The following is a 72,089-nucleotide window of genomic DNA, read 5'->3' on the forward strand; positions in this document are numbered from 1 at the left end:
CATGTCTTAGAGTTGCTCTATTTATTAGACAGAGAAATCCTTTTTTATTTAAGTAAGGAGACATTAACAAAATCATAGGATGGGGGGTACAACTCCACACAATTCCCACCACCCAATCTCCATATCCCATCCCCTCCCCAATAGCTTTCCCATTCTCTATCCCTCTGGGAGCATGGACCCAGAGTCATTGTAGGTTGCAGAAAGTGGGAGGTTTGGCTTCTGTAATTGCTTCCCAGCTGAACATGGGCATTGACTGGTCAGTCCATACTCCCAGTCTGCCTCTCTCTTTCCCTAGTAGGGTGAGTCTCTGGGGAAGCGGAGCTCCAGGACGCATTGGTGGGGTCTTCAGTCCAGGGAAGCCTGGCCAGCATCCTGATGGCATCTGGAACCTGGTTGCTGAAAAGAGAGTTAACATACAAAGCCAAACAAATTGTTGAAGAATCATGGACCCAAAGGTTGGAATAGTGGAGAGGAAGTGTTGGGGGGTACTCACTGCAAACTCTAGTGTACTACTGCTTTCAGGTATATATTTACCCTAGTTTATGGATACGTGTGAACATATGCTCTATCTCCTGGAACCTGGTCTATATATAGGTTTTGTGACTTTGTTAGGAAGTGAACCACCTGGGATGGAATTAGAGAATACTATGAAAGGAAAGGTCTCAACTGAATGATGAAGCTGAAGGGTTGTCATTTCACACCTGAAGTCTCTGGACATTGTCTGAAGTGAAGCATGCTGGGGTGGCACTCGTTGCAGAGAAATCCTTTTATCCTGACCAAATTCAGCTTGGAAAATTATGTTTCCTAAACGTCTTCTATAAAACTGTCAAACTCAGGGCTTGGTGGTGGTGCATTTGGCTGAGTACACATGCTACAAGGCACGAGGAATCCAGGTTCTAGTCCCCACCTGCAGAGGTAAAGCTTCACAAGTGGTGAAACAATGATGCAGGTGTCTCTCTATCTCTCTACTTCTCTATCAACCAGCTCTTTCTTGATTTCTGACTTTCTCTATCCAATAAATAAAGATAATTTTTTTTATTAAAGAAAGGATTAATTAACAGAACCATAGGGTAGGAGGGGTACAATTTCACACAATTCCCACCACCCAATCTCCATTTCCCACACCCTTCCCTGATAGCTTTCCCATTCTCTAGCCCTCTGGAAGCATGGACCCAGGGTCATTGTGGGTTGCAGAAGGTAGAAGGTCTGGCTTCTGTAATTGCTTCCCCGCTGAACATGGGCATTGATTGGTCAGTCCATACTCCCAATCTGCCTCTCTCTTTCCCTAGTAGGGTGGGTCTCTGGGGAAGCGGAGCTCCAGGACACATTGGTGGGGTCTTCAGTCCAGGGAAGCCTGGCCGGCATCCTGATGACATCTGGAACCTGGTGACTGAAAAGAGAGTTAACATATGAAGCCAAACAAATTGTTGAGCAATCATGGACCCAAAGCTTGGAATAGAGGAGAGGAAGTGTTAGGGGGGTACTCACTGCAAACTCTAGTGCACTTCTGCTTTCAGGCATATATTTTGCAGTAGTTTATGGATACGTGTGAACATATGCTCTCTCTCACAGAAACTGGTGTATATCTAGGTTTTGGGACTTTGTTAGAAAGTGAACCACCTGAGATGAAATTAGAGTATACTATGAAAGGAAAGGTCTCACCCGAGTAATGAAGTTGAAGGGTTGTCATTCCACACGTGAAGTCTCTGGACACAGTCTGAAGTGAAGCATGTTGAGGTGGCAATCATTGTGTTGGTTAGGTTGTGATCGGCAGATGCAATATTATTTGATATGGATTGGGAGAGGCATACGGGAAAGTGGGCCCTATCCAATGGTTCCAGGACTGGGGGAAGTAGAGGCTCCATAGTGGAGATATGAGGTTCCTGCTGTCTTAGGGTTCAAAAAGACAATCGATAGTTAATGTTATCATCACATTATTTGGTAATTGGGTTAACTTTGAAAAGTCCTTTTGTTAGGGTTTGCTGTACAGTACCCAGTATCTTGTATATAGCTGTGCTATTGGTTGCTTCTGATCTACTTGGTCTAGGCTTTTGAGAGAATCTGCATATCAATTACACAGCCTATATATTGAAAAGATTCAGTTTGTGTTTTGAAAAACTTCGAGACATACAATTAATTATCCCCCTCTCGTATTAATTAACTAGTGATTTATATGGTTACATTTTAGTAGGAGTGTACATAAACACCATTCCCACCACCAAAAGACTGTGACCCATCCCTCCCACCCACTCCCAACCCCTACTGTCCCAGGAAGCTGCATGTCTACCCCTCACCACAGGGTTTTTACTTTGGTGCCCTACTTACAATTTGGTCAGGTCCTGCTTTTAGTTTCCCTTTCAGATCTTCTTACTCAACTTCTGTTGATGAGGGGGATCATCCCATACTCATCTTTATCTTTCTGACTTAGCTCACTTAACATAATTCCTTCTAGCTCTGTCCAAGATGGGTCAGAGAAGGTGGGTTCATTGTTCTTGATAGCTGCATAGTATTCCATTGTGTATATATACCACAGCTTTCTCAGACACTCATCTGTTGTTGGGCACCTGGGTTGCTTCCAGGTTTTAGCTATTATGAATTGTGCTGCTATGAACATAGGAGTACACACCTCTTGTTGGCTGTATGGCAAGAAAAAAATTCTTTAAAACTGTCAAACTACTCATCACTACTGTCCTCCAGAGCTCACTCCTCTGCTTATTTTCTTCAGAGGACTCATGACCATCTGCTAGTGCATTTTGTTTATAGATTACTTATCTGACTCCCTTCACTTGAAAGCAAACTCTTCAAACACAAGAAATCTGGTTTCTTTTGTTCATTGCTGTGTCTGCAACATTTAGAAAGTCTGTCACAAGGTCTGACGATGGCTCACCCAGTTAAGCTCACATAGTACTAAGCACAAGGATATGCTCAAAGACATGTGTTTGAGCCCCACCTCAGCTCCCCACCTGCAAAAGGGTGCTCCACAGGTGGTGAAGCAAGTCTGCAGATGTCTTTCTCTCTCTCTCTCTCTCTCTCTCTCTCTCTCTCTCTCTCTCTCTCTCCTCTCTCAATTTCTTTCTGTCCTAGCCAATAAAACGGAAGGAAAAAAAAGCCACCAGGAGCAGTGGATTTATAGTGATGGCATGGAGCTCCAGCTATAACCCTTGAGGCAAAGAAAGAAAGAGAGGGAGTCAGGTGGTAGTGCAGCAGGTTAAGTACACATGGTGCAAAGCACAAGGACCCAGCATAAGGATCTCAGTTTGAGCCCCCAGCTCCCCACCTGCAGGGAAGTAGCTTCACAAGTGGTGAAGCAGGTCTATCGGTGTCTATCTTTCTCTCCCCCTCTCTGTCTTCCCCTCCTCTCTCGATTTCTCTCTGTCCTATCCAACAACAACAACATCAATAACAACAATAATAACTACAACAATAAAACAACAGGGGCAAAAAACTTCCAGAGGCGGGGCTATGTAGCAGTAGCAGCTATGTTTCTCTCCTCTCCTCTCCTCTCCTGGGTCAATTAGGAATACCAAAGGACCTGGGACAGCAACAAGACAGGACTAGAACAACTTCAGGAAGCCACCAAATCACCGGTAAGGGCAAACACGTGTGGCTCATGGACAGAGAGGAGCCTAGGGAGAGATTACGTGGCTGGTAACAGTCCTGCAGTTTACCAGTTGAGACACCAACTCCAGTCTCTTTCACCACCAAAAAGATGGCTTAAGGGAGGAGAGGACTCCCCTAAGACTCACCAAATGCAACTGTGAATCTCCATTGATACTGCCCTCAGAATCTGAAGCAGCAGGTGGGGAGAGGCCTGTAATACTATTGAAACAACTGTCAATTCCCACAACTGTGGCACACTCAGTTAAGCGCACATAGTACTATGCACAAGAACCCGCTCAAGAACACAGGTACAAGCCCCTGCTCCTCACCTGCAGCAGGGACACTTCACAAGCAGTGAAGCAGTTCGGCAGGTGTCTTTCTCTCTCCCTCTCTATATCCTCCTCCTCTCTCAGTGTCTCTCTGTCCTATCCAATAAAATGGAGGGTGGGGTGGGGAATGGCCCCAGTGATAACTGCCATGGTTCTCACAGTCTTAGAGAGAATGTGACTATTTTTTCCCTTTCTCTCTTCCTTTCTTTCTTTATCTCTTGCTTTCTTTTCTTCCTCTCTCTCTCTTTCTTTGGGAAGTTTATGTTTTCCAATTCTCTACAATATCATCTTATTAAATTGAAAGTAGTGTTCCATTTAATATGTATCACAGAGCATCTTTATCTAGTCATCCATCAGTAGGCATTTAGGTCAATGCCATATTTTGTGGATTGTGAATAATGCAGCTATGAACACACACACACACACACACACACACACACACATATATATATATATATATATGAAATAGTGTTTTTCTGTCCTTGAGATATATGCCTAGGAATGGTATTATTGTATTATATCATAAGGTATTTCCATTTTTCATTTGTGAAAATACGCTCCATACTGTTTTCCATAGAGGCTGCACCAGTTTTGATTCTCAAGTGTCTCAGAGTTAATTCTTCACATCCTCAACAGCACTATTTGCTAACTTACTAATGGGCCTTGGTACCTTCACTTTCAGAGGGATATTTAGACTTTGTATAATAGACTTGGTATGGTTAGATAGATAGATAGATAGATAGATAGATAGATAGATAGATAGATAGATAGACAGATAGATGGTATGTAGAGACATTCTATCCCCTAGACTTCAAAATATAAACTTCTTGTGTAATTTCAAGACTCCTAACAACGTCCTTGGAATTTAGGTTGGCAGGAGGTTGAAGAAGGAAATGCTTCTCCCATTTCTCACAGCCTCCTTCAGTTCTTAAACTGCTCTCACTTCCTCCCAGCTCACAATCATCAGAGAACCTCATTCTCCCTCAGAGCCAGAACCCAAAGTCAAGCAAAACCAAAGGTAAGACTGAAGGCTTATAGAAAGGAAAATCTCAGCACTCCAAAGAATGGAGCCTTTGGTATGTCTCCAATTGTGTAATTGAATCTTTTGACTTTGTTAATGATTTGGTTTTAAATATTAAGAGAAGCCACAGATGGAGTCTAGGAGCCAGTTTAGAGCCTCTCAAATGACAGAGGAAAGTGAGACTTGATTAGGGATGAGTTTTATTCCGTTAGAACTGCCAGTTAAATGACCATTGCTACAGAGTTCAAACATGATGAGTATCTGACCACTCGGTAAGATTGTTTACACTGGATTACATCTGCTGATGAACTTCTTGCAGGAGACCATGGTGAAGACAGTGGCAGTGATTGGAGCTGGGGTCAGTGGCCTGATTTCCCTGAAGTGCTGTGTGGATGAGGGGCTCGAGCCCACCTGCTTCGAGAGAACTGAAGATATTGGTGGGCTATGGAGGTTCAAAGTAAGTGGCATCTTCCTTCTTGAACAGGTTGCACTGCTATTGCAGACTGAGTCAAAGCTGTCATTGAGCTTCACTGTGGAGTTCTCTAAGCATCTTTGAACAGAATGACTTCATGCAGTTCTACAGAACCTGATAAAGTCACTGCCCTCTGCACCAGTAGCCAGAGCTGAGTGGTATTCTAGTCGTAATTAATTAATTAATGGTGGAACAAAAGTTTCAGCTCCAAACTCAAAGACCAAGAGCTTTAAGAGTCTGGACCAGGTAGCTCTCAGTGGAAAAGCAAAATAGATGAGAATGTTCCCGATAGAAATTGCAAGTTCTGAGTATGTAAAAAGCTGATTCATGTCAGCAGAGATCCCCTCCCCCCACCTCAAAGGACTTTCCCCACCAACTGACCACTTAGGGATTGAGAAGGATACCTAGCAGCCAATTCAAACTGAATCTCAGATCAAAGGGGTTTTTAAAAAAAAAAAAAAAAAGACACTGGACTTATCAAATATAAATGACTATAAAACACCTTTAAGGGGGCTGGGTGGTGGCACACCTGGTTGAGCACACATGTTACAGTGTTCAAGTCCCCAGTCCCCACCTGCAGGGAAAAAGCTTCACAAGTGGTGAAGCAGGTTTGCAGGTGTGTCTGTCTCTCTCCCTCTCTGTCTCCCCCTTCCTCTCAACTTCGGGCTATATCTATCAAGTAAATAAGATTTTAAAAATCACCTTTAAGCTTTCTTAAAAGTGCCAATATTTTTATTTTATAAATAATTGTTTTTTTTAAGTATTGAGTCCCGGGACTGAGTGGTGGTGCACCTGGTTAAGTGCACACATTAGAGTACTCAAGAACCTGGGTTCAAGCCCCTGGCCCCCACCTGCAGGGGGAAAACTTCACAAGTGGTAAAGGAGAGCTGCAAATGTCTCTCTATCTCTCTCCCTCTCTGTCTCTCCAGCCTAAAAATCTCTTCCTAACAAAAATGTGCTATGAGACAAACTAGGCAAACACTACAAAAATCCCAAGTAACAAAAGCTATTCATTCAACTACCCAAACATACTCAGTGATGAATATGATAACTGTACTATGGACCGTACTATGGACCATACTATGGACCTGAGAATTCTATAAAAGAAAAAAAAGATAAATAAATAAATAGATGAAAAAAGCTAAGGCCATGCTCATTCCTAACTAGGGGTCATTAGGATCATTGTAGACTTGCCTGAGTGATAGAAGGTGCATATTCCTATCTTTCAGATTCATTCTATTTGGATTTTTTTTCAATATTTTATTTATTTATTTATTTTCCTTTTTGTTGTCCTTGTTTTTATCATTGTTGTGATTATTATTATTGTTGTTATTGATGTCATTGTTGCCAGATAGGACAGAGAAAAATGAAGAAAGAAGGAGAAGACAGAGAGGGAGAGAGAAAGACACCTGAAGACCTGCTTCACCGCTTACGAAGCAACCCCCCTGCAGGTGAGGAGCCAGGGGCTCAAACCAGGCTCCTTGCCATGTGTGCTTAACCCGCCTCACTATAGCCTGACCCCCACCATTTGGAATTTCTCCCCTCCCCAATCCAAGTTGATATTTTAACCTAAGAAAGAAATGTGAAATTGGGCAGGGGAGATAGCATAATGGTTATGCAAACAGACTCTCATGCCTGAGGCTCCTAAATCCCAGGTTCAATCCCCTGTACCACCATAAACCAGAGCTGAGCAGTGCTCTGGTGTTTCTCTTTGTCTCTCTCCCTCTGTTTGTTTCTCTCTCTCTCTCTGCATCTCTCTCAAAAATAAAGTATTAAAAAAAGAAATATGAAATTATAACATTTTTACCTAATAATAAATGTACTATTTCATTTTACTACCTGATTTGGGATTTAATATCAAAAAGCCTACTCTTTTTTATCTTTATTTATTATGTAGAGACAGCCAGAAATCGAGAGAGTGGGGGAGATAGAGAGGGAGAAAGACACCAGCAGCACTGCTTCACCACTTGCCCCCTACTCTCCATTATTTGATCATCACTAATTTGACAGCTAGAGAGAGGAGTTATTTTATGAAGTTTATCAAAAATTAGCATTTAAGCAAGTCAGAAGATAGCTCATCCCATAGAACACACACTCTACCATGTTGAGGACCTAGGTTTGACCTAGTCACTGCACAGAAGAACCTGTAAGGAGAAGTTTTACAAATGGTGGGGCAATGCTGCAATGCTTCTCTCTCCCCACCCCTCTTTTCTCTCTCTCTCTCTCCTTCCCTCTCTTTTAGTCTCTATCTATCTAAAAATAAATAAGAGCATGCTGAAAGTAATTTATTAGGTGTAGAGCCTCAGCAATAAACCTGGTGGAAAGGAAGGAAAGAAGTAAGGAGAAAGAAAGAAAGAAAGAAAGAAAGAAAGAAAGAAAGAAAGAAAGAAAGAAAAAAGAGAGAAAGATGAAAATTTGATGAACTCCAGGAAAGGATTTTTTGCCCCCCAAAATATTTGTTTTATTTTTATTTTTCTAAAATTTCAGAATTAGAGACACCTTATGGGTTAGAAAAAAGATAGATTAAACTATGACTTAATTGAGCCTTATTTGATATAAAATAGTTAAATATGTAGTTCCCTGGAATCTGTAACAATATCACATTTCAAATCTCTCTTAAAACTCTGTGCTGTAAAACAATATCAAAGCCAGGCAGTGTTGCACTTGGTTAAGTACTTACATTACATTGCACCAGGACCCAGGTTCAAGCCCCTGGTCCTCACCTGTAGAAGGAAAGTCTCATGAGTGGTGAAGCAGGGATGCAGGTGTCTCTCTGTCTCTCTCCCTCTCTATCTCCTCCCCCCTCTCAATTTCTCTATGTTTCTACCCAATAAACAAATAAAAATACTTTAGAAAAAGAAAAATATGGGGAGTCAGGCGATAGCGCAATGGGTTAAGCACATGTGGCTCAAAGCACAAGGACCGACATAAGGATCCTGGTTCAAGCCCCTGGCTCCCCACCAGCAGGGAAGTCACTTCACAGGCAGTGAAGCAGGTCTGCAGGTGTCTATCTTTCTCTCCCCGTCTCTGTCTTCCCCTCCTCTTTCCATTTCTCACTGTCCTATCCAACAATGACAACATCAATAACAACAACAATAATAACTACAACAATAAAAAAACAAGGGCTACAAAAGGGAATAAATAAATATTTTAAATATTTTTTTAAAAAATATGAATAATTTTCTCTACCTAAAGGAGACAAAAAAAACTCCCTTCTGAGTAAAAAATACTCCAAGCAATACTTTGCAGACTGCTAATGGCACAATATGAGTGTCTGGGCTAAAAGGAGACTGGGCAGTCAGAGAAAGGAGATGCTGAAATGAACTGGAGCCTCCACACACCCTCCCAGGACACTGCTTCTTCACACTTCTATTATCAAGAATTCATTTTTAAGACAAGATAGTCTTTCATGTCTATATTTCCACACCATCCTTGTATCATCGATTAACTCATTCAGTGGTGACAAGTTAACATGTAAGAATCTTAGTCCCCTACCTAGTTCAAAGGATGTTCAATCGTTCCCAAAGGCTCTCCAGCACCCTCTAGGTTCAGCTTTGGAAACTGTAAGGAGTGGGTAATTATAAGAAGCACTTTTCCCAGAAATAGGTGTACTCAATATAAATCTACTTCCCTATATATCTATCTACCTCTTTCCCTTATCTCTCTCTCCTAGTCCCATATTTATGACTTCATGACTCCCAGGCAAATTTTTCACTCAGGTTGACTATCAGAGAGAGAAAGAGAGAGAGACTACAATACCAGAGTATTCGGTGTTATGATATTCCCATGTGGTATTCCTACCCACTGTGTTATCTCTCCAGCTCCTACAATTCTTCTATTTCCCATGTTGAAAGAGAACTTGGTTAGATAAGGATTCAAACGTTCTATTGCCAAGAACATTATGTTCAGTCATTCTGAAGCATCTGGAAATGATCCACACATCAGTTTGACTTTAGTATTATGCAATTTGAAGTTAGTATTCGAAAATAAAAATACTGTACTTTATTTATGCAAGGTTCAGAGCAAAAACTTTTTTTTAGGTTTCTACTTTTTTTAACTAGTGAATTAAAATGATTAACAAGATTGTAGGCTAAGAGAGGTATATATATATTCTATATAATTCCCACCACCCGAGTTCTGTATCCCATCCCCTCCACTGGAAGCTTCCCTATTCTTTATCCCTCTGGGAGTATGGACCAAGATTCTTTATGGGGTACAAAAGGTGGAATTTCTGGATTCTGTAATTGATTCTCCACTGATCATAGTTGTTGGCAGGTTGATCCATACCCCCAGCCTTTTTCTATTTTTCCTTTGTGAGATAGGGCTCTAGGGAGATGAGGTTCCAGGACATATTGGTGAGGTTGTCTGCCTAAGGAGGTCAGGATGGCATCATGGTAGCATCTGCAACTTGGTGGCTGAAAAGCAGTAAGATATAAAGCAGGATAAATTGTTTTAATAATCAGGAACCTAAAGGTAAGAATATAGCAGATGGGGGGTTGGGCGGTGGCGCAGTGGGTTAAGCGCATGTGGCGCAAAGCGCAGGGACCAGCGTAAGGATCCCGGTTCGAGCCCCGGCTCCCCACCTGCAGGGGAGTCGCTTCACAGGCGGTGAAGCAGGTCTGCAGGTGTCTATCTTTCTCTCCCCTTCTCTGTCTTCCCCTCCTCTCTCCATTTCTCTCTGTCCTATCCAACAACGAATTGCGTTAACAAGGGCAATAATAATAGCCACAACAAAGCTACAACAAGGGCAACAAAAGGGGGAAAAAAAAAGAATATAGCAGATGGAACTAAGGGTCTTCATATATAAAGAAGCCTGACAGTCTATATTAGGTATATTCCAAGGAGCCCACGACTTTAGTAGTTTTTGCCTGAGCAAATAGCTAACCTGTAGGTGGGCTAAAATTATTATCTGGGAAGATAGTATCAAAGTTGAGAATAGGACTAGAAAGCTAGATCAGGGCAGAGAGTAGCTTCCATATATAAGGAAAGTATTTAAATACCGTTAACTGTAAACCCCACTGATCTGATCTAGGGCTCATATCTATTCATGTTTAGCACAGGAGCCTGTTATAACCTCTGCGCCCCTGTCAGTCTGAGCTCACAGTTCATGGTGGACAGCTAGGAACATTCTGGGCTGCACTCATATCAAAACCAATCTTCCTCAAATGGCAGAGTAGGATGACCCAGCCTCCTTTCGGAGTGTAAGGTAGTCTCTACTATTGCTGTTCTGCATTGAGGGCAAAGTCCTGTAGCGGCCCACAAGAGAGCTTATGATGATGTTCCTTATGAATGTGACTAGTGTGCTGGAGAGATGAATCTATTAGGGGGTCTAGGCTCATCATATCTATGTGGAAATCCAAGGATTCCCTGGCTAGGGCACCAGATGATGGGGTGGCCTGGTAGTGACGCAAAGGGCTATCATTTATGTGTAGAGCACACGCTCTTATGTATGAAATAGAAACCACTTCATATTCTAGTAAAACTCCTTTTTTTGTATTTTAATACTTAGCTTGTAGTTAATAATAACACATCAAATTCTAATCACCTAAAAATCTGTGTGATCAGTACTAGTGCTTTTTGCCCTTATCACTTATAGAGGGTTGCTTTGCATAAAGCATCGAGTCTAATCTTGAAGGAAGTATAATCAGTATGTGAAAACCCCAAAGTATTAATTTTTTAAGTGAATCATGGCTTTTTTTATTAGCTTTATTTACTGGATAGAAACAGCCAGAAATTGAGGGGAGGGATGACAGAGAGACAGAGAGACACCTGCAACACAACTTCACCACTTGCAAAGCTTTCCCCCTACAAGTGGGGACCGGGGGCTCGAACTCTGGTCCTTGAGCATTGCAACATGTGTGCTCAACCAGGTGCACCACCACCACCCCCAAAGTATTAATTTTAATTGGAACTCTCTTATGTTCTCCTACCAGCTCCCTAAGGTTTATTGTTTAAGTGGGTAGAAGGTAGGTATAGACTTCCCAGTGAGGATTTTAGAAGGTGACTCCCTTTCACAGTGACTGATTTTTAAAGGGTAGATGCTTGGAATGTGCCAAATGAGGATTTTCCTTCTCCCAAGCCTCCTCCCCCACAAGTGACAAGGGCCTTTCGGTGGGCAACACCAGAAGAACCTAAGGTAGTCTGTTGTATGCTTTACATTGGGTTCTAGTTCTCCCCCGCCAAGAGAATTGGATCAGTCCTGTTAGTTTCGCACCCCGCTTGGCCCCGCCCCTGGGAACCCCGAGGGTTCCAGAGAGAGGGTTCCAGAGTTACAGAGTAAGAGAGAGTGCTGACGCCGCCGCCATGGGGAAAGAGGCAGCAGAGTTCTGTCTGGTGATTAGTTCGGTTTAGTTTATGAATCGTTGTTCCTGACTAAAGAAATACAGCTTCCCTGCCCAGCCGTATGTCTCTGGTCGTCTCTGTTACCCGCCCGTGAAGCTAGCCCAGCCAGCTAGAGCCTACGAATTTTAACAACAGTAGTCCAATTGGGGTTATGTGACATACAGTCTACATATCTTAATCCCAACCTTTCAGCCACAGCATTGCAATGTCAGAGAATCACATCACATATGGAAAGATCCCAAAGAATAAAAAACAAAAACCAAAGAATGTTCTAACATATGATTATCACTCTTTCATTGGACACTTTAGGAAAGTGTTGAAGATGGCCGGGCGAGTATCTACCAATCTGTCATTACAAACACCAGCAAAGAAATGTCCTGTTTCAGTGACTTTCCAATGCCTGAAGATTTCCCAAACTTTCTACACAATTCTAAACTCTTGGAATACTTCAGGATTTTTGCCAAGAAGTTTGATCTTTTAAAGTATATTCAATTCCAGGTATTGTATTCTTGGGGAGGGGCTGGGGGCCGGGTGGTAGCACTGGTTTATGCACACATGGTATAAAGTGCAAGGACCTTGGAAGGATCCTGGTTTGAGCCTCCAGCTCACCGTCTGCAGGGGAATCACTTTACAAATGGTAAAGTGGATCTGCAGGTGGCTTTCTCTCCCCCTCTCTGTCTTCCCCTCCTCTCTCCATTTCTCTCTGTTCTATCCAACAACAATAACAATAACAACAACAACAACAACAAGGGCAACACAAATGGAAAAAATGGCCTCCAGGAGCAGTGGAGGCATAGTGCAGGCACCGAACCTCAGTGATAACCCTGGAGGCAAAAAAAAAAAAAAAGTGGGGGGGGGAGCAGGCAGACCTGGTAGGTGTGGTGGTACATTTGGTAAAGCACACACACTATCATGCTCAAGTATCATGCTCGAAGTACTGCAACAAATTAAGGGTGTCAGGTATTGGGGAGACTGAGCTTACCTTTCCACATTCTATGTATCAGGTTCCATGGTATATGTCAATTACAGGTCGGAATCACCAGTCCTCAGCTTCAGAGGGAAAGCTTCAAGAGCAATGAAGTAGTACTACTTATGCCTCTGCTTTTGTCTCTCTTTCTCTCTGGTTCTCACTCTCTAACAAAGAAAAGGGAAAAAAAATACCTGTTGGAAACATTGGAGTCATCATGCAGACACTAAGCCCCAGTGATAACCCACGTAGCAAAAATAATAATAATCGTAGTAAGTGCATGATGGGAAACCCACAAAATTATTATCTTGCCTCTGGTACTATGGAACATATACATTAAATGATCATCTGTTGAACTTAAATGATTAAGTGATAATGACATTGATGGTAAAATTATAGTTAAATGACTTACTTATCTGTGGGCATGGTGAATACTATAGGTACTGCTAATGTCCATCAGAGTAATTATCATTGATGCTTTCTCTATGTTCCTCTAAGACCCTCGTCATCAGTGTGAAAAGGCGCCCAGATTTCTCGTCCTCTGGCCAGTGGGAAGTGGTCACTCAGAGAGACGGCCAGGAGCACAGCAAGGTGTTTGATGCCGTGATGGTTTGCAGTGGCCATCACATAATCCCCCACATCCCGCTGGGGTCATTTCCAGGTGAGGCTGAGGGGGAGAGGAGATTTGATTCTTTACATGCAGTCTGAGCTGGCAAGCAGAGGGAGCATGGTAATAAGAAAAAGCTGTATCTATGGGGCCAGGTGGTGGTGTACCTGGTTGAGCACACACATTACTGTGCGCAAGGACCCAGGTTTAAGCCCCTGGTCCCCACCTGCAGGGGGAAAGCTTCACAAGTGGTGAAGCAGGGCTGTAGGTGTCTCTGTTTCTCTCCCTCTCTACCTCCCCTTACCCTCTCAATTTCTCTCTGTCTCTATCCAATAATAAATAACATAAAAATATTTAAAAAAAAAAAAAAAAAAAGAAAAGAAAAGAAAAAAGGAAAAGCTGTATCTAGAAAAATGAGAGGCTCCCAACAGAGGTCCTTGAATAGAATCATCTGCAGGGATTTTCCAGCCACAAGGCTTTACCCCCTTGGATTTTACAACTCAGTAATCCTAAACTCTTGAAGTTGAGAATTTGCATTTTTTATTGATTTAATAATGATTGACAAGACCATAGGATAAGAGGGGTAAAACTCCACACACTTTCCACCATCAGAACTCTGTAACCCATCCCCTCTATCGGAAGCTTCCCTATTCATTATCCTTCTGGGATTATGGACCAAAATTATTTATGGGGTACAGAAGGTGGAAGGTCTAGCTTCTATAATTTCTTCTCTGCTGGACATGGGCGTTGACAGGTCAATCCATACTCCCAGCCTGTCTCTATCTTTCCCTAGTGGGGTAGGTCTCTGAAGAATTTGCTTTTTTTTTTTTTTTTTTTGCCTCCAAGGTTATTGCTGGGGCTTGCACTATGAGTCCACTATTCCTGAAGGCTGTTTTTTTCCCTTTTTGTTGCCCTTGTTGTTTATCTTTGTCGTTGTTGTTGCAAAGGGCAAAGAGAAACTGAGAGAGATGGGGAAGACAGAGAGGGGGATAGAAAGATACCTGCAGACCTGCTTCACCATTTGTGAAATGACCCCCCCCCCCAGATGGGGAGCCAGGTGCTTGAACTGGGATCTTTGTCCAGGTCCTTGTGCTTCTTGCACTGTGCTGCCACCTGGCCCCCAGAATTTCCATTTTTAACAATTCCCAGATGATGTTAATTTTGTTGGCTAAGGGACAACACTTTTTGAACTAATCACTGAAAGTTCTTTCAAGCAACCCATCAGAATATTTTAATGAAGCCAAAAGTTCCTGGGAAAAGACACAGAGAAGGTTATTTCAAAGAAACAAAAAGACTGCTGAACGGAAAAGACTTGCCTAAGGCAAACAAAATGCAATTGATTGAGTAATTAAGCTAAGAAGCCTACTTATAGTTTAAAAACCCTCAGACTCCCATAGCCTACAGAGAAGAAAAAGAACAAAAGAGGCTTTAACAGCCACTGTACTTCAACTCAGGGATAGAGATAATATTGAAACAACTGTTAATTTCCCAACTGTGAACTCTTTAAGTACCTTACTTATATACAAGTCAATCCAGGCAAGAGTGATGAGTAATTTCAAAGAAATTTATCAGTGAACTACTGACTTACTATAGTGTGGAAACTAGCCATCAACTTTTATGTGTCTCTTTTGAGTTTGCTTAGTTTGGGCTTGCTTTTGCAAAATAAAATATATTCTAATAATAATACATATGTTTAAGAAAAAAATTAAAGCATATGCTATATGCTATAAGACGTTAAAGTATCCTGGACAGTTAAAAATAGGACAATGCTTAATCAGAAGCCAGCATCTGACTGCTCTTTTAGTCAAAACCAATATTTCTCTGAAAAAAAAGCTATAGCTTCTGAAATCAACTCCATGATCCCGTACCAGATGCTTTACCTAACATTTCTTTTTTTTTCTTTTTATTGATTTAATAATGGTCAACAACAAGACCATAAGTTTAGAGGGATACAATTCCACACAGTTCCCACCACAAGAGTTCCATATCCTATCCCCTCCATTGGAAGCTTCCCTGTTTCTTTATCCCTCTGGCATCATGAACCCAGGATGATTATGGAGTGCAGAAGGTGGAAGGTTTGGTTTTTGTAACTGCTTCTCCACTGGACATAGGTGTTGGCAGGTCAATCCATACTCCCAGCCTGTTTCTATCTTTCCCTAGTTGGATAGGGCTCTGGAGAGGTGGGGTTCCAGGGTAGATAGGTGAGATCATCTGTCCTGTGAAGTCAGGTTGGCAGCATGGTAGCATCTGCAACTTGTTGGCTTTATTTTCAATTATAAAGCAGAACAGATTGTGTAATGATTAAGAACCTAAAAACAAGAATATAGCAGATGAGATTTGGGGTCTTCATTTTGGAAAAGCTCATAGGTCTATTTTAGGTATATTCCAAGGGGCCCATGACTTTACTAGTTTTTTTCATGCTCCTGACAGCTAATATGCTGGTGGACCCAGGTTATTGTCTGGGGAGATAGTGTCAGAGTTGGAAACAGGACTAGAAAGCTGGGTCAGGGAAGAAAATAGCTCCCAAATATGGGAAAAGTATATAAATATTGTTAACTGTGAACCGCATCAATTTGATCTGGAGCCCATATTCAGCACAGGAGCCTGTGTAATCTCTGTATCCCTGTAGGTATGAGTTTACATTCTGTGATCATAGCTAGGAACTTTCTAAGCTGCATTCATTGCAGGACCTATCTTCCTCGAGTGCAGAGTATTTTGACCCAACCTCCCTTAGGAGAATGGGGTAGTCCTTACCATTATTGACCCACATTGAGGGTGAGGTCCTGTACAGACCCATAAGAGGGTCCACTATGTTGTTCCTGAAGGATATGACCAGTGAAAGTGGAGAGAGGGATCTGTTAGAGGTCTAGGCCCATCAAGTCTATGTGGGAATCCCAGGATTCCCTGACTAGGCCTTCTGATGATGAAATAGCCTGGTAGTGACCAAAAGGGCCATCATTAAAGTATGCCAGTATCTTGCCCTTATCCAACTTTTGTAGTCCTTACTTTGTCCCGGCAACATTGGCCTTGGAGTGATTGAGAGGAATGAAATAGGAAGTGGGTGAGGAGAGTATCTAGGCCTAAGTAAAAACTATTTCTTATGTGCTCTATGCTTCAGTTTTGTCAATTGGTCCTGCTACTGAAACCCCTTAAGAAGAGAAGAAGCAGAATAAATGGTTGATTCTGGAAAGCAATCAGTGTTATTGAAATTTAACCTGACATTCTTCATAGACTTCTCTTTTCTTTCCCACTACAGGTATTGAGAGGTTCAAAGGCCAGTATTTCCACAGTCGCCAGTACAAGCACCCGGAAGGATTTGAAGGAAAACGTGTACTGGTGATTGGAATAGGAAACTCAGCCTCAGATATTGCTGTGGAGCTGAGTAAGAAGGCAAATCAGGTGCAAAGCTCTCTGTTTACTTGGGATCACAGAGCAGACAGAAGGGGAGGGACATATGGCAAAATCTCAAATATATAATCAAGACTCTACTACTCAGTAGTCAGCTCATTGATTAGGTGGTTGGTTGTTTGATTGGTTAGTTAGATGGCTGATTGGTTGTTTAGTGTGATATCAGAAAAATCTGAAAGTTGGAGCTGGGGAAACAACCTAGTGGTTTATGCAACAGACTTCCATGTTTTAAGTCACCAGAGGGGATTCAGGTATGCACTTGAAAACTACAGGAAACACAGTATCAAAGAGATTTGAATGCATAACAAGGTAAAGTATGGGGAGAAGCTAATTTTCCTTGTTATACCACTTCTGGGGATACACAGATTCTTATATTTGTGCCTATCTAGTTATTACCGTTATAATCATACATTTCCTAGAATTCTAATTGTTCACTTTCAGTAAGAAAGAAAGTTCAATGAGTGGCTGGAGAAATAACTCAGCTCAGTTGGTAAAGCACAGGATTTACAGGCCTGAGGCCACAGATTTGATCCCCCAACATCTCATATGCCCAAGTATTGTTCTCTCTCTCTCTCTCTCTCTCATTCCCTCTCTCTCTCTCTCTCTCCATCTCTCTCTCAAATTCTCTCATATATTTTGAATAATAGAGCAAGTTATTTTCAAAAGTAAAAGAAACTAGGAATGGGGAAATAGCACAATTATTATGCAAAACTACTTTTATGCCTAAGACTCTGAGGTCTCAGGTTCAATCCCCAGCACTAATACAAACCAGAGTTGAGCAATGGTGAGAAGAAAAAAGAGAAGGAGGAGGAAGAGAAAAATAAATAAAGGAAGGAAGGAAGGAAGGAAGAAAGGAGAGAGGAAGGTAAGAAAGAAGGAAGAGAGAAAGAAAGAAAGAGAGGAAGAAAGGAAGGAAGGGAGACTTGGGTGGAAGGACAAAGTAAGAGGATTGAAGAGATACCCATCCACAACTATAAACACAGTAAAAGTAGATGTTTTGTGATTATTATTAGCCCAAGGATTTCTCCACATCTCATGAAGTTCTCAAGTCTACTGTAGTCTGCCTCTACCAGTATAAATACCATTGGGTTCCCTTTTGTAATAAAGTTGCTACTGAATAGTACAATCTAGAAAACCACTTTAAGGTCAGTCATCTTGGAAACCATACATTCCAGCAAATTCCAGGGCCATACATGTGACATGTCACAGACAGTAAATGATTCCTTGTATTATATCACCAACATAATAGATTCCACCCCCCAAAAATGATGACATTATGTAAACTGCATGCCTTTGTTGCTTCCCAGGTATTTATCAGCACTAGACATGGTTCCTGGGTCATGGGTCGTATGTCTAAAGATGGCTATCCCTGGGATATGATGTTTCACACTCGATTCAGCTCAATGCTCAAAAATATCCTACCACGAACTGTTCTCAAATGGATGATGGAACAACAAGTGAATCGGTGGTTTAACCATGAAAATTATGGTCTTGAGCCTCATAACAAGTAAGTAATTTTATGTCTTCTGGTATACTCATTTGTATGCAAGGTATCAGAGGTGACTCTCATTGCAAAGAGCCAAATTGTTTACATGGCAGTTCAAACTACAACCTAACCAATGGGGAATTGTTTAAGAGTCTGAATGCAAAGTTGCTCTGCATGCCTTTTCAAAAGTACAAATTGTCATGCAATCCAGCAAGACCAGCCACCACCACTTAAGAGGAAGCTTCAGTGCTGTGGTGTCTATCTCATATCTCTCTGTGTCTCTGTCTCTCTACCTGAAAAAGTTGTTCTGGGGCCAGCAAAAAGAGCTCACTTGGGACTGTGTGCTACTTTGCCATGTATATGACACAAGTTTGAGCCCTGCCCTCACCTTACTGAAGGAAACTTTGTGTCATCTCTCTCCCTCTCTCTCTCTCAAAAACCAGCCTGGAGCACTGAAGACCCAGTAATGACAAAAAATTAATTAATTAAAATTAAGATTGGATGAGGAAGATAACCCAATGTTGGAACACAGGAGTTGCATACATGAGGCCCCAGCAGCCTCAGACGTAAACTGTGGTACCACCTGATGTCAGAACTAAGCAGTGTTCCAGTTTCTTTCTTTTTTTCATTCTTTCATAAAAATAATAATACACAAATCTTATAAAAATAAATACTTGAGATGAAGTAGATATGGCATGACCTCGAGAAAGCACACCTGGAATTATGAGAACTTTCAAATGTACAAAGTTGTCCAACATTGGAAAAGGCTGTTTTAAGAGATAGTGACCTTCCAAAGTTCAGAGAGGTGTGATGGGAACAGGTCCCAGTATTTCTCTATCTGATAGTTTATGTTTTGCTAACTAAACACCAGAAGGGTTCTTCCTGTGGGCTGCTTTTGACAATACACTGCCTCTCTGCCAAGAAAACTAATTTCTTTTAATCCTGAACTTAAGTATCACTGAACCTATAAACAAAAGTAGGCATTACAAATGTTTGGTTTTTCTTGATAACAGTCTCCTCTCTTAAAAAAAATAATAAACTTTGGGATCTTACAAAAAGTGACATGTGACTGCAACATTATAATACATGGCATCTATTGTCTTATTCCTTTTAGAAAGGTTCTCAAACTGACAAAAATTAATTCAAGAAATACAGCTAAACTTTGCTCCATCGCTGTGTTATATTACCATAGACACTTGCATGGATATCTGGGGTTAAAAAATATTCGCAAACCTAGTTTTGTACTTTGAAATTTTTTTGCCACCAGGCTTATATCTAGGGCTCAGTGTCTGCACTATAAATCCACAACATCCAATGGCCCATTTTCCCCCCTTTTGCTTTTGGTAAAAAGTGAGAGAGGGAAAGAAAAAGAAAAAGAGAAAGAGGGAGGGGAGGAGGTACCATCAGCACTACTGGACTACTTGTGAAGCTTCCCTTCTGCAGTTGGAGGGGACCAGGGCCTTGAACCCAGGTCCCTGCCCATGGTAACATGTTTATTCTATCAAGTGCTCCACCACCCAGCCCCTGTACTTTGATTTTTATACTTATCCCCTAATAATCTTCAAAAAAAAAGTATAAATTAAACAATTTCTTTAAAAAAAAACATTTTATTTGTTTTATTTTAATGAGAGAAAAAGAGTTATATGCCTCCTTTTTTCATTCACATAGCCTGTTTTTTCTCTTACTTGTTGAGAAGGGAAGTTTATGACAAGAAAACATAGTTAGCAAAGTCAAAGGCAGATCAACTAATTAAGTTAGAAAGCTTTAAGAGTATTTTGAGGGGAGTCGGGTGGCAGCACAGTGGGTTAAGCGCACATGGCGCAAAGCGCAAGGACTGGCGTAAGGATCCCAGTTCAAGCCTCCCCCGCCCCCCCACTCCCCACCTGCAGGGGAGTTGCTTCACAGGTGGTGAAGCAGGTCTACAGGTGTCTATTCTCTCCCCTTCTCTGTCTTCCCCTCCTCTCTCCATTTCTCTCTGTCCTAACAATGACATCAATAACAACAACAATGATAACTACAACAACAATAAAACAACAAGGGCAACAAAAAGGAAATAAATAATTTTTTTTTTCCTCCAGGGTTATTGCTGGGCTCGGTGCCTGCACCATGAATCCACCACCCCTGGAGGCCATCTTTCCCCCTTTTTGTTGCCCTAGTTGTTGCAGCCTCGTTGCGGTTATTATTGCCATTGTTGCCGTTGCTTTGTTGTTGGATAGGACAGAGAGAAATGGAGAGAGGAGGGGAAGACAGAGAGAGAGGGGAGAGAAAGATAGACACCTGCAGACCTGCTTCACCGCCCGTGAAGCGACTCCCCTGCAGGTGGGGAGCCGGGGGCTCTAACCGGGATCCTTAACGCCGGTCCCTGCGCTTTGCGCCACGTGCGCTTAACCCACTGCGCCACCGCCCGACTCCCATAAATAAATATTTTTAAAAATCTTTGAGGGAGTCAGTAGGTGCCGCAACGGGTTAAGTACAGGTGGCGCAAAGCCCAAGGACCCGCCAGTTCGAGCCCCCCCCCCCTCCGGCTCCCCAACTGCAGGGGAGTCACTTCACAGGCCGTGAAGCAGGTCTGCAGGGGTCTATCTTTCTCTCCCCCTCTCTGTCTTCCCCTCTTCTCTCCATTTCTCTCTGTCCTATCCAACAACAATGACATCAATAACAATAATAACTACAACAATACAACAGCAAGAGCAACAAAAGGGAATAAACAAATTTTTTTTTAATCTTTAAAAAGAATATTTGGAAAAGCTCCTTTTAATTTTTAATTAATGATTGAATAATGTTTTACAAAATTATTAAGTTGCAGGGTTATAGTTCCTCACCTATCACCAAAGTTCAGTGTACACATATGAACACACACATACACACACACACACATACACACATACACATACACACAAGCAATAATTATCATTGTTCTCACAAAATCTTTTATTGGTTGCTAGTTCATGAGTCACAATTTTCTGTATTCCACATACAAGCAAATCATGTTTGCAGGTCTGATATTGAACCCACTCCTTTTTTTTTGTTCCTTTCTTTTATTCAATAAACTGTCAACCAAAATAAATTCAGAATATTGACTGTAGGAATGCATTAGTTCAAAATACACTTTGCCCCAAATCATCTCCTTCTCAAGATTATTTCTATTTCCTACTGCCATTTTTGTTTTTACCTTTATAGGCTCTCCCTCCTCCAAAGCAAAAGACATTTCAAAGATTTTTGTATATGTGTTCTTCTTTCCTTCTATTCTCAAATTATATTTTCCTGTGTTATAGTTACTTTTCAGGTAAGAAATTTGGAATTATCCAGTACTAAATAGATATGGATAGATAAGGGCCCCTGGTTAGATCATTGTGGTCAACAGTTCATTGCATTTATATATTTTCTTCAAGTTTGCAAGGAACTCTCTGCCCTAATCCTGCTTCCTAGTTCGACTCTCAATTCTGACACCATCTTCCCAGACAGTATTTCTAGTCTACCCCCATGTGAGCTATCAAGCTGAAGCAAAGATTACTAAAACATAAGCTCCTAAGAACACACCTAAAATAGACTTCCTAGCTTCTTCCTACCTTAGGGTCCCTACTTTCATCTGCTCTCTTCCTACTTTATGGTTCCTGTTTACCAAACATTTTGTCCTGCTTTCTATCTTACTGCATTTCAGCCACCAAGTTTCAGATATTACTGTGATTCTATCCAGATTACCTAAGCAGATGACCTCACTTTTGCTTTCTGGAACCTCACCTTTCCCACTAGGGAAAGATAGAAACAGGCTGGGGGTATGGATCAACCTGCCAACAACCATGTCCTGTGAAGAAGCAATTACAGAAGCTAGAACTCACATCTTCTGTACCCCAAAAAGAATTTTGGTCCATACTCTCAGAGGAGTAAGTGACAGGAGAAGTAACCAGAGGGCCCTGTATCCCCATTCACCAGGACCCAAAGTGTTTTTCAGACATGGTTTCACCTATCTGAGAGAGAAGAGGAAAAAAAAAAAAAAAAAAAAAAAAAAAAACCACTCAGAGGTATTAGTAGGTATAGGGCTAAACTAGAAAGAAAGTGAAGGCAGAACCATTAAAAATGAGGGGGGAAAATATACACTGGTATAGATAGATATAGAATTAGCCCATGTCAGTGACCTTGGGAGAACTAATGCAGTTTCCAATGAAGGGATGGTACAAAGAACTCTGATGGTGGGAACTGTATGGAATTACACCCCTATTACCTTACAATTTTGTAAATCATTATTAAATCACTAATAAAAAATATAATAAAATAAATAAATTTGGAATTAGGAAATGAATGACACTATCGATTTGGTCTCAGAGAAATAAATATATGTTCTTTTTTTTTTTACATTTAATTATGTTGGGATTTTGAACTCATTGCCCTCATTTTTTTTCTTAAAGGTTTACACCATGTAGATGGAAGAAAAGTAATTAAAATGAGCCCATGTAAAGTACTTTCAGTTTGATTTCATTTATTTACTCTTTTTGTTGTTGTTGTTATCACTGGAGCTTCACTGCTTTGAGCCTACTTTCTTGTTTGTTTTTATTAGTGATTTATAAGATTATAAGTTAGTAAGAGTATAATTCCACACCACTCCCACCATCAGAGTTCTGTGTCTCCCTTCCCCACCTTAATCAGTAACCACCATAGTTTTTCCATGATCATAGTTATGGGTTGACTCTACACATAGATTTTTTTTCTTTTTTCAAATTTATGTGTTTCAATTCTCTGTGTTTCACTTATGAGTGAAATAATCCCATAGTTGTCCTTTTTTTTATTCTTTACTTTATATAAGTGAGATATATAGTATTTGACTTCCTCAGATGTACTCCAGAATCTCTTCTTTCTCAATGAGGTACAAAAATAAAAGTTTCTTGTCACAAACATTCTGGATCCCAGTGGAACTGAGGCTCAAAGCCCTCTGGTCACCTTCTCTTAACATTTCCCCCTCAGGAAGTATGAACCAAAATTCTTTTTGTGCTTCATACTATGTGGGCTTAACCCAGCGCACCACAGCCAGCCCCCTCCATATTTACTTTTTACCAGAGGTAATTTGTTAGTTTTAAATTACAATGTTTTTTTAACCAATATCTATATCATTTATTATTTTTAATTGGTGGATTAATGATTCATAGGATAATTGTTTACACATGTCTACCATTTTCCAATTCCACCTAAAAAGTATCTGCAAAATACTTTCGACCTGCAACCGAGACTCCAGTCCCCTTCCCCTCATTCATTCCTTCCCCAAAGTACCTTGCTTTGGTAAAGTACACCATCCCCTGATCCAAGTTTCACCCTCTGTTCTCCTTGTCTGACTCTGTCTCCCAAGTTCCAACTGTTTTTGAAGTCATCTAGTATTCATCCCTCTTTTTCTGACTCTTCCGCCCAACACTTTTCCTTCAGGTTACAGTGAAAATAAGACAAAGACTGGAATTTTAGAATCTCTGTTCTAATATCTAGGCCTTTGATTGTTGACTTCAGTACATCGACATTGGTCATATCACCGTGTTCATTTTGCCCTCCCTTTTTTCCTATGTATTTGCTTCTTTGGTTACTGTTGTTTGTGTCCCTAGTTCTATTCTACTAAAGATTACATCACTTAGAGTTGGAGTTCTTTTGCTTCTTTTTGTGTAGGACTCCTTTCAGTTATTCTTGCAAGGCAGGATTGGTGGTAGTGAGTTTTTTCAGTTCCTGTATGTTTGGAAAGATTTAATTTCTCCTTCATCCTTGAAGGATAACTTGTCAGGATAGAATATTCATGGCTGGCAATTCTTATCTTGTAATACTGTGACTATGTCAGTCCACTCCCTTCTTGTATCTCGGGTTTTGGAACAAGAAATATGGTGAAAGCCTAATGGCTTTCTTTATGTCAGATTTTTTCCTTTCCATGTAGCCTTCAGTATTTTCTCCTTATCCTTGTTCTTGAATGATGTTATTATGATGTGTCACAATGAGGGCCATTTGGGATTCAGAAGCTGGGGTGTTTGTTCAGCTTCCTGGATGACTATGTTTTGAACATTGCTCAGGTATGAAAATTTGTCCGCTATTGTTTCTTTGAATATGTTCTCTGATCCTTTTTCTGCATCTTTATCCTCAGGTATACCAATAGCTAACTTTTTTTTTTCTGATAGAGTCTGCTATTTCACAGAGAATTGCTTCATTTCTCATGAACCTTTCTACTACAGAAGGTTTGCACTCAGAGAATGTGGTTGTTTTATTTCTAACCCTGATATTATCTCCTCAAGCTGATTTATTCTACTTACTAGGCCACTTCATCCGAAAGTTTTTCCATATCATGTAACTATGATCAGAATTTAGTTTTCTTTGTGTGTTTTTTAGCTCTCTGGTGAAATTATCTCTGAGATCTTGAATTTGTGTCTGTATATTATGGCTGGAGTCTTGAATTGACTTCATAATTCAGTTTCTGAATTCAAATAACTTCTTTTTTATTTATTTTTTTATTATTTCTTTATTGGGGAATTAATGTTTTACATTCAACAGTAAATACAATAGTTTATACATGCATAACATTCCCCAGTTTCCCATATAACAATACAACCCCCACTAGGTCCTCTGTCATCCTTCTTGAACCTGTATTCTCCCCCCCACCCTCCCCCCCACCCCAGAGTCTTTTACTTTGGTGCGCGATATGCCAATTCCATTTCAGGTTCTACTTGTGTTTTTTTTTCTTCTGATCTTGTTTTTCAACTTCTGCCTGAGAGTGAGATCATCCCATATTCATCCTTCTGTTTCTGACTTATTTCACTTAACATGACTTTTTCAAGGTCAGTCCAAGATCAGCTGAAAACGGTGAAGCCACCTTTTTTTTTTACAGCTGAGTAGTATTCCATTGCATATATATACCACAACTTGCTCAACCACTCATCTGTTGTTGGACACTTGGGTTGCTTCCAGTTTTTGGCTATTACAAATTGTGCTGCCAAGAACATATGTGTACACAGATCTTTTTGGATGGATGTGTTGGGTTCCTTAGGATATATCCCCAGGAGAGGAATTGCAGGATCATAGGGTAGGTCCATTTCTAGCCTTCTGAGAGTTCTCCAGACTGTTTTCCACAGAGGTTGGACCAATTGACATTCCCACCAGCAGTGCAGGAGGGTTCCTTTGACCCCACACCCTCTCCAGCATTTGCTGCTGTTACTTTTTCTGATGTATGGCATTCTCACAGGAGTGAAGTGGTATCTTATTGTTGTCTTTATTTGCATTTCTCTGACAATCAGAGACTTGGAGCATTTTTTCATGTTTTTCTCAGCCTTTTGGATCTCTTCTGTGGTGAATATTCTGTCCTTGTCCTCCCCCATTTTTGGATGGGGTTATTTGTTGTCTTGTTAATTTTGGCAAGCTCTTTATATATGTTGGTTATTAACCTCTTGTCTGATGTATGGCATGTAAAGATCTTCTCCCATTCTGTGAGGGGTCTCTTGGTTTGGGTAGTGGTTTCTTTTGCTGTGAAGTTTTTAATTTGATGTAGTCCCATAGGTTTATACTTGCCTTAGTCTTCTTTGTAATTGGATTCATTTCATTGAAGATGTCTTTAAAATATATGCGGAAAAGAGTTCTGCCAATAATTTCCTCTAAGTATCTGATAGTTGCTGGTCTAACTTTAGATATCAGATACTTAGATGAATTCAAATAACTTCTGAACTCAAATAATTCAAATTATTTCTGAATTCAAACTCAGACATTTTTTTTCCCCAATCTTGGTGAGTTTGGACAGTTGAGTTCTTTTCCATGTTTTGGTTAATTGTAGCTTCTGCTGTTCAGTCAGGACTTGGTACTGTGACTATACTGTTTATATGTTGTGGGGGTGGGGGGTAGTCTTCTGTGTTACCTTGAACTGATTCAGAGTAAGTTCCCACTGAAGTAGTGTGGAGAGAACTGCTGCTCAAAGACCAGAGATGGTAGCCTATTTCAGACTACACTGGTATCTGGCTGCCCTCGCTGCTGTCTGCTGCCTACCAACTGCAACTCCCATTTCAGGTTGCCTTTATACCAAGATTTTGTACTCTGCCTCTTTACATATGCCAGTCTGCATCTATCTGTGGCTCAGTGAGTTTCTTTAAATGTTGCAGGTTGTTATGTGATTTTCTGCTTTATCTGGTTGTTCCCAGGTGTGATTTTTCTGTCAATGTTACTTCATGGCCACACACCCTGGAAGTCCCAAGAAAACTCTTAATTCTCAGTGTCAACCATATAAAATGTCAGGAGAGTTTAAGACTCCTCATTAAGTTCTCCTTTCAAGTGATAACCTTTGTATTTCAGATACCTTATGAAAGAACCTATTCTAAATGATGATCTTCCAAGTCGTCTACTTTATGGAGTCATCAAGGTGAAATCAAAAGTTAAAAAGCTCACAGAAACTTCTGCCATCTTTGAGGATGGAACAGTGGAGGAGCCCATTGATGTCATCATCTTGGCAACAGGATACACTTTCTCTTTCCCCTTCCTGGAAGATTCATTTGTCAAAGTGGAAAATAATATGGTCTCATTGTATAAATACATGTTCCCTCCTCAGTTGAAGAAGTCAACCCTGGCATGCATTGGTCTCATTCAGCCTCTAGGTTCCATTTTCCCAACAGTAGAACTTCAAGCACGTTGGGCAACAAGAGTTTTTAAAGGTAAGTGACTGGGCTGTTGTGTGGCTTTGATGTCACACATAGTAGAAATTACTCAAGAAGTAGTGTAGACAGGAAGGTTGCAGAAGTGAGAGTTGTCAACATTGGATTCTCTCACAAGATTAACAACCTAAATTATTGGTGAAAAGTTCACAAAGTGAAAAAGACAAATATTCAGTAAAATTGAGTATCCTTTAAAACAATGGTTAATTCAGAGAACTTCAGTATAAAATTAAGTACATGATATCCTTTCATTTACTGATGAGAGAACATGAGAAGAAAGCATCTAAACCTAATGGTTTTATCTACATTACATTTATAAATACCTCAGAAATATGTGTAAGCCAGGAGACCTGGGGCCTATTCCTTAGTCAACTCCAAATTAAGCAAATGCCTAAGCCTCTCAATATACAACATTATAAAACTAATGAAAGCTTTCTATCCAAATGTCACTGTGGTACTTCATACTTCTTGGAAGACAACTAAATTCCTGATCCCTAAAGTATTTAATAGCATTCAACAAATAAAATTATTTCATTAATCAAATTAAAATTTAGTTCAGTAAAAACTCATTAACTTCCTAGTCCTGAGCTAGAACCTGGGGGAAGAGAGAAAAATTTAATATATAATTTCAACATAATACATAAAGGTAAGGCTTTGGTAGAGGTATACATAGAGTGCCTAGAAAGAAGAAGGTGGGCGCTTAGCAACCACTAAGTAGGACAAAGGGAGGCCATGTGATCAAGGGAAACTTACCAGAGGACTAGGTTTCTCAAGTACAGAAAAGTGAGCTGCTTAAGCAGAGAATCATAAATCATTGGGAGGACTAGAGTTACTGTTACATTACTGAAGCATGAAGGGAGCACTAAAGAAGCAGGAGGATCGATGACAGAAGAACCTGGAAAAGCATACTAAGAAGCTTGAAGTATCAAATATAGACCACTTTCCCCCTATCTGGTAACACCTAGACATGATTGGTGGACACTTCAGGACCATTTTGAAGTAAGTCTGGCCTGAGGAGTTAGAATCTCCATTTTTTTTTTTTATTCTTTTTTTTATTTTTTATTTAAGAAAGGATTAATTAACAAAACCATAGGGTAGGAGGGGTACAACTCCACACAATTCCCACCACCCAATCTCCATATCCCACCCCCTCCCCCAATAGCTTTCCCATTCTCTATCCCTCTGGGAGCATGGACCCAGGGTCATTGTGGGTTGCAGAAGGTAGAAGGTCTGGCTTCTGTAATTGCTTCCCCGCTGAACATGGGCATTGACTGGTCGGTCCATACTCCCAGTCTGCCTCTCTCTTTCCCTAGTAGGGTGGGTCTCTGGGGAAGCTGAGCTCCAGGACATATTGGTGGGGTCTTCAATCCAGGGAAGTCTGGCCGGCATCCTGATGACACCTGGAACCTGGTGACTGAAAAGAGAGTTAACATACAAAGCCAAACAAATTGTTGAGCAATCATGGACCCAAAGCTTGGAAAAGTGGAGAGGAAGTATTAGGGAGGTACTCACTGCAAACTCTAGTGTACTTCTGCTTTCTTACTTTGGTGCCATACTCCAAACTCAGTCAATTTCTGCTTTGCGTTCCTACTTCTTTTTTTTTTTTTACATGCATAACATTCCCCAGATTCCCATTTAACAATACAACCCCCACTATTTCATTCATCATTTTTCATGGACCTGTGTTTTCCCCACCCACCCACCCCAGAGTCTTTTACTTTGGTGTAATACTCCAATTACATTTCAGGTTCGACTTGTGTTTTCTTTTCTAATCTTGTTTTTCAACTTCGGCCTGAGAGTGAGATCATCCCGTATTCATCCTTCTGTTTCTGACTTATTTCACTCAACATGATTTTTTCAAGGTCCAGCCAAGATCGGCTGAAAACGGTGAAGTCACCATTTTTTACAGCTGAGTAGTATTCCATTGTGTATATATACCACAACTTGCTCAGCCACTCATCTGTTGTTGGACACCTGGATTGCTTCCAGCTTTTGGCTATTACAAATTGTGCTGCCAAGAACATATGTGTACACAGATCTTTTTGGATGGATGTGTTGGGTTCCTTAGGATATATCCCCAGGAGGGGAATTGCAGGGTCATAGGGTAGGTCCATTTCTAGCCTTCTGAGAGTTCTCCAGACTGTTCTCCACAGAGGTTGGACCAATTGACATTCCCACCAGCAGTGCAGGAGGGTTCCTTTGACCCCACACCCTCTCCAGCATTTGCAGCTGTTACCTTTTCTGATGTGTGACATTCTCACGGGAGTGAAGTGATATCTTATTGTTGTCTTTATTTGCATTTCTCTGACAATCAGAGACTTGGAGCATTTTTTCATGTTTTTCTCAGCCTTTTGGATCTCTTCTGTGGTGAATATTCTGTCCAAGTCCATTTTTGGATGGGGTTATTTGTTGTCTTGTTGTTGAGTCTGGCAAGCTCTTTATATATGTTGGTTATTAAACTCTTGTCTGATGTATGGCATGTAAAGATCTTCTCCCATTCTGTGAGGGGTCTCTTGATTTGGGTAGTGGTTTCTTTTGCTGTGAAGAAGCTTTTTAATTTGATGTAGTCCCATAGGTTTATACTTGCCTTAGTCTTCCTTGTAATTGGATTCGTTTCATTGAAAATGTCTTTAAAATTTATGCGGAAAAAAGTTCTTCCAATATTTTCCTCTAAGTATCTGATAGTTTCTGGTCTAACATCCAAGTCCTTGATCCACTTGGAATTTACTTTTGTATTTGGTGAAATACAGTGATTCAGTTTCATTCTTCTGCATGTTTCAACCCATTGTTTCCAACACCATTTGTTGAAGAGACTCTGCTTTCCCCATATAATAGTCTGGGCCCCTTTGTCAAAGATTAGATGTCCATACGTGTGTGGCCTCATTTCTGGGCTCTCAATTCTATTCCACTGGTCAGTGTGTCTGTTCATGTTCCAGTACCAAGCAGTTTTGATGACAATGGCCCTATAATACAGTTTGAGATCTGGGAGTGTGATGCCTCCGGTTCTGTTCTTTTTTCTCAAGATTGTTTTGGCAATTCTAGGTCTTTTCTGGTTCCAGATAAACATTTGTAGCATTTTTTCTATTCTCCTAAAAAATGTGCTTGGGATCTTGATGGGGATAGCATTAAATCTGTAGATGGCTCTGGGTAATATATTCATTTTGATGATGTTAATTCTTCCAACCCATGAACATGGAATATCTTTCCACTTCTTTGTGTCTTTTTCAGTTTCTTTGAGTAGTGACTCATAATTTTCAGTATACAAGTCTTTCACTTCTTTGGTTAGGTTTATTCCTAGATATTTTATTGTTTTTGTTGCTATAGAAAAAGGAACTGATTTCTGGATTTCAATTTCTTCTAACTTAGTGTTTGTATAGAGGAATGCCACTACTTTTGAATGTTAATTTTATAGCCTGACACATTACTGTATTGCCTGATGATTTCCAAAAGCTTCTTGCTGGATTCCTTAGGTTTTTCCATGTATACTATCATGTCATCTGCAAATAAGGAGAGTTTGACTTCTTCTCTTCCAATCTGTATGCCTTTAATTCCTTGCTCCTGCCTGATTGCTATGGCAAGAACTTCCAACACTATGTTGAATAGTAATGGTGATAGTGGGCAGCCCTGTCTAGTACCTGATCTGAGTGGAAATGCTTCCAGTTTTTCACCATTGAGTATGATGTTGGCTGTAGGTTTGCTATATATAGACTCCACTCTCTTCAGGAATTTTCCATCTATTCCCATTTTTTGTAGTGTTTTGATCATAAAGGGATGTTGTATTTTGTCAAAGGCTTTCTCTGCATCTATTGATATGACCATGTGGTTTTTGGTCTTGCTTTTGTTGATGTGGTGGATCACATTGATTGACTTACGTATATTAAACCAACCTTGCATGCCTGGGATAAACCCCATTTGGTCATGATGAACAATTTTTTTGATATACTGCTGTATCCGGTTGGCTAGAATTTTGTTCAATATTTTCGCATCTATGTTCATCAGAGATATTGGTCTGTAGTTTTCTTTTTTGGTTGTGTCCCTGTCTGCTTTTGGTATCAGGGAGATGTTGGCTTCATAGAAGCTGGCAGGGAGTATTCCAGTGACTTCAATCTTCTGGAAGACTTTTAAAAGTAGAAGTATTAGTTCTTCTTTGAAAGTTTTGTAGAATTCATTTGTAAAACCATCTGGTCCAGGACTTTTATTTTTGGGAAGATTTTTTTATAACTGTTTCAATTTCATTAGCTGTGATGGGCCTGTTCATGTTATCCACTTCCTCTTTACTTAGTTTTGGAAGTTGGTAGGTATCTAGGAAATCATTCATTTCTTCCAGGTTCTCTAGCTTGGTGGCATATAGTTGTTCATAGAAGCCTCGCATGATATGTTGAATTTCTGCAGTGTCTGTTGTGATTTCTCCTCTTTCATTTACTATCCGATTTATTTGGGTCTTCTCCCTTTTTTGTTTTGTGAGTCTGGCTAAAGGTTTGTCGATTTTGTTTACTCTTTCGAAGAACCAACATTTACTTTCATTGATCTTTTGTATGGTTTTCCTATTCTCAATGTTATTTATTTCTGCCCTAACTTTAGTTAATTTCTATCCTTCTGGTTGCTTTAGGATTCCTTTGTTGTTCTTCTTCTAGGTCTTTAAGATGTGCAATCAGGCTGTTTATTTGTGCCTTTTCTTGTTTCCTAATGTGTGCTTGTATAGCTATGAACTTCCCTCTTAGGACTGCTTTAGCTGTGTCCCAAATATTTTGATAGCTTGTGTCTTCATTTTCATTGAACTCTCGAAACATTTTGATTTCTTCCTTGATTTCCTCTTTGACCCAGAAGTTGTTAAGAAGTGTACTGTTGAGCTTCCATATTTTGGCACTGTTACTAATCTTTTGTTGATTGTTAAGTGTTAGTTTAATTCCACTGTGGTCTGAGAAGATGCTTGGGATGATTTCAGTGCTCTTGAATTGGCTGATGCTGTCTTTGTGGCCTAACATATGGTCTATCCTTGAGAATGACCCATGTGGATTTGAGTAAAATGTGTATTCCAGTTTCTTGGGATGAATGACTCTGAAAATGTCCAATAGTTCTAGTTTATCTATCTCTTCATTTAGCTCCATTATGTCTTTACTGATTTTCTTCCTGGATGATCTGTCAAGTTGAGATAGTGGGGTGTTGAAGTCCCCTACTATGATTGTGTTACTGTTAATATATTGCTGTAGCTCTTTCAGTAGAAGTTTGGTGTGTTTAGATGGCTTCTCATTGGGTGCATAGATATTAATAATTGTTAAGGCCTCTTGATTGACTGATCCTCTGAGCATTAAGTAGTGTCCATTCCTATCTTTTTTAATCTTATCTATTTTAAAGTCTATCATGTCAGATATGAGAATAGCTGTTCTTGCCCTTTTTTGTGGGCCATTGGCTTGAATGATAGTTTTCCATCCTTTCACTTTAAGTCTGTGTTTGTCTTGTTGCGTTAGGTGAGTTTCCTGTAGACAACATATTGTTGGGTTGTGTTTTCTGATCCATCTTCCTATTCTGTGTCTTTTAATAGGTGAATTCAGGCCATTGACATTTATTGATATCGAAGATTGAAGATATTTTAACGCCATTCTTGTAGAGTTTTAGAGTGTTTTGATATATGTCCTATTTGTGGTGGTCTGGTTGTTTATAGGAGACCTTTCAGAACTTCTTTCAGGGCAGGCTTGGTGATGGTTGCTTCCTTCAACTGTTGCTTGTCTGAGAAGGTTTTGATGCTTACATCTAGTCTGAATGACAATCTAGCAGGATATAGTATTCTTGGCTGAAAGCCTTTCTCATTGAGCACTCAATAGATATCTTGCCATTCTCTTCTGGCCTGTAGTGTTTGTATGGAGAAGTCTGCTGCTAATCTTATGGGTTTTCCTTTGTAGGTGACTCTTTGTTTTTCTCTTGCAGCCTTGAGGATCCTTTCTTTATCCTTATTCCTTTCCAATCTAAGTATGACATGTCTTGGTGTCTTTAGGTCTGGGTTAATTCTGTTTGGGACCCTCTGGGCTTCTTGAATCTTTATGTCTTTGGTGTTGTCTAGACTAGAGAAATTTTCAGCTATTATGACTTGGAGAACGCTTTCTTCCTCCCCTTCTCTTTCTTCCTCTGGTAAGCCAATAATGTGTATATTGTTTCTTTTGAAGTCATCCCATAGGACTCTGTTGTTGTTTTCAGCATCTATTAATCTCTTTTTGAGATCTCTTACTTCTTTTTTAGTTGTCTCTAATTCATCCTCAATCTTGCTAATTCTGTCTTCAGCCTCATTGATTCTATTCTCTCTGCCCTCTACTGCTTTCTGGAGTTCATCTATTTTGTTGCCCTGCTCTGATACTGTTTTAGCTTGTTCAGCTAGTTGCCTTCTTAGCTCAGCGATTTCAGCTTTCAGCTCTCTAATAACCATGAGATAATTAGAATTTTCTTCCATATTCTCATTTGTTGTTCCTGCATTTCTGATTACAATTTTTTCAAATTCTTTACTCACTCCTGTTATTATTTCCTTAGCTAATGTTTGGATGTTGAACTCATTGTTTTGTGCTTCACCCTCTGGAGGACTTTTAGCTGGACTCTTGTCCTGGTTCGAGTCTCCAATATTTTTTCTTGTTGTTTTAACCATTTTATATAAGTTAACAGTTTTTTCAATCCCTGAGTTGGAGCTCAGTGGTGTAAAAGCCTCTTTTTTTTTCCCCTGTAGGCTATGGGAGCCTGAGGGCTTTTAAACTATCAATAGGCTTCTTAGCTTAATCACTGACTCCTGACCAAGAGATAAAGCAGGGTGTGGTAGAGATAATCCAGTGGTTATGCAAAGAGACTTTCACAGCCCCTCAGCTATGCCACCGAGGTATAGGTCTTCTGAGTTTCCCGGTTAGATCTCTGTACCCTGGTGTCCCTCCCTGTTGCTGCTCCAGATTCTGAGGGTAGTAGCAATGGAGACTCAGAGTTGCACTTGGTGAGTCTCTGGGGAGTCCTCTCCTCCCTTCAGCTATCCCCTTGTTGGTGGAGCAGACTGGAGGTGGTGTCTCCACTGACAAACTGTCGAACTGTTAGCCGTCACTTAATCTCTCCTTAGGCCCCTCTCTCCTCTCTGTCACCAGCCACGCGTGTTTGTACTCACGGGTGATTTACTGGGTTTCTGTGGTCATTCTAGTCCTGTCTTGTTTCAGTCCGGGTGGTCTCCTCTGGTATTCCTCTAAAATCTCCATTTTAGAAAGCTCTTCAGTCCAAGGTCCCAATGCAGGGCCATAAAGTAGGAACAGAACTTCATGGATTGACATTTTTGATAACTTGTCTGAGCACTAGTATTGATGATAGGCTCGACAGGAAGAAAAGATAGAGCCTTGGAGGCCAGAGTAAACTACTGCAAGAATTTGTGCTAAACTATGAAGCCACCAGAGCCAAGCAAAAGACAAAATGGAGACAACATTTAAATGTGAGTGAGTTAAGGATAAAACCCAAATAGTGTCATGATTTACTCAACATAGGAACGGGAAAGAAGCAGAGAGAAACTGAAAATGACTTGCACAATGAAATGGTGAACAGCAGAGCTATTACTAGATGGGAGTAGGCAGAATAAAGTGCAGGTCTGCACAAGAAGACTTCATTCAATGAGGAGCTCCAATTTGGACTTAATTGAATCTTAGTCTCATGGTTGGCCATAACCAGTGAGATCCAATCACTTCTCAATGTGTCTGCAGTTCAGGTGACACTCAGGGACAGGAGTTGAAATCATAAAAAAACATTGTACCTTCTTATCAACCCATTTGTCCATTCCCATTGCTCTACTCAGCTATGACCACTCCACTCAATCTCTCACCTGTTTACTTTGACATTCTATTTACTTTTTATTTTACTGAGACAAAGAAATTGAGAGACAAAGGGCAATAGATAGGTGATAGATAGATAGATAGATAGATAGATAGATAGATAGATAGATGGATGATAGAGGCAATACTGTTTTTCGTAGCTTACGAAGCTTACCCCATGCAAATGGGGATGGGGGACTTGAACCTGGGCCTTTGTACATGGTAACATATGTGCTTTACCAGGTGCACCACCTGCCTGTCCCCTTACATTCTAACATTTGCTTCACAACCTATAGATTCAACTCCGTTGAGCCCATTTCTGAAATCCAGCAGCACAAGAAATCTTTCCAGAAAGCAAACCTAAAGAAAACCCTCCCACCACTTCTTGTTTCTTCGGATTATTGCCCAAGTCACCTGACACAGCCTCTGGCTACTCAGACTCAACTTTCTATTCCAACCTCTTCCCCTCCCCCTCCACTCCAAAGTCCATGCTGTTGCCTATACTCCAAGAGCACATGTCATAGAAGTCAGTATGTGTTTTTCCCTCAGTTCAACAACACAGGAGCCTGAATGCTATAAAACAAGATGTGGCTGGAATCCAGCTGTAGGAATTAACTAGACACAGTGATAATATTGAACTAAACCCACTACTCAAACCAAGTTTTTGTTTTCTAGGCTTGTGTTCCTTGCCTTCAGAGCAAACTATGATGGAAGACATCATCAAGAGAAATGAAAAAAGAATTGACCTGTAAGGATTTTTTTAAGTAATACAGAGTAATTTTTCTCAAAGAATGTATATCCTATAGTAAGCTATTACAAAAGTACAAATCCATGGGGTGTGGAAATAGTTCACCTGGTAGAACGTACACTTTAACATGCACAAGCACTCAAGTTTGAACCCACAGTCACTGTACAGAAGCACCATATAAAAGGGGTTGGAGCAGTGTTGTCTTATCTGTTTCTCTGTCTCTGAGCCTTACCCTCTATCTAGAAAAATAAATAAATAAATAAATAAATAAATAAATAAATAAATGAAAAAGAGTGAGGTTCTGGTACGACCTATGAAATCAAACTGGCACAAAGTTCCAGCACAGCTCTGGTGTAGAGAGAGAGAGAGAGACCGAGCGGGTGGTTGGCGCACCTATTGAGCACACATCAAAGTTCAAAAGGACTCCAATTCGAGCCATCTATAGAGGGGCAGCTTCACTAGTGGTGAAAGAGGGCTGCAGGTGTCTCTCTGTCTCTCTCCCTCTCTCTCTCTCTCTTTTTCTTTTTGCCTCCAGGCTTATTGCTGGGGCTGGGTGCCTGCACCATGAATCCACTGCTCTTGGAGGCCATTTTTTTCCCTTTTGTTGCCCTTGTTGTAGCCTTGTTGTGGTTATTATTGATGTTGTTGATGTCATTCGTTGTTGGATAGGACAGAGGGAAATGGAGAGAGGAGGGGAAGACAGAGAGGGAGAGAGAAAGATATACACCTGCAGACCTGCTTCACCGCCTGTGAAGCGACTCCCCTGCAAGTGGGGAGTCCCGGCTCCAACTGGGATCCTTAATCAGGTCCTTGCGCTTTGCACCACGTGCTCCAACTGGGATCCTTAATCAGGTCCTTGCACTTTGCACCACGCGCGCTTAACTCGCAGAGCTACCGTCCGACCCCCCCCCCCCCATCTACTCCTCCACTCTCAATCTCTGGCTGTCTCTATCCAATAAATTTTTAAAAATTAATTAAAATTTTTTATTTGTTTTTGAATTTTTTTAATTTAAAAGAGAGAGAGGAACAGAGAGAAGGAAAGAAGGAAGAAAAAATTCTAGACAACCAGAAAGAACTACTCCACCCAGTTGGGCATGTTTTGATATGCATAGGACCATGGGACCATGGAACCCTGGGCTTGAGTTCCATCATTATGTGGGAGTTCTATGGATGGTGGAGTGATGCTATGATAGCTCTCCCCTATGTGTGTGCAGCCCCTCTCTTTTCTTTCCATCTCTAAATAAATAAATATTGATAAATGATAGAATCCAACCTATGTGCAAGGTCCTGAAACAGCTTTTCTTAAAAAGACAAATACTGGAAGTTGGGCGGTGGAAGTTGGTGGGTAGCACAGCAGGTTAAGTGCAGGTGGTGTGAAGCACAAGGACAGGCATAAGGATCCCAGTTAGAGCCCCCAGCTCCCCACCTGCAGGGGAGTCATTTCATAAACGGTGAAGCAGATCTGCAGGTGTCTTTCTCTCACCCTCTCTGTCTTCCCCCCTCCTCTCTCCATTTCTCTCTGTCCTATCTAACAACGACAACATCAATAACAACAACAATAACTGCAACAACAATAAAAAAACAAGGGCAACAAAAGGGAAAATAAATAAATAAATAAACATTTAAAAAAAATTTTTAAAAAAAGACAAATACTTGGGTTACAAACAAGACCACTGGATCTCATTCTCTGGTTGAGAATAGAAATGCATATGTGTTTGTTCTGGGTATATTTAATTTACTAGTTTAGGACTCAAAAAACAGCTACTTGGGGCCAGATGGTGGCATACCTGGCTGAGCACACAAGTTACAATGTGCAAGGATGTGGATTCGAGCCCCCAGTCCCCATCTGCAGAGGGAAAGCTTCACAAGTGGTGAAGCAGTGCTGCAGGTATCTCTCTGTCTCTCCCCCTATCACCCCCTTCCCTTGATAATAAAATTTTTAAAAAATTGCAGCCATGTGTCAACAACAATAATGTAAGCCATTAAACCCCCAATAAAATAATACATTTAAAAAAAAAACTAGACCTGTGGGCTTCTCTTTATCTGTCCAGGTCATCATGTAAGTATGAGCTCTGTCCGTTTTCTCTCTCTCTCTCTCTCTCTCTCTCTCTCTCTCTTTCTATCTTCCTAACATACAAATATCTTCAATTTTCCTGAATAAAGATTAAAATTCCTGGAAAAAATTTTTTTCCAAAAAACAGCTACTTTGGGTCCAGGAGGTGGCGCAGTGATAAAGCTTTGCAAGTATGTGGTCCCAAGTTTGATCCCCGGAAGCACATGTGCCAGAGTGATGTCTGGTTCTCTCTCTCCTCCTATCTTTCTCATAAATAAATAAAATCTTAAAAACAGCTACTTAAGGCAGAAATTTTATAAAACTGATTTTTTCCCTCTCATTTCATTTAAGCCGCTTTAGAGTCCACATCTTGTTGGCACCTACCCTTTGGTACAGAATGTGGAGTGAGGGCACTGCAGATGAAAGTAGCTTGAGTTATTCCGGAAGGTTAGCTGGAGTCGGATTCTCCTATGATCATGGACTCTTAGAAAGTTGAATTGGAGCCTCTCATCACATGTTATCACCAGTGAAATAAGTTCACTTGGATAATGTGTTGCTTTGCCATCTCAGCAACCCAAGTCCAAGTCTGCTCCCACTGCTTTGAAAGAAGATTTAGTGTTATTCTCTCTCTCTCTTTCTCTCTCTCTCTCTTTCTCCCTCTCTCTCTGCCTCCATGGCTATATAAAAAAAAAAGTGGGGTTTAATGCCACATCTAAATTCAGATTCGTCAAACTTTTTTTTAATTTTTTTTTTTTCTTCAGGCTTATTGCTGGGCTCGGTGCCTGCACCATGAATCCACTGCTCCTGGAGGCCATTTTCCCCTTTTTGTTGCTCTTGTTGTTGCAGCCTCGTTGTGGTTATTATTATTGCCATTGTTGATGTTGTTCGTTGTTGGATAGGACAGAGAGAAATGGGGAGAGGAGGGGAAGACAGAGAGGGGGAGAGAAAGATAGACACCTGCAGACCTGCTTCACCGCCTGTGAAGCGACTCCCCTGCAGGTGGGGAGCCGGGGGCTAGAACCGGGATCCTTACACTGGTCCGTCGCTTTGCGCCACATGCACTTAGCCCACTGCGCTACCGCCTGACCCCCTCGTCAAACATTTTTTCAAGCATCTGAAATATAAACCAGGACCAAGTACCTTGATAAGCTGCAAGCAAGTATAAAGAATCACCTCTATGCAAGACCTTCCACTCAGCTCTCGGTTATCTCGGCAATCTTTGCAGCCATATGACTAGTCTGCGCTAGCCTAGAGACATAAACTGCAGCCTGAGTCAAAGCTAAATAGAAGTCATGGTTAGTTAGATATCTTGGCACATTCCTAAAACTTCCATGAAACTCATGGCTGTTTATCTGACAGCCAGACCTGATACCTGATAGGATCAAAATGACACTTTCTGTCGATCTCTTAAAACTCATGTCCCTCCATTCATTCTTTCATTTATTTTTAAAACAGAATTGCATTTTTATTTATTTAAATTTTTATTATCTTTATTTATTAATTGGATAGAGATAGCCAGATATCGAGGGGAGTGAGGAGAGAGAGAAAAAGAGAGACACCTGCAGCACTGCTTTACCATTACCAAAGCTTTCCTCCTGCAGTTGGGGATTAGGAGCTTAAACCTGGGTCTTTGCGAATTATAGCATGTGCTCTCAATCAGGTGTGCCACTACCTGGCCCCTCATCCCTTCATCCTTTCAACAGTGGTCAGGTACCTCTCATCTAACACAGAATATGTTGCAAGTCTGCCTTTGTCTGCCTTCTTTCTCAAGGTTTGGAGAAAGCCAGAGCCAGATACTCCAGACATATTACATCGACTACTTGGATGAGCTGGCCCTGGAGATCGGGGCAAAGCCGGACCTCCTCCCGCTCCTGCTAAAAGATCCAAAATTGGCTGTGAAACTCTATTTTGGACCCTGCAACTCCTATCAGTATCGTCTGGAGGGGCCTGGGCAATGGGAAGGAGCCCGGAATGCCATCCTCACCCAGAAACAGAGAATACTGAAGCCTCTGAAGACACGCACTCTGAACACAGCATCCAATTCCTCAGCTTCCTTCCTGCTGAAAATTCTGGGGCTTCTTGTTGTGGTGGTGGCCTTCATTTTCCAGCTTCAGTGGCTCTAATTGCTTGGTACACAATTTTATTGTCATTATCTCTTTTAAAAAAAAAAGAGAAACACACACTATTCCATTCATATTCTTGATTGTAGAATATGAGGGACAAAGTAGAGAAGAAATTGTGGAAAATTAGCGTTATTCAATTTACATGTAACTTGTATCATGAAATTTCTTGGCCATTCCACTGTCCCTCAGGTTCCAGGAAAAAAAAAAAGGCAATAAAATTTAGGAGAAATGTGTGAGGAGAGTAGTAGAATTACATGGAATGAAAAGCAGACTGCATGGTTAAAAGTACTGGAAAGCTTCCATGAGAGTAAGTATTTAAATTCCCAGGCTATTGCTGATGGCCACCCTACCTAGATTCTATTTGGTGACAAAAGTTCCCAGATGTCAGATCTTGCTCTATTTGCTAGTAGGGAATCACGCAAAATACTACAAATAAAAATGAGAAGGCAAGGATATGGCAGTGTTCACTTCTAGGGTCTTATGGTGAAAACTAAGCAAATGGCCAAATTTCTTATGTTTTGACAGAAATTTTTGTTCATTTTTCTATTTTTTTTATTTAGTGAGTTAGTAATAATTTACAAGATTATAAAAAGTTTTGTGGCCACCTCGACCTCCCCTACCACAATAACCATCATAGTTCACATAAAATTGTAGAGATAATTTGGTCTTTTTTTTTACAATTTCATGTATTTTAATTTTCTATTTTCCCACATATGAATGGAACTGTAAAGTAGTTTTGACAGAAATCAAAATAAATCATGCAATAAGAGGCCAGGTGGTGGCACACCCAGTTAAGCACACACAATATAGTGCACAAGGACCCAGGTTCAAGCCCCTGGTCCCTACCTGCAGAGGGAAAGCAGGGCTGCAGGTCTCTCTCTCTCTCTCTCTCTTTCTCTCTCTCTATCTCCCCACTCCTCTCAATTTCTCTGTCTCTATCCAATAATAAGTAAAAATATTTTTAAAAAACATACAATAGAAGCTATATATATATATGAGACTATGACAAAGCAGACATTGTGCTATGTGCTCATTGTATTTATTCCATGTGACTCACAGTTCTATGAAATGGGTAAGCCATTATACCTACTTTATAGATAATGAGACTGAGCTGAGGTCCAGAGGAGATGAGAAACAAGCCAAGACCACAAAGCTTGCCTTGTAAGGGGGTTGCAATTAGAACTCAAGTTTGCTGGACTCTAGAACTGAACAGTATAGCCTCATTCATGATGTGCTTACTTATAAAAATCATCATTAGATATATGTCTGTCTCTATTAAATAAATAAATATAATAAAAATTTTTTAAAAAACATCATTATTAATAAAAATGCTTTGGGGTCCTAGTGCATGGTGACGGAAAAGGACCTAAGTTGAAGGCAGGAGTGTTTTGCAGACACCTGTGTTAAGGAGATGAGAAATTGTACCCACCTGTCAGAAACTATACTGTAAACCATTCACCCCCCAATAAAATTACATAAAACACTTATAATTGTTTATTTTATTCATATCCTTATATATTACTTTGGAGGAACTATACATAGAAAACAGTACTCTTCTTGTAAGTAAAATCTGGTTAATTACATTGACAAAGAAATAGGTCTGCACAACAACTGTAAGAAATAATAGACATTTTGAAAAAAAATAAACAATAATGAAAAGTTTGTCTCCTAAGTAGGTGAAAAGCATTCTTATGACTGAGCTTCATATTTAGGTCTCATCTTAAAATTAAGCAAGATTTCTTAAAAATTAATTAATTTGGGGTCTGGGAGGCAGCATACTGGTTTAAGCACACATAGCGCAAAACACAAGGACCAGTGCAAGAGTTTCGGTTCAAGTCCCCAGCAGCCTACCTGCAGAGTTCTGTTTTAACCCCTGGGCTCCCCACCTGCAGGAGGTCATTTCACAGGGAGTGAAGCAGGTCTACAAGTGTCAATCTTTCTCTCCCCCTCTCTGCTTTCCCCTCCTCTCTGAATTTCTCTCTGTCCTATCCAACAACAACAATAGAAACAAAAACAAAATGGGAAAAAATAGCCTCTAAGAGCAGTGGATTTGTAGTGCAAGTACCAAGCCCCAGCTATAATCCTCAAGGCAAAATAATAGTAATAATAATTTTTTTAAAAGGTAAAGACAAGGGTCGGGTGTTGACATACCTGGTTGAGCAAACATGTTACAATACACAAGGACCTGGGTTTGAGTCCCCAGTTCTCATTTGCAAGGAGAAAGCTTCATGAGTAGTGAAGCAGTATTGCAGGTGTCTCTCTGTCTCTCTTCCTCTCTATTACCCCTTTCTGTCTCAATTTCTGGCTGTCTATATCCAATAAATTAATAAATAGACTGGAATTAGTGTATTGCACCAAAGTAAAAGACTTTGGTAGGGGGGAAGGGGAGTGTTCAAGACCTGGGATATGATGGCAGAGGAGGACCAAGGTGGAGGGTTAGAGTGTTATATGGAAAACTAAGAAATGTTACATTTGTAACAATTACTGTATTTCTTTTTAATTATTTATTTATTCCCTTTTGTTGCCCTTGTTGTTTTATTGTTGTAGTTATTATTATTGTCGTCGTTGTTGGATAGGAGAGAGAGAAATGGAGAAAGGAGGGGAAGACAGAGAGGGGGAGAGAAAGACAGACACCTGCAGACCTGCTTCACCACAGCCTGTGAGGCAACTCCCCTGCAGTGGGGAGCCAGGGGCTCAAACTGAGATCTTTATGCCGGTCCTTGGCCTTTGCGCCACATGTGCTTAACCCACTGCGCTACTGCCCAGTTCCCACAATTACTGCATTTTATTGTCAACTGTAAACCACTAATCCCCCATAAAGAAAAAGAAAACAATTTTTTAAACTAGCAAAAAAATAAATTAGAAAAAAAAAAAAAAAAGAATATCAGTTTGTTAAGAGACAAACATTTTTTTTTAACTGAAGCTTAGAATAGTTACAAGTAACTCAATGTCAATAGATATTAAGCAATGCAATAAACATCTGGTTATGAAATATCCATGCTGTGGTGGTTTCATCGTGCAATTGCTAGCACTCTGGACTCTGAAGCATCCATGAAGCCATTCTAGCCCTGAGCTGTGCAGGAAGATAAACTACCATGAACCCAAACCAAAAGCTTTGGAAGGGAGGAAAGGTCAGAGAGGAAAGACTTAGGTAGATTTTTCCTCTTATTCCTGTAAAACCTTTATGGACTTTGTTCTTCACTTTGACCCAGATTTCACCCTTCAGGGCCTAGATGGAATCTGTTCATGGAAAATTTTTCTTTAAAGTCTATTTAAAGGACATTAGTATTAAATGCAAGCTTTTATTTTTTTTTCACTGTTCTTGTAAACAGATTCCTTTTTTTAAAAAAATGCACAAACTTAGTTTTTGATTGAAAAATAATTACTTTAAGAATTATTAAAGACTAACTGAAGGTCATTAAATGATTAACAATAGAATAAATCAAACTTTTATAGCAAAAGCAGATTAAACCCAGCCTACCACCCTCTTTTTGTAACTAACATTGTGTGGGAGCAATGCCACATTCATAATTTGTTGTCCTGATTGCTTCCAAACTACTCTGGCAAAGTCAAATGGTTGTAACAGAAACAGTATGGTTAACAAAGTCTAAAATATTTACTGTATGGCCCTGTGCAAAAAAAAATTTGCCAACCCCTGTTTTCATGCCAACCCATATCAACTTGTATGGCATTGTCCTAGCTGTTTTTTGCAAAGCTTGCTTCTAATCACTACCAGTCCCTCTATAATGTAGCTATGGTGCTGTTACCCTAGTTCTGTTGGGAAATATTGAGAGAAAAATGTCCTAAATCAGTGAGATATCACTTAGGACAGAATTTTTTTTTCAATTTTTCTTTTCTTTATTGGGGGGATTAATGGTTTAGTTGACAGTAAAATATAGTAGTTTCTTTGTACATGTGTAACATTTCTCAGTTTTCCACATAGCAATTCAACTCCCACTAGGTCTTCTTCTGTCATCACATTCCAGGACCTGAACTGTCCCTCCTCCGCCCCACACACACACACCCCAGAGTCTTTTACTCTGGTGCAATGCACCAACTCCAGTCCAAGTTCTGCTTTGTGTTTTCCCTTCTGTTCTTATTTTTCAACTTCTGTCTATGAGTGATGTCATCCCATATTCATCCTTCTCTTTCTGGCTTATCTCACTTAACTTGATTCCTTCAAGCTCCAGCCAAGATGAGGTGAAGAAAGTGAATACACCATTTTTAATAGCTGAGTAATATTCCATTGTGTATACCACAACTTATTGACTACTCATATGTTGTTGGACACATGGGTTGTTTTCAGGTTTTGGCTATTACAAATTGTTGCTATGAACATAGGTATACACAAATCTTTTTGGATGGCTGTGTTGGGTTCCTTAGGATATATCCCCAGGAGAGAAATTGCAAGGAATTGCAAGGGTAGGTCCACTTCAAGCTTTCTGATAGTTCTCCAGACTTCTCTCCACAGGGGTTGAACCAACTTATATTCCTACCAGTAGTGCAGAAGAGTTGCTTTGCCCCCACTACCTCTCCACAGGAATTGGACCAATTTATACTCCCATCAGCAATGCAGGAGGAATCCTTTGTCCCCACAAACTCTCCAGTATTTGTTGCTGCTACCTTTTCTGATGTATGACATTTTCACAGGAGTGAAGTGATATCTTTACATTTTGCTGACAACAAAAACTCTTTGGGGAGGAGAAATTGGTTTGAGCCAATATACTCGTCTCTGTGAGTTTGAACAATAACAAAGCAATGCCTTTTTATATAAAAACTGGTGTGACAGAGTTTGGTTTCTGTGGCACTGAGCAGGGGCTGTTGTTTAGCTTCTCCACCAATTCAATAATCTGGAGAGCCTACTACACATAACATTGCTTCTTGCAGTTCTACATCAAGTTCTCCTCAGCCTTTCCAAATAAAACGCATGTATTCTGGGTCCTTGATCAATCCATGTTGCTTTAACATTCCAATCATATTCAACCCCTTGCTTTCTCCTGTCAGCATACTTCTGCTGTTCCCAGAGAAGTTACCTCAACTTTCTAGAATTGCTTCTCATAAAGTTATAAAATATATGAACAGATGATCACTAATGTCCATCAAATAGGATACTCTATGTCCTGATCATAAACCCTCTGCTGGCAGTCTCTTCACTGGTAGTGAAATTGACGGTTGTTTGTACCACGTTGGTCTGCTAATGACCAAGATGAGAATATCTGGTCTCAGAGGTCACAAAGTCCAACTTCTTGAAACTGCAGATAGGAGGAGGTGTTGGCACTTCTTAAGCTGAGATGATAATAATTAGACTTTTAAACCAAAGGTTCAAAGCAAGTTGCTGAATTCTTCAGGGGCTGGAAGAGACTGAACAGGATGCTTTCAGGTGAGAATCACTGGGCCCTTCAAAAGCTAGAAGGGAATAAACAATGCTTTTACAGGATGAGACTCTCTCAAAAAGATGACCCAGAACTATGAAGCCCCAGTTATGACAGGAAAAAAAGGTTTTATGATTTTTCCAAGATTATTCTGGTAATAAATTGAGAGCAACTCAGGACATGTAAATCCAAAGATTATGTTCCCTCTGATATATTTGTCCTAATTCTAAGTGCACAAGTAATCATCTGCACTTAAAAAGCTTTTAGAATTGATTCTGGTGTGGTCCCAGAGGTAGTGCAGTGGATAAAGAGCTTGAATCTCAAGTGTGAGGTCCTGAGTTCAAGCCCCGGCAGCACATGTACCAGAGTGATGTCTGGTTCTTTTTCTCTCTCCTCCTATCTTTCTCATAAATAAATAAATAAAATCTTTTTTAAATAATGGACTCGGGGAGTCGAGCAGTAGCGCAGCGGGTTGAGCGCAGGTGGCACAAAGCGCAAGGACGAGCAGAAGGATTCCAGTTTGAGCCCTTGGCTCCCCACCTTCAGGGGAGTCATTTCACAGGTGGTGAAGCAGGTCTGCAGGTGTCTATCTTTCTCTCCCCCTCTCTGTCTTCCCCTCCTCTCTCCATTTCTCTCTGTCCTATCCAACAATGACGACATCAATAACAATAACTACAACAAAAGGGAATAGATAAATAAATATCAAAAAAAAAAAAAAGAGTTGACTATAACAGGGCCAGACAGTGGCAAATCCTACTGAGCATACATTCTACCATGCTTAAGGACACAGGTTCAAGCCTCTGGTCCCCACCTGCAGGGGAACAACTTTGCAGGAAGCAGTGCTACAAGCATCTGTCTTTCTGTCTCCCTCTATAACTCCCCCTTCCCTCTATATTTCTCTGTGCCTCTGTCAAAAACAAATGAATCTAACAATTCAATTACAAATTTAATTTCTACTTAACATTTGAATGTCTAACTTTGGAAAATTAACAATTTTCTCTAAATGTGAACTAGATCAAACCCTTTAAAAATCTTTGGTACTACAGCTGTTGGCCTGGTTATTTTCTTCTCTCCTTTTCAAGAGTGAAATAGAAAAACAAATAAAAGATCACCTAAATTAATTTCTATTTTTCATGGAAAAGAAGTTTAAAGTACACATCTCCAAGCAATGCTCCTTTAGCAAGCCTGTTGCAATTCGTCAAGTTAAAATGTAAATAATGGCTAATCTTGGGTTTCAAATTCTGTATTGCGTCCTTTATCTCATCCGATACGGAGACTCCACACTAACCCTGGTGCACACTAACCCAGTCTCATTTCTGCTAGCTCCAATCCCGCCAGTGGTGTAGACCTTGAACACCTGGACTCACAACTACATAAAGTAAGTAACCAGGTATAACCTCTGATTCCTTTGGATTTGGAGGTGGAGCTTAATTTTTTTTTTTCCTTTTGCTTTGCCTTTGTGCTTGGACAAAACCACCTCACCTAACAAAGCCACTCCTAGGTCTAAGTCCCCATAGGAACAATAAAGCCACTCCCAGCCCCAAAGCACAAAGTAGTAAATGTCTGAGTACTTGTAGCAGGAGGGTAAAGTCAGATTTTATCAAGCGATCTGTGCACAGCTTAGTGAGATACTATGTAGATTATTAAGTGATAAATCTATTTGTCTCGAGCAAGGAATTAGAGCAAAGACTCACTCGGAGAGCGTGTCGGGGTTAAGCAATAATTCTTTACTTATTTTAGATGCCAGAGAAGGGTCACACAATTCACACAACACACAGTCAACCCGATACCTCACCTTACTCACAACGTGGTCATCATCCGCTGTGTTGCCGGACTGGAAGTCTTTCATCCACTGGTACAACCGGATGAGCGAGGGTCCCTGAAAGCTGGGGAAGCAGTTAGAAGCACCAGCAGCATCCCGGTCAGTAATGGTGAAAGTGCTCCATCCAGCTGGTTTCTGAGCCTTTACTTATACTTAGCTTGCCTCTGGTTTCAAAGTTACATCTCTATTGGCCAGTAAGGTTCGGGTTGACGTCTTATCCTATGTATACATGTTTCTGTCTTTGTCACACTATGCAGGTGCACTATGGTTACTATAGTTACTAGGGTTACATGTTCACTACACTATTCAAAGGGAAAACTTGGATTTCTGATGCAAAGAGAAATCATTTTTCTTAAAAACTTCTTTTAGTTGCTTTTAAGAGGTTGTGAAGGGATGGTTTGGGGGTTTGTCTACCAAATATTGGCCAAGGCACAAGCTGAGAAAGGTGCTCCTATTGGAACTCACTAATTCACATGGATGTGTTAGCCATTCTTCTGTTAAGAGTTCTGTTCATTGTGCCCTGCCTGCTCCATTACAAGCATTATGACATTTCTTGATTTTTAAGGCATTTTTATAATTATAATATATTATCTACACAACTTACATAAGATGTATTTTTTACACCACTCCCACCACCAAAGATTCATGCCTCACACTTCCAACTATAACCACCATAGTCCTCCCAATTTCATAGATAGGGGTTTAGTATATATTTTATTTCCCTCTTTTCTTGATTTTTTTATTAGCAGGTCTTTTTTCTTTTTTTTAAAGAAAGTATTTTTTATATTTATTTATTTCCTTTTGTTGCCCTTGTTGTTTTATTGTTGTGGTTATTATTGTTGTCATCGTTGTTGGATAGGACAGAGAGAAATGGAGAAAGGAGGGGAAGACAGAGGGGGGAGAGAAAGATAGACACCTGCAGATCTGCTTCACCTCCCGTGAAGTGACTCCCCTGCAGGTGGGGAGCCGGGGCTCCAACCGGGATCCTTACGCTGGTCCTTGCACTTTGCACCACCTGCGCTTAACCCACTGCGCTACAGCCCAACTCCCAGCAGGTCTTTTTTCTAACCCACTTCTAGCTGAATTCACAGTGTTATAAATTACAAGGAGTTTGGAAGTCTCTTGCAAATGTACAGTTCAGTGTCCTCTGTTTTACTGAGAAACTGCAAATAAAAAAAAATCTGGAGAATAGAAAGAAATCCCAGATGTTGGTCCTACTCAGACCAATTTTAATACGGGTTTGTGCTTGTTTGTCCCTAGGGGTGAAGTGGGCACCTTCACTCACCCACAATTGTCATTCAGGTAAATCTACTATCTCTGTCTACTCCTGAAATAAACCACTTGAGGCTATTGTGTCATTGTGGTCTGTGCCAGTGTTCAGAGACATTTCCACTTGCTAAGGAAGGAATGGAGGAAGAAAGTGACAGACAAAGGCAGACAGACAAAAGAAAAAGGAAAAGGAGAGGGCTAGGAGTTGTATAAATAAAGGGCTAGGGATAGGGCTGACATCAGTGTAGATGTTATTGGTTAATTAATACACTGCTTCTTCTTCTTCTAGCGTTTGCCCTTCTTCCGTAGCCACTCAATAGCGCCAGGTTGAGCCTGATGTAAAGTTTCGAGACCTCCTTTGAATCTGGAGAGGTGGCAGTCGTTGACTATGTGGGTCATAGTCTGTCTGTGGCCACAGGGGCAGTTCGGGTCATCTCTGGCTCCCCAGCAATGGAACATAGCGGCGCACCAGCCATGGCCTATTCGATAGCGATTGAGGAGGGCCCAATCATAACGTGCTAGGTCAAAGCCAGGTTGATGCCTGCAGGGGTCTGTGATGAGGTGTTTGTTCTTTACCTCAGCTGACTGCCAACTCTGTTTCCAAGAGACTGGAACAGAAAAGTTCAGTGTAGGCATAGGGGACCAGATTGGGTGACGAGACGTCAAGCATTGCACAGGGTGGGCGAAGATATCCGCGTATATTGGCAGGTCCGGTTGAGCGTAGACGTGGGAAATGAACTTAGATGATGCCGCATCCCGAAGAATATCTGGCGGGGCGATGTTGCTAAGAACTGGCAGCCATGGAACCGGGGTGGAACGGATGGTTCCAGAAATTATCCTCATGGAGGAATATAATTTGGAATCGACCAAGTGGACATGGGGGCTACAGAACCATACTGGGGCACAGTATTCTGCAGTGGAATAGCATAATGCCAGAGATGATGATCGTAGTGTGGAAGCGCTTGCGCCCCATGAGGAGCTGGCCAGTCTTGCAATGATGTTATTCCTCATGCCCACCTTTGCTGCAGTTTTTATGAGATGTTCGTGAAATGACAGAGTGCGATCGAGAGTAACGCCAAGATAGACTGGCTGGGCTTCATGCTGGATTCTCGTATCGCCACGCTGCACATTAAGCTCACGCGAGGCCGAGGCATGGTGTAGATGGAAAACAGATGATACCGTTTTTGCAGTGCTAGGGATTAGTCGCCATTTTTTACAGTAATCAGATATCAGAGGCATGTCTTTCGTGAGTGTTTCCTCGAGGATGTCGAACTTGGATGCCTGAGTTGCACAGCAGATGTCATCGGCGTAGATGAACTTCCTTGAAGAAGTTTCTGGGAGGTCATTGATGTAAATATTAAATAGTGTAGGAGCCAGAACAGAGCCCTGGGGGAGGCCACTTGAGACAAGTCTCCATCTGCTAGACTTGTCACCCAGATGCACCCAGAATCTTCTGTTTTGGAGAAGAATTGATATAGTGTTGGCCACCCATGGAGGCAGGCATCTTGAGATCTTGACTAGGAGACCACGGTGCCAGACCGTGTCATAGGCTGCTGTGAGATCAACAAAGACAGCAACCATCTTTAAATTCTTCTGGAATCCATTTTCAATGTAAGTTGAGAGGGCCAGGGCTTGTTCGCAGGTAGATCTTCCTGGGCGGAAACCAGCTTGGGCGGGTGATAGGAATTTCTCTGTAAGATGAGAAATACGTGACAGAAGCAGCCTCTCAAGGAGTTTGTAACACATGGAGAGGAGAGAAATTGGTCTATAGCTGGCGGCCAGTGTTGGGTCTTTCTTTGGTTTCAAAACCGCTGTAATCTTCGCAGGACGCCAAACTTTGGGCATAGACTCAGATTCCAAGATGTGGGACAGGAATGAAGCGAGCCACTTCTTTGCCGCGGGACCCAGGTTAAGAATACACTGCTGAACTGTTATAACACTAGGCTCAGATACAGAATAATTTCTATTTTTCTAACATCAATTAGATGAAGTCCTCCAGGGTAAAAGATAATTAATATCCAGCAGCTTGGAAGGTGGTATAATGGTAGACTGAGCTTGAAAATGTGGGAATCTGAGTTTTAACCCTAGCCTATATGCACCAGAGTGGTGCTCTGGTTCCTTCTCTCTCACACAAGTATTTTTTTATATACATAACCAGAAACTAAGATTCTAATGAGAGGCCTTTAAACTTACTAGGTCCACGGAGCCCTTCAGTGTGTAGGTCATTTAATCACAGATCACAGAGCCTCCCAGGCTAGGTTCCTCTTTTTAAGCAGTCAGGTCTGAAATACTGGATTATTTCTGGTTTTACAACTTTCTCCTTGGGGGAGAGTACACAAACTGAATAAAAGCCTTATTCTTATTTTGCTCATAAATAATCATAGTTACTTATAATGACCCTGTGTCCATGCTCTAGGAATCAAATGAGACATTTTCTTTTTTTTTTTTTTTCTATTACTCCACAACCAATTTTCACACAGTTCTTGCTTTTCAGTATTGCAACTGCTAAAGCCCAACTTTTCAAAGAGATTATGTCACTGAATGGAGCACAGCCTGTCTAATCCCAAGACTGAACTACCTCAGCACTCCACTCCACACACAACAGACCTGGAGTAGCACTGTGCTCCGTTGAACATGTAAAATAGCTCAGCAAGAAATGACATCCCTGGCCTTAGGTTCTACCGCACATCATTCCATCAGCATAGCTTATCTGCATTTTTACTTCTCCTTTGAAGGAGAGAAAATAGTGTAAGATCCACAGAAGGAAATAAGAGTTATTATCATCCTCTGGTTAAAAAATGGGTCTTTCAACTAGTCAACGCCAATGTTCAGCGGGGAAGCAATTACAGAAGCCAGACCTTCTACCTTCTGCAACCCTCAATGACCCTGGGTCCATGTTCCCAGAGGGCTAGAGAATACGAAAGCTATCATGGGAGGGGGTGTGTTAAGGAGATTGGGTGGTGGGAATTGTGTGGAGTTGTACCCCTCCTACCTTATGGTTTTGTTCCTTAATCCTTTCTTAAATAAAAAATTTTTTTAAAAAATTGGTCCTTTACATACAATCAACAATAATTGACCAACTAATTTAAACAATTCTGTATAGCTTAAGTTATTTTTGCTTGTGATATTTATAAATTCACTTTCACCCTTACCTTACTAATTCAGTCATACTTGCTTAAATTTTACTACTTAATTTCTTTTATATTTAGTCAACTTTCAGTAGCAGGTTTTCTTCATTTAAATAAAGATGATGATAATGACAATAATACATCTTTTAAAACATCCAACAAATCAGTGGCCAGATTTTTATTGAATACACACGCACAAGGAGCAGTCATATTATAAGTGGTATTTTTGCAATAGCATGTGAAAAAATAATTCCATAAGCAGTAGCATCTGTGTACTTTTCACTCTGCTAAAATTTTCTGCTGTGTTAACTCTCACGCTGTCTAAAAGCAGAACACTCAGTAACTGGAAATAATTTTTAGTTTGTTTTTTTTTAAAAAAAAAAAAAAGGACAAAGTTTTTCATAAAAAAAAAACACTTGTTTAAATCACTTTGGGTAAATCAAACTATCAATCTTTGAACAAGTGATTGGAAGCTTTCATTTTTTAGTAGCATGTGAAAGGAATGTTTACTTTGTATGCTGATTCTCATCTACATATTTTTAAATCATTTTATTAAGGGGTTAATGAGGTTTTTTAATATTTATTTATTCTCTTCTGTTGCCCTTGTTGTTTTTATTGTTGTAGTTATTATTGATGTCATTGATGTTGGATAAAACAGAGAGAAATGGAGAGAGGAGGGGAAGACAGAGAGGGGAGAGAAAGACACCTGCAGACCTGCTTCACTGCTTGTGAAGCGACCCTGCAGATAGGGAGCCAGGGGCTAGAACCGGCATCCTTACGCCAGTCCTTACGCTTAACCCACTGCACAACCCACTGCGCTACCGCCCAACTCCCTCTCATCTATAATTTTTAAAGACTGTTTATTAGATAGAAACAGAAACTGAGAGAGGAGGAGATAGAGAGGAAGAGTGATGGAGAGACACCTGCAGCCCTGCTTCACCATTTGTGCAGCTTCTCCCCTGCAGCTGGGGGCCAGGGATTTGCACGATGCAACATATCTGTTCAACAAGGTGTGTCACAGCTTTCAGTCCCTCACCTATATTTTTTGCAAGCATGAAAATAACTTAAATGAAATGATGGCGTCACACCAAATAGATCTAAGTTAAAGTAAGGGAAATTTTTTTAAGCTTTTGTGTGTTCCTTTTTTCTTTTTCTCTCTTTCCCTTCATTCATTAGACATATAATTGAGTGATTCTTATACATCTGTAGAAAAGTATTTTATATGCCTTAATAATTTTCTTTACTTACTAGAATATATATTTCTACCTTGCCCCAACGGTTGTGATTCCAAATAGTCTGTAATTTTTTTTCAGTTTACATTCTAGAATCTACTCTATGACCAATGTGCTTTAAAAACCTACAAACCTGGAGTGACAAAATTGTCAATAAGACATGTTTAAGAATAACATCTAAATCCAAATATCTAATGCTGAATATATATATATATACATATATATATATATGTTTTGACTAAAATATTATAGGAAATAAAAGAACGGAGAATCATGGGTAGACACAGCAGAAGAGGGAACCAAGTGGGAGAAAAAAAACTTATAGTTACTGATCATTTTTTGTGTGCCAGTAACTTTTAATCCAATTGACATATGTTTAATTTAATTGACATATGTTGGTGCAAATGAACCTCATAAGATAGTTAAGAGTGGTCCGTGAGATGGCACAGTGGATAAAGCATTGGACTCTCAAGCATGAGGTCCTGAGTTCGACCCCCGGCACTGCATGTACCAGAGTGATGTCTAGTTCTTTCTCTCTCTTCTTATCTTTCTCATCAATAAATAAATCAAATCTTTTTTAAAAACTTGTACGAGGAATACCGGGGGAGAACACTAGGGACCGCAGAAAGACAGGACTGGAGTGACTTTGGGAACCCATCAAATTGCCAGTGAGTGTAACACGTGTGACTCTTGGACAGAGAGGAGCCTAGGGAGAGACTGAGTGGCTGGTAGCAGTCCAGCAGTTTGCTGGTTGGGGCGCTACCTCAAGTCTGTTTCACCAACAAAAAGACGGCTGAAGGGAGGAAAGGACTCCCCTGAGACTCACCAAATGCAACTGTTAAGTTCCCGTTGCTACTGCCCTCAGAATCTGGAGCAGCGGGGGTAGGGGGAGGCCCTGTGCTGACACCAGGGGACAGAGAATTAACTACCCAGGAAACTCAGGAGAAGATCTATACCTCCATGACCTAGCAGTGGGGCTGCAAGAGTCTCTTTGCATAACCACAGGATTATCTTTGCAACACCCTGCTTTATCTCTTGGTCAGGAGTGATGGATTAAGCTAAGAAGCCTACTTATAGTTTAAAAGTCCTCAGGCTCCCAAAATCTACAGTGAAGAAAAAGAACAAAAGAGGCTTTTAAGCCACAGAGGATTAAAATACTCAGGGATTAAAATACTATTGAAACAATTGTCAACTTCCACAAGTGTGAACCCTTTAATTACCTTACTTGGACACAAGTCAATCCAGGCAAGAGTGACCAGTAATTTGAAAAGTATTGAGAGAGGGACCTCATAACATAATATATAAAATGGTTAAACCAACAAGAAGAAATATTGGAAAAATGAACAAAGACAAGAGTCCAACAAAAAAACCTCAAAGGTTGAAGCATAAAATAATGAAGTAAACATCAAAACACTAGTTAAGGAAATAATCACAGGGGTGAGTAGAGAGTTTGAAAGAATTGTCATCAGAAATGCAGAAACAACAAATGAGACTCTGGAAGAAAACACTAATTATCTCAAGGTTAATAGAGAGCTGACAGCTGAAATAGCTGAGCTAAAAACACAGCTAGCTGAACAAGCTAAAACAGTCTCAGAACAGGGTAACAAAATATATGAACTCCAGAAAGCAGTAGAGGGGAGAGAGAATAGAATCAATGAGGCTGAAGACAGAATTAGCAAGATCGAGGATGAATTAAAGACAACTAAAAAAGAAGTAAGAGATCTCAAAAAAGAGATTAAGAGATATTGAAAACAACAACAGAGTCCTATAGGATGAATATACTCTTTATTGGCTTACCAGAGGAAGAAATAGAGGCAGGGAAAGAAAGCATTCTTCAGGACATAATAGCTAAAAACCTTCTAGTCTAGACAACATCAAAGACATAAAGGTTCAAGAAGCCCACCACAGAACAGATACAAAAGGCCAAGAAAAACATGAAAAAATGCTCTGAGTCTCTGATTGTCAGAGAAATGCACATCAAGACAACAATGAGATATTACTTCACTCCTGAGAGAATGTCATACATCAGAAAAGGTAACAGCAGCAAATGCTGGAGAGGTTGTGGGGTCAAAGGAACCCTCCTGCACTGCTGGTGGGAAGGGCAGTTTGTCCGACCTCTGTGGAGAACACTCTGGAGAATTCTCAGAAGGCTAGAAATGGACCTACCCTATGATCCTGCAATTCCTCTCCTGGGGATGTATCCTAAGGAACCCAACACACCCATACAAAAAGATCTGTGTACACATATGTTCTTGGCAGCATAATTTGTGATAGCCATAACCTGGAAGCAATCCTGATGTCCAACAACAGATGAGTGGCTGAGCAAGTGGTGGTCTATATACACAGTGGAATACTACTCAGCTATAAAGAATGGTGACTTCACCATTTTCAGCCAGTCTTGGATGGACCTTAAAAAAGTCATGTTAAGTGAAATAAGTCAGAAACAGAAGGATGAATATGGGATTATCTCACTCTCAGGCAGAAGTTTTAAAACAAGATCAGAAGAGAAAACACTAGCAGAATCTGAACTGGAATTGGTGTATTGCACCAAAGTAAAAGACTCTGGGGTGGGTGGGGGGAAGAGTACAGGTCCAAGAAGGACGACAGAGGACCTAGAGGGGGTTGTATTGTTATATGGAAAACTGAGAAATGTTATGCATGTACAAAGTATTGCATTTTGTAAAACATTAATTCCCAATAAAGAAATTTTAAAAAAAAGACACTTCCCCCTGGTAGAACTCCCTTGCCTCTCACCCTTAAACATATACATACACACTACATACACACACACACACACACACACACACACGTGTCTCACAGGCAACCAGTTCACCTCAGAGCATCACACACAGGAAGGTGGGAGTAAGAAAAAAAAGTATATATATATATATATATATATATATATATATATATATATATATATGATGTTTTCTTCTATTCCTCCTTTGTATCTATGTCATTAAAAGCACATCATCTAGCCAAAAAAAAAAAAATAAAAGGAAGAAAATCTAGTACTGGTTTCTCCATATTTATGATGCACAAAGATGTCAAATGACTTGTCCAAGATTACACAGCAGTAAGGCCTAGAGCCAGGCTTTCCCCCAAGCAATTTATGCCAGAGCCCATTTACTCACCTAATACATCATAATGTTTTTTGTGGCCAGTTTACCACATGATGGGACCAGGGGAGTCTCCAACCTAGACAGCAGTGACCCTTGGGGGTGACTCATTACCCAGAGGAGAGAAGTAAACTGCTTTTTTAAAATTTTTTTTTACTTATTTATTATTGGATAGAGACAGAGAGAAACTCAGAGGGGAGGGGGGGAAAAGGGAGGGAAAGAGACACCTACAGTACTGCTTCACCACTCATGAAGCTTTCCCTTTGCAAGTGGGGACTAGGGGCTTGAACCTGGGTCCTGTGGACTGTAATGTGTGTGCTTAACTAGATGCACCATGTCCTGGCCCTAAGTGGGTTATCTTTCCATACCACTTTTCACAACCTACCCCAGCACAGCCACCCCTTCCTCCACTGCTGACCATATTTTAGTGACAGGTAGAAAAGGAGACATAGCACCACAAGACCCTTACAAAATAGGATGACAGCAACAAGACTGTCCCAGGCCAGTGCCATAGTCACATGTGCAGCCTACACTCTTTGGTTCCATCCTACCCACTGCATGGCCTTGTGTCTTGTCACTCAAGTGAACTTCTGTTCCGTATAGTTTTTTTTATTTCTTTATTGGGTAATTAATGTTTTATATTTGACAGTAAATACAATAGTTTGTACATGCATAACATTTGCCAGTTTTCCCTATAACAATACAACTCCCACTAGGTCCCTTATCCTTCTTGGACCTGTGTTCTCCCCCCACGCCCCACAAACCCCAGAGTCTTTTACTTTGGTGCAATACGCCAATTCCAGTTCAGGTTCTACGTGTGTTTTCTCTTCTAATCTTGTTTTTCAACTTCTGCCTGAGAGTGAGATCATCCCATATTCATCCTTCTGTTTCTGACTTATTTCACTTAACATGACTTTTTCAAGGTCCATCCAAGACTGGCTGAAAATGGCGAAGTCACCATTTTTTACAGCTGAGTAGTATTCCATTGTGTATATATACCACAACTTGCTCAGCCACTCATCTGTTGTTGGACACCTGGGTTGCTTCCAGGTTATGACTATTACAAATTATGCTGCCAAGAACATATGTGTACACATATCTATTTATATGAGTGTATTGGGTTCCTTAGGATACATCCCCAGGAGAGGAAATGCAGGATCATAGGGTAGGTCCATTTCTAGCCTTCTGAGAGTTCTCCAGACTGTTCTCCACAGAGGTTGGACAAACTGCCCTTCCCACCAGCAGTGCAGGAGGGTTCCTTTGACCCCACAACCTCTCCAGCATTTGCTGCTGTTACCTTTTCTGTTGTATGACATTCTCACAGGAGTGAAGTGATATCTCATTGTTGACTTTATTTGCATTTCTCTGACAATCAAAGACTTGGAGCATTTTTTCATGTGTTTATTTAAAAGTGTTTGCCATGTGACCCTTTCCTGGGATGCTGCTCTGCTCTGCTTTCTAGTTAGTGGAAAGAGGCTGGAGGTCCAGAAAGCAAAATCCCACCCCCATAGTGTCCAATTCCAGGGGCACTGCCAGAAATCTGTCTCAACAACTGTTGTGACACTTGGCACAAACGCCTAAGGAGAGGCGGGGATAGACCAAGCACAAGGATCCCTCCTTCCCTGCATTCACAACCCAGACAACAGCTACAGGGACTTGTTCAGAGTCAATCATTCTGCCTCTCCACTTCTTTCTGCTGGTTTGCTGGAGCAGCTGGGATGGGTGGGACTTTAACTCCACTTACAAACAAAAGGCTCTGCCTTGTTCCCCCAGGCAGGACACTATGGCTAGACAAGTGGCAATCGTGGGTGCTGGGGTCAGTGGCTTGGCCTCTATCAAGTGCTGCCTGGAGGAGGGATTGGAACCCACCTGCTTTGAGAGGAGCGATGATCTCGGGGGACTATGGAGATTCACCGTAAGTGGGCTTTCAAAACCTCGCTATTGTTGTCATTGGGAAGATGCCCCCCTCAAGCCCTGAATTCTTCCTGGAAAGTTGATAGTTGCTTTAAAGGTCTTTGGAACTGAGTTTGCTGAAATTGATGCAAGAAACCTTTCTACAGGCTTAGGCAAAATGTGTGTTCACTGTCCTTTAAACGTTCTCCAGTACCAGCAGCAGGACATGCCTATGAAGGGTGGGAGGACATAGGGTGAGTAGAGGGGCAGGCCAGAAAAGTGAGGACAAGGGTAGCAGCAGCAAGAACCAAGGATCAGGGTGAGACTAGAGACAAAATTATTGTGTCAAACATAGTTTTTAAAGCTTTAAAGCAAGAGTTAAACACAGATGAGAAGTTTCTGCTCCTGCACACCCTGTTTATTTTTTTTTCCCCTCTGGGAAAGAGAAGCTTTCTACCCAGGGTCCTTTTGCAGTCCAGATCATCCTGGTCCCTGCCAAGAATTAACCACAAGGAAAAAATATAGAGAGAGATTCAGAGTTTTATCTGTTTTTTTTTGTTGTTGTTGTTGTTGTTGTTCATTTGTTTGTTTGTTTTTCCCCTCAGCAAAGGTAAGAAATATTCTAAAATCTCAACAGAGACATAGTCTAAGTTGGAGAGAGGCAAAGGGAATGATAAAACCTATCCTAATCTAGCCAGGGGTCTCAGGACCCCCAGTCTGAGGCCACTGAACACAGGAATAAGGCAGGAAACTGTTCCATGGCTAAGCCAAGAAAATATTGTCATTGGCTCACTCTGATGTTCTTATTTGCCTCCTCTATAGGACAAGAATACTTCCCACAAACTTTTTTTTTCAGTGCTCCTGTTACTATCTTTATTTTATTACTTATCTTACAATAAAGTACAATATTTCATGAGCTTTAATTACAGGGCAGAGGGAGCATATATTGGGATTAGTAAAAAGGAGCAAAGTGTCAGAAACCCAGGCCTCAAAGTCCCTTGGAGTCTGAGGAGGAGAAAGACAAAATTCCTTGTAAAGAAAGGACAAAACTTAGAGCTAAAATGAAGCAATATTTTCCACCTCAGTGAGCAAAACTCCAGAGAGGTGGAGGTTGCTAATTCAGCTGCTGTTCTGTCAGCTAGGCCAGTTTGGCTTACATAAAGAATGGCATATTGACATACATCCAACTACCCAACATGACTACCAATGCATAGAGACCTCTCCAAGGGGACTGAGTAAAAGAGAACAAATGTTCCCAATGTTCTGATAGGATAGCAGAGACCTAACACACACACACACACACACACACACACACACACACACACACACACATCTATTGAAGATATTGTTAAGCAATCAGGAAAACCTATCCCCATGAGCCTCAGAATCCTTAACACAATCCAAACAAACAAGACTAATCTATCAGAGGTAGAAGTTGACTCACAACAGGAAACCTCTCAACTAGCAGGATACTAGCAGGAGTATTTAATCATAGTCATCTCATACTGGCAGTCTGGGAGGTGGTTCAGCAGGTAAAATGTATGATTTGCAAAGCTGAGATTCCAGATTCGATTCCCAGCACTCGATATGCTAAGAGTATTCTGATGTCACTCTGCCTCTCTCTTTCATAAAAGTAAATAGGTAAATGCATTAAAGTCACCTCAAACCAAAAAGTGGAGCACAGAGACATAGGAATTCCAAAAAAAAAAAAAAAAAAACTCCTTTGAATCATTCCAGATTTATTGGTTGACATAATAAATGATACTATCATTTGGCAAATGATAATCATAGTAGTGTCCAACATTCATTCCCATGAAAGATAGCAAGCCCCACTAGAATATGTGATAGGCAGCACATATTGTCTGTGTCACCTAATCCTAACCAGAGTTTTGAAATGTCTGTTCTGTGTGCACACAAGCACACATGTAGCCACTCACATGCCTATACTCATTACACAGGAACATGTGGAAGAAGGCAGAGCCAGCCTCTACAAGTCTGTGGTTTCCAACAGCTGCAAGGAGATGTCCTGTTACTCAGACTTTCCATTCCCAGAACATTACCCAAACTACGTGCCAAATTCCCAGTTCCTGGAATATCTCAAAATGTATGCACATCGATTTGATCTTCTGAAATGCATTCAATTTAAGGTAAAACAGAAAACATGAGTTTGTGGTCAAAAAGTGTTTCCTACCTACTTTTTATTCTCTTTATATAGTTTTGCCTTAAGTCCAGATAATGAACTGGCAAGATTTAGGACTTATGATTTTTCCCCTTGTACTTACTTCCACCCCAAATAAACACAGAAGCGTGGAGTAGATACTTAATGTAAATATAAATGGTGTGTATGTATAAAAGATGCAAGTATAACTGAATGAATATTTGGTTTGCAAATCTTATATCCAATTATTCTAAAGTGTCTAAAAAGTATCAAACCACTTTTTTTTTTTAGGTTGGGTCCAACTGCTCCATGTAAGAATAAGCAGGAATTCCTCCAACCTCTGGTACTTTGTTTTTGACTCTCCCTTCATAGGAGTGGACATGTGCTATGACCCATATACAGAATCTCATCCTGGGGTGGGGTAGACAACATAGTGGTTATGCAAACAGACTCTCATGCCTGAGGCTCCAAAGTCCCAGGCTCAATCCCCCAACACCATAAGCCAAAGCTGAACAATGCTCTGATAGAAAGAAAAAAAGAAAGGAAGAAAGGAAGGAAGGGAGGAAGATAGAAAGAAAGAGAGAGAGAGAGGGAGGGAGAGAGAGAGAGGAAGGAAGGAAGGAAGGAAGGAAGGAAGGAAGGAAGGAAGGAAGGGAGGAAGGAGCTTGTTCTTTTGGTAGCCCCTACCCTTTCCCTATTCTATTTCAAAAAACAGAGCTGGGACAAAGATACAAGAATGGGGCAAATGAATATATACTCTCTTCTTTTTTTCTCTCTCCCTAAGAAATATGAAAATCTATGTTTTCCTTCTCCAACATTCCTCCCTACTATAGATGAGGATGGTAAGGAATTGCACAGAAAGAGAAACGTAAATGCTAAGACTGACGAAAACAAGAAGCAGCTGAGATTTGCACTCACAACCTTAAAAATAATCCTAAGCGGGAGTCCAAAGGAATCCAGCGGGTTAAGCGCATGTAGCGCAAAAAGGACTGGTGTAAGGATCCTGGTTCAAGCCCCTGGCTCACCACCTGCAGGGGAGTCGTTTCACAAGCGGTGAAGCAGGTCTGCAGGTGTCTCTCTTTCTCTCCCCCTCTCTGTCTTCCCCTCCTCTCTCCATTTCTCTCTGTCCTATCCAACAACAACAATAATAACTACAACAATAAAACAACAAGGGCAATAAAAGGGAATAAATAAATATTTTTTTAAAATAATCCAAACCAAAAATAAACCACTATTTCAAAGAAGTGTCTGCATGCCTGTGTTCATTAAATCATCATTTGCAATGCTCATGGCATGGGAACAAGCAAAATGTCCATTTACAGATGAATGAATAAGGAAAATATGAGGGCTGGAAAAATATAATAGTTATACAAAAGTCTTTCATGCCTGAGGCTCCATGGGCCCAGGTTCTATCTATCCCTGGAACCACCGTAAACCAGAGATAAACAGTCCTCTGGTTAAAATAGAAGAAAGAAGGAGAAGAGAGGGAGCAAGGAAGATAGCAAGAGGCAGAAATAAAGCAAGCATTATCTAGATTTAAGGCTAAACTATATAAAGAGAATAAAAAGTAGGGGGGGGAGCAAGAGAAAAAGAAAGAAAAGGATAAAGGAAGGAAGGAAAGAAGGAAGGAAGGAAAGAAGGAAGAAATGAAGGAAAGAAGGAAGGAAGGAAGGAGAGGAAGGGAAGGAAATGTGATAAGCATACAATGAAGTATTAGTCAGAATAGGAAGGAAATTTTCCCATTTGTAACAGCACAGATGGAACTTAAATGCATTATGCTAAGTAAAATAAGTCAGACAAAAATAATATGCATGCTCTCTCACATATAATTTCATGTAGACTTTAAACTCATAGAAACAGAACAGATTGCTGATTGCCAGAGGTGGACACTGGAGTCTAAGAGAAATGGGTGAAAGAGACCAAAAGGTACAAAATAAGATAAGTTCTGGGAATGTAATTGACAGTGTGGTAACTATATTCACAGTAATGTATTGTGTATTGGAATGTTACTAATGGAGCAGAAACTTTAAAGTTTCTGCAAGAAACAAAAAAGTATAACTGTGTGGGCTGATAGATACTAGCCATAACTACTGTGGTGATCATTTTGAGAATATAGACATAGATCCTATAGTTTGTACACTGAAAGCTAATACAACAGTAGCCCTCTAGGTGATGCAGTTGGTATGATGTTGGATTCTCAAGCATGAAGTCCCCAGTTCAGTTCTTGGCAGAGCATGTACCAGAGTGATGCTCTCATTCCTACCCCCGTTTGAAAGCTTTTTTAAAAACATACAATGTGTGGGGGAGACTGCATAGTGGTTATGCAAAGAAAGTCTCATGCCTGACGCTTCAAAATCCCAGGTTTAATCCCCTGCACCACCAGAAACCAGAAACTAGAGATGAGTAGTGCTCTATTAAAATAATAATATACTATAATATCAAAAGTACAGATTAAAGCAATGTTTATTTTAAAAAAGAACCCAATACAATGTTATATGTAAATGATACCCCAACAAAACTGGGGAAAATATTCCTGATGAGTTTTCCAAAAAGTATTTCATCTTTGAGACAGGTCTTTGAAATAAATCTCCATAACAGAAAGAATAATGGGGGGAGGGATGGGTGGTGGTGCACTTCGTTAGGTGCACACATTACAGTGCATAAGGACCCCAGTTCAAGCCCCAGGGCCCACCTGCATGTAGGAAACTTCACAAGAGGAGAAGCAGTGCTGCAAGTGTCTCCCTGTCTATCTCCCCTGCCCTCTCAATTTATCTCTGTCTTTACCCAAAATAAATAAATAAATAATATTTTTTTAAATAAAAAAAAGAATACTGAAGAAGACATCAGAAGATCTAAGTTATAATATTGGTTCTACCACTAGGTGTGAGCATTTGAGACAATTACTTAAAATCTCTGGATTTCACCACTTCTCTAAATCTCTAAGTTTGAAATATTTACATTCAGAAGATGGTTATTCTGATAACCCAATTTGGTTTCAAAGGTTATGCTTATTAATTATGCTTCATCTGTACTCTAGAGCATCTGAAATGTGAACATTGACCAGCAAATTCTTATTGGAATGTTGATAAATATTAAACACATACATGATTGTTTTTTTCAGACTAAAGTCTGCAGTGTAACAAAATGCCCAAACTTTGATGTCACTGGCCAATGGGAAGTGGTCACTCTGCATGAAGGGAAACAAGAGTCAAGTGTCTTTGATGCAGTCATGGTCTGCACTGGTTTTCTTACTAACCCCCACTTGCCACTGGACTCCTTTCCAGGTACAGCATCCTTTGCAACTGCCCTGAATTTATGTCAGGAAAAACACGGTGATATTTGATTGATTTAGGGAATGAATTCCTGTGGTTCTGTCATTACATAGTTAAAGTTACAGATAACAGAGTTTTGTTTTCTAACCAGCACTTTCTGGCTAATTAATGGTTTTCATATATCCCAAATAAGCTAAGTGTATCAAAGAGAAGAATGCATAACTTGGAAGCAGCTTTATGCTTCACTGACTTTCGAGATTGTTCCTTAGTGGCTAGTAGCATTCAGAAAGTCTGCTGAGATACAAAATGCTCAGACAACCTGTTAGCCTTAGCAGCAGCACCAGCTGGAGTTTACTTCAGAGGCAGCAAAGATCAGCTGGAGAACCCATGGGAAAATCATTTGATTTCTGTTTGTTTAGTATTTGCCCCATAGTGAGCTAGATCTAAAGTTATAGTGCTGAGCCTATCATTAGAGGATGAGTGTTGGAAGACAATCTGAGCACTTCAGTTTCTTTTACTTGGATCTGATCCATTTGAGTTAAAGTTTGACAAGGTTGCTTCATCGTTTAAACTAAATGTTCTGGCTTGTAACTGGATTTTTACTGGGATTAATGTTTGATTTCTAATGACTCCAGTAAACTACCAGGTCTTGTAAAGTCCACTTACTAAACATGCATACGTATTAACTGAGAATCTAGCTGTCCTATTATTTTTTCTGGGGGGAGAAAATGGTACTCTGTTATTATTTCTCATTATCTTACACAAGTTTGAGAGTATTTTCCAGACCTCTCTGGCCATGTTTAATATTTCAGTAAGATCTTTCATGAAGCCAGCAAAATAGTTGACCTGGGAAGGCACCAGCTTTGTCCTTTGTGCAATCTAGTTTTGAGGCCCTAGTACACCACATGGGAGCACTGGAGGAAGCTTTGGTACTGTGGTGTAATGCTTGAACTTAAAAAAGCTAATCCAGGGCCAGGTGGTGGTGTACCTTGTTGAGTGCACATGTTACAGTGCCCAAGGACCCAGGTTTGAGCCTCCAATTCCTGCCTGAAAGGGGAAAGCTTTGAAAGAGTGGTAAAGCAGGGCTGCAGGTGTCTCTCTGTCTCTCTCCCTCTCTATCTCCCCCACCCCCTTTCAATTTCTGACTGTCTATCCAATAAATAAATGAAGGTTAAAAAAAGCTAACCCAAAGCAGTGAATTCTCAGCAAACAAAGCCCCCCAACCCCTCACCACACACACACACACACACACACACACACACACACACACACATACACACAAATACAGATTTCACATTAACTTCCTGAGATATCCTAGCTGGTTAGGACAGAACCCTAATCTAATCTAATCTAATCTAATCATTTTTCCCTCTCCAAATCAACTCTAATTCAGCAAACTCAATCTGAGAAAATTGGTCACCAAAGTAAATTATCAGTGAACTTGCCCAATACAGACCACATTTATTTTTAATTTTTAAATAAGACACATAGGTACAACCCCCACACCACTCCATGATAAGTTTCTAGGTGTCTGGAGACACTCTGTCCCCCAACCTAGGTCACCTTCTGTCATTCACCAGGACCCCAATATTCTTCCATTCTGTCCTTTTATCTCATTCCATAGTCTTTTTTTTTTTTTTTTGGTGCATACATCACACCCATTCCAAGTTTTACCTTACGTTTTCCCACACTGTCCTTTTCTCTTAAGTTCTCCTTATAAGCATGATCATTTGGTATTAGTCCTTCTTTTCCTGTTTTATCTTACTTAACAAGATACCTTTAAGTTCTGACCAAGATATTACAAAGGAGATGATCTCATAATTTCAATAGCTATGTAGTATTCTATTGTATATATGTACCACAACATTCTTAATCATTCATCTGTCATTGGGCATCTGGGTTACTTCTAAGTTTGGGCTATCACAAACTGTGTTAAAATAAACATAGGTGTGCATAGGTAGAAACCACATTTTATTGATTTCATTCCCTAGTGTCATCTAGCACAGAGCCAAGCATATATCAGGTGTTGAAGAAAATTTTCTCAATAGAATGGCATCACTATCTGAGCTCCCTTTATTTTTCCCCCTTCCTCCTTACTTTGAAAGTCTACTCCAATCAAATGTTAAGTCAGTCTCTGTCCCATTGATTTCTATCAAACTGTCAGTGATAATGACCTCTTCAGCTTTAGTTTAGTATGTCTTTAAGTCATGGTATTCAACTTAATAGCTCAATAAGTAAACGTAAGACTAATATAATGAAGGTAACTTTCAAAAAAAAGAAAGAAAGAAAGAAAGAAAGAAAGAAAGAAAGAAAGAAAGAAAGAAAGGAAGAAAATGTTTCTCTAAAACTTTGTAAGAACTGTGGTTATTGTTGGGGGCTGGGTGCCAGGGGCCAGCCCCAGCAGGTTATTAGGGTAACCTGAAAGATGAGGGGCGTCGGCATGGGATGAGGAAGAATAAAAGACGAGTGAGTTGATGCTGAATCAAGCTCAAGCAGACATCTCTGTCATACTCAAGCAGAACTTTATTTTTGTAGTCTCATAAGGCTTAGATCATTAAAACAAAAATCACCAAGGTTTTTATTATTAATACAAAAATCACCAAGACTTTGATTATCAATACAAAAATCACCAAGGCTTTGATTATCAATACAAAAATCACCAAGGTTTTGGTCACTAATAAAAAAATCACCAAGACTTTGATTATTAAAACAAAAATCACCAAGTAAGAACAGCACAGGTAGGGAACACCTCCTGCTTTGTGAAACATTCACATTCCAGGGACACTTTTCTCCCTAGAGATCACATCACAGTTTCTAGGTTTTTTGTTATCCCTGTACCTGTGTGCTAGGCAGATGTTCTGTTGATTAAGATTAATATTCCACCTGTATGTTTATACCATCCTCTTGTCCCTATGCATCAGAAGCCAATGGTTAATAGAAAGTTCAAGCTTGTTATGTTTCTAGGGGCCTTAAACAAATTGAACAGCCCATTTTTCATAAAATCTTTTCCACTGTTTGATCAAGAAGTTTTGTTTTGTTCCTTACTGAGAAGGCACTAAGGTGGTGCTGACCTGGCCAGCCTCTCCATAAAGTTAAGCTCTCTAGCTGGAATCCATCTTCTGTGTATGTTCACTATGTGACCTAGGTTCTTGTGTACTTATTCCTGCATAAGGAAGTGGGAGCATAGTGTTGGGTGGTAGATTAAAAGGCCCATTGTATCTAGGCAGGTACCATAACTTTCCATTTATTAATTATGCTATGTAAGGTGGCCCTTCCACTGTGGGAAGCACCAATCTTTCCCTATATTTTAGTGAGAATACTAAAGGAAGTGGTGTAGATAAAGGGGAAAACATTTCTTCCTCTTGGAGTCTCCTAAAAAATTCTGCATTATTGGTATTGCTTGTTCCATTATGATCAATCTTACAAAGAGCAGTGCAGGCTTTGTCATTACTTTTGTTATAGGTCAGGCTCTGAGCCTGGCCATAGGTAAATATTATTAAGACCACACAGAACTTAATCCCAAGCCCTATACATGGCAAAAGGTAAGATGGTTTCAGTTTGGCCTGGAGAGTCCAGCCGTGCTGAACTTCCTGCGAAGCTGATACCATGTCAAGCAGCTCGCATGGTGACGCCCGCGCCAGCTGGGAGTATAGAACTTTAGTGGTGAGTGTGGTTTGGAACTATACCCTATAATCTTACAATTGTGTAAACACTATTAATCACAACTTAAAAACATGGCTTATAAAATAAAAGATTAGTCTAGTGAGATGGAATAGTACCCTCATTAAATAAACACGAATTTATCTTGTCAAGTCATATGTTCACATTCAGATTTTCTTAACATGGAATATGCTAGTAAAAGCAACCTAAAGCATCCATCAAAAGAATATTACTAACTGAACAACATTTATGTTTCATTCATAGATCCTATCAATGCTCAGCTTGACTTCTTCTTTTCTCTAGGTATAAAAACCTTTAAAGGCCAGTACTTCCACAGCCGACAGTATAAACATCCAGATATATTTAAGGACAAGAGAGTTCTCGTGGTTGGCATGGGAAATTCTGGCACTGACATCGCTGTGGAGGCTAGTCATGTGGCGGAGAAGGTAACATCTCATGTCATTTCATAAAGGTCTTTACATTTGGATGCATGCTTCAAAGGACAGTGTTTGATGCCCATGATCAACAATGACAGCAAGAAAAAAATGCCTACAATGTGCAGACACAGCATATTTTTAAGTATTTTCAAATCTTTCTGTAAATCTCAGGCATTACCTTTCAGCCAAAACCAATTTGCTGACTTCTTAGTTTCAGATATGCAACATGAGCTACAAGAAGCATGTGTTTCTTTTTTTTTTTTTTTTTTTGCTATTTTATCTTTTTATTTTTTGGATAGGACAGACAGAAATCAAGAGAGGAGGGGAAAACAGAGAGGGGGAGAGAAATACAGACACCTGCAGACCTGCTTCACTGTAAAGTGACCCCTCCCACCCTGGCAGGTGGGGAGCTGGATGCTCGAACCAGCATCCTTGCGTGGGTCCTTGTACTTCGTACTATGTGCACTTAACCTGGTGTGCTACCAACTGCCTCCCACTCCCAGTGGAATCTTTAAACAAAATTGATATACTATCCCCAACAAATAATTTGTTAAACTTTAATTTATGAAAATGTTTCTTAGGGTACAGGTTGTTTATATGCATTCAGCCATTATAATGCTAAAAAGAAGCATGTGTTTCTTGTCCACTTCTGTGCATCAAAAAACCCTGCAGTGTTTTCTTGCTGAGATCTCCTGTTTTCTTCCTTCTTTGCTTCCAAACTACCACCACCATCACTGAGTCCCCACCACTTCACACCAACACTCTTATTACATTGTTCTCCTAGTAATTCTATAATTCTATAATTACCATATACTGAGACTAATTCTGTGCCAAGCATTGTACTATTTTACAGCATTACCTAAGCCAGCCATCAACAAGCCTCTAAGGTTGGACTGGATTCCTTGACTGTAGATGAAAACACTGAAGCTTAGAGAAACTAAGTCACCATGACTCTATCAGGTGGTCTAAGCCAGTTCTTGAAATCCAAATCTTTTTTATTTAAATCCTTCCTCTTACTTGTGCCCTGAACTCCTGAACTCTGACTCCCATTCATATTCTCATGCTTAGTCACCACTCGAGACACTCCACCACCAGCAAACACAAAAACAAAACAAACAAACAAATAAAAAAAATCTCTGAACAGGCCAGCTCTCACATCATATTCTAGTTTTAAATAATTTTCTTTATATCATCATCATCCTAGTCATAATAAGTTGCAGATTGCTAACCCTTTGTTCTTGGACTTCCCATAATCTCGCCCAAATCTGACCTTTTAACTTTATCCTTACACAGTCAATTGCAGCTTTAAAGGGTTTACTCAGCACCTACTCTGACTCCAGTATCTCCATTTCCCCTTCGCTCACACTCTCACTCCCTCTGCTACACCCTCTTCTTTTATTACAGTTTGCATCTATACTCCCAGTCCTCTCATTCCAACTCAATTGAACTCTCATTCCAACTCAAAGAGCAAAAATATGTGTAGTAACTATAATTTACATTCTCTAGTTGACATGTTCTAGTACTTAGTTTTTCTAACTTTTTAGAGTATTTGGTTTCTTTCTGCCTCCACTATAAACTCATTGAGAGCCAAGCAGTCAACAAAGGTCTGTTAGTTGTTGATGGGTGTAGTGCCAGGCACAGTGTGTGTGTGTGGGGGGGGGGGGGGGGTACACAAGAAACCCAGCAACAAAAAAATCCTCCCAATCATGAAGCAAATAGTCCTGGGGAAAACAAATGTCTAGTAAATACATGTAAATAATTCATTCAATAACTGCAAAAGTGGAAATTGCTATGGAAAAATAAAAAGAATTGAGGGTGTGTGCTTTTAATATTCCCTCTAGGATTTTTTTTTAAGGATGTGATGATTAGCTGATTGATTTATAGAGAATTAACCATATGACAGTTATCCCAACAAAAGTTTAGGGACATCCTAAAATAAAATTTAATACAATCTCATCCCCCTTAATCACCATATGTGGGTGGAATATAATGATTTTTACTTCTCTAACCCTTTGTAAATGTGTTCATTCAGAAAGCAGGTTTACTCACCAATATGTTCCTAATTCTTACCACCATGTTGCTCTATTACATTATAAGGCCCAAGAAAATACATCATAAAAACTTGATACTAGGAAGTCGGGTGGTAGTGCAGCGGGTTAAGGGCAGGTGGCACAAAGCACAAGGACCTGCGTAAGGATCCCAGTTCGAGCCCCCTGCTCCCCACCTGCAGGGGAGTCGCTTCACAGGTGGTGAAGAAGGTCTGCGGGTGTCTCTCTTTCTCTCCCCCTCTCTGTCTTCCTTTCCTCTCTCCATTTCTCTCTGTCCTATCCAACAACAACGGCATTAATAACAACAAGAACAAGGGCAACAAAAATGGGGGGAAAAATAGTCTCCAGGAGCAGTGGATTCGCAGTGCCAGCACTGAGTCCTAGCTTGCTAGGGAGGAAAATTATTTTCTTTTTTCTTTTAACCAGAGCACTGTTCAGCTCTGGCTTTGGCTTATGGTGGTACCATGAATTAAATCTGCAACTCTGGAGTCTTAAGCATGAATGTCTTTTTGCTTAAACATTATGCTGTCTCCCCCAGAGCCAAAGAAAATGTTTCTTAAATCATTCGTTTTGTATCAGATAAGTAACATATTAGTGGTCAACATGTCTTGGTGCTTGAGCAACAACCATTGAGCTTAGTGAATCAGTCAGCTGATTTACTTGGTCAGACAAATAAATAAATAAATAAATAATGCCAAAACTAATTGTATTACTTAAGTCTCAGCTGCAGCAGTCAAAACAGAAGGTTTTATCTATGGCCCTTTTGACAAAAGCAACACACTTGCTTTATTTCATTGACTGGAAAATTGAGACCCCCTCCCCCAGTTGCCATTGACTAATTGTTGAACTAAATATTTACATGTATTTCCTTGGCATGTGTTTTCCCTGGAGACTATCTACTCCATGATAGGGAGGATTTTGTTATCACTGAGTGAGTGGGGTCAGTCCCCCTCACCTTGTCTAATCAAGTGGCCTCTCTGATTGCCCACAGGTATACCTCAGCACCACAGGAGGAGCCTGGGTAATGAGCCGAGTCTTTGATTCAGGGTACCCATGGGACATGGTATTCATGACACGCTTCCAGAACATGTTTAGAAATTTGCTCCCCACTCCAGTTGTGTCCAGGTTGATAGCAAGAAAGATGAACAGCTGGTTCGATCACACAAATTATGGTCTTGTACCAGAAGACAGGTAAGTACAGTGTATATGCTGAGGGTTATTAGGAAGAAAGAGACTCTGTCCTGCCAGTAGCACATCTAAACCAGGCAGTCACACAACATAATTGCATCTGAGGGAAAACAATCCTATGGATATGCTTGGCCATACCAGATAACTTGTCTTGAGGGCTCGTGCATTATACTGGGTCTAAAACACTTTAAAGTAAAAATTACCATTGTTTCCCTTCGTAGGTAAGCTGAGGTTTGATGAATTTCAGTCACATTGCCAAATTCATTTAATAGTAACTGAGCTCTGTGATCTTCTCAAGTACTTAAGTCTCAGATTAACACAAGACCTTGTCTATGACCCATTTGACAAAGACAGCACATTTACTTTATTTCATTGTTTGAGAAAAATGAGTTGCCTTTGACCATGTATGGGCCTTCCTCTCCTGGTCAAGATGACCTTGATTTCAGTTTGTGCTTTCAGTTATAACCTAGACTTAGTCCACTAACAAGAACCAATACCATCCATTCATTTTCCATATATTCATTCATCCATTCATCCATCCATCCATTCACTAAATTCATACAGTGACATCCCAATATCAGGGGGCACCACAGCCTGGAAAGCCTATCTGATCTTCCTCCAGATTTCCCTTCCAGCATGTAGATCAAAAACTGATGCCCCCTAGTGATGGCTCTCAACCTGCAGCAAACACTCTATCTTCTTTGACTCTAATTTCTCCCAAATGCTGTCCTCTACTTTCCTCTCTTTCTTTATGTATTGTGTCCATTATTTCCCCCTTAGTTCTTCTCTACTCACTTCTACCTCCTCACAACAGGCCTGTGAAGGTTGTAATTCCATTCTTCAGATTTTTTTTTTGCCATTAAGTTTTGTCTAAAGTAAGAAAGGAGGGTAGATAGCATAATGGTTATGCAAACAGACTCTCATGCCTGAGGCTCCAAAGTCCCAGGTTCCAACCTCTGCACCACCATAAGCCAGAGATGATCATTGCTCTAGTAAAAAAGAAAAAGGGGGCAGGCAGTGGCACAACAGGTTAAGCACACATGGCATGAAGCACAGGGACTTGTGTAGGGATCCCAGTTTGAGCCCCTGGCTCCCCACCTGCAGGAGGTCGCTTCCCAAGTGATGAAGCAGGTCTGCAGGTATATATCTTTCTCTCACCCTCTGTCTTCTGTCCTCTCTCAATTTCTCTGCCCTATCCAAAAACAATAACAGCAATAATAATAACTACAACAGTGATAAACAACAAGGGCTACTAAGGGGGGGGGGGAATAGCCTCCAAGAGTAGTAGATTTGTATGCAGGCACCGAACCTCAGCAATAACCCTGGAGGGGAAAAGAAAAAGAAAAAGGAAGGAAAGAAAGAAAAAAGAAAGGAATCTGAAAGATTGTAGTCCCCTTCCTCTTGGATTTAGTTAATCCTTTATCATTGTCCAAGTTCCTGCATATACACTGTTTCATATGCTCTTTGTCCTGCCCAGTGACCTACAGAGGCCAGTGTTAGTAGCCCTATCTCACAGATTACTAAAATAAAGCACATGAGGGCCCCAAGACTTATGCATGTTCTGTTAGACAGAAAATTTTGGGCATAAACCTCCCTTATGACCTATTCCAGTGCTGTTCCCATTTTATCAATCTCTTCCTGTGCCTGCATCCTAAAAATGGCCTGGCTTATGGACATCATTTCACAAAGTGTCTTGTGATTCCACAGGCATAAAAGAAAGTCATGCTTTTGCTCCTTTTACACACACATGTGTTTTCCTTGCATCATTCCTTCTTGGGAAGAAAGAACTTCTTACAGCTCTATGCAGCTCAAGAAGTCCCAGTTTTCTTTGCAGTCCTTTAGCAGTCAGCCATCACTAAAATGCCAGTGA

General features: G+C 40.4%; 2 protein-coding genes across 3 annotated transcripts in view; both read left to right on the top strand.

Annotated features, from left to right (window-relative positions):
* Nucleotides 1-4,862: 4,862 nt before the first annotated feature.
* FMO2 (flavin containing dimethylaniline monoxygenase 2) lies at nucleotides 4,863-41,111 on the top strand. 2 transcript variants are annotated; one of them, XM_007525201.3, is made up of 9 exons: nucleotides 4,863-4,947; nucleotides 5,270-5,407; nucleotides 12,074-12,262; nucleotides 13,230-13,392; nucleotides 16,595-16,737; nucleotides 18,054-18,253; nucleotides 26,525-26,880; nucleotides 35,373-35,445; nucleotides 39,270-41,111. In XM_007525201.3, exons 2-9 carry the CDS (start codon nucleotides 5,276-5,278, stop codon nucleotides 39,619-39,621), a joined length of 1,608 nt encoding a protein of 535 aa, XP_007525263.2. In that variant the 5' UTR covers nucleotides 4,863-4,947; nucleotides 5,270-5,275; the 3' UTR covers nucleotides 39,622-41,111. The 2 variants fall into 2 exon arrangements, with proteins under 2 accessions (XP_007525263.2, XP_060053854.1); XM_060197871.1 differs by having other exon boundaries at nucleotides 4,889-5,005.
* A 16,197-nt stretch (nucleotides 41,112-57,308) lies between these two features.
* The window catches only part of FMO1 (flavin containing dimethylaniline monoxygenase 1), a 19,634-nt gene continuing 4,853 nt past the window's right edge, over nucleotides 57,309-72,089 (top strand). Inside the window, exons 1-5 of the mRNA XM_007525200.3 lie at nucleotides 57,309-57,478; nucleotides 59,415-59,603; nucleotides 62,736-62,898; nucleotides 66,850-66,992; nucleotides 70,023-70,222. Of these exons, the coding sequence (XP_007525262.1) occupies nucleotides 57,347-57,478; nucleotides 59,415-59,603; nucleotides 62,736-62,898; nucleotides 66,850-66,992; nucleotides 70,023-70,222 (827 nt within the window). The 5' untranslated portion in view covers nucleotides 57,309-57,346. The remainder of the gene's footprint in view (nucleotides 57,479-59,414; nucleotides 59,604-62,735; nucleotides 62,899-66,849; nucleotides 66,993-70,022; nucleotides 70,223-72,089) is intronic.

The sequence above is a fragment of the Erinaceus europaeus genome, chromosome 9 (genome assembly GCF_950295315.1).
Source record: "Erinaceus europaeus chromosome 9, mEriEur2.1, whole genome shotgun sequence".
Lineage (NCBI taxonomy): Eukaryota > Metazoa > Chordata > Mammalia > Eulipotyphla > Erinaceidae > Erinaceus > Erinaceus europaeus.

Excerpts from the sequence above, each read along its gene's own strand:
- FMO2 (XM_060197871.1), top strand. Across the intron at positions 16,738-18,053 it reads TGAGTAAGAAGGCAAATCAG|GTATTTATCAGCACTAGACA; the intron begins GTGCAAAGCTCT and ends GTTGCTTCCCAG. Across the intron at positions 35,446-39,269 it reads AATGAAAAAAGAATTGACCT|GTTTGGAGAAAGCCAGAGCC; the intron begins GTAAGGATTTTT and ends TTCTTTCTCAAG.